The 72,089-nt window shown below is 45.3% G+C and overlaps 1 protein-coding gene across 2 annotated transcripts; it reads left to right on the top strand.

The window, feature by feature from the left end:
- The first annotated feature begins 31,296 nt into the window (after positions 1-31,296).
- Positions 31,297-49,495, top strand: LYSMD3 (LysM domain containing 3). Of its 2 annotated transcripts, none has more exons than XM_077289000.1 (3): positions 31,297-31,551; positions 39,833-40,113; positions 47,967-49,495. In XM_077289000.1, the coding sequence occupies exons 1-3, from the start codon at positions 31,353-31,355 to the stop codon at positions 48,468-48,470; spliced, it is 984 nt and encodes a 327-aa protein (XP_077145115.1). In that variant the 5' UTR covers positions 31,297-31,352; the 3' UTR covers positions 48,471-49,495. The 2 variants fall into 2 exon arrangements, with proteins under 2 accessions (XP_077145115.1, XP_077145125.1); XM_077289010.1 differs by having other exon boundaries at positions 31,432-31,570.
- The last annotated feature ends 22,594 nt before the right edge of the window (positions 49,496-72,089 follow it).

Raw genomic sequence — 72,089 nt, 5'->3', positions numbered from 1 at the left:
GAGCAGTTGGGGAAGGTAAAGTGATATCAACAACTAGAAGGCAGAAAAGGTAGAGAGTGCGGGAGAGTGCAGCTGTGTGGGGCAAACAAGAAAAAACGCTTTTGTTGGGGTGGAGGACAGGAGAGAGTCAGGACAGAGACATAGTAAATAGGAAGCTCCAGTACTCACTTCATGGCAGCACTGTGTTCCTCTGGAGCCTCCCCTCCCCCTCCTGATGGTGCCGACAACAGAGCTTAGGCCGGTTTCACATTAGCGTTTTGAGGAGCTGCAGAGGGCTGCGAACTTCCTCTGTGAAGCCCCGCCCTCAACCACACCTCCGCCTACTTCTGCATGCGGCCTGCGTACCTATCTTTAACATTAGGTACGCAGGTCGTGCCGCTGTATGCGGATGCTTCCGCATGCATCGTTTTGACGATGCGGCGACTAGCGTAGGACGCAGCTTGCAGCATTTTTTTTTCTCCGCATCGTCAAAACGATGCATGCGGAAGCATCCGCATACAGCAGCAGACCTGTGTACCTAATGTTAAAGATAGGTACGCAGGCCTCATGCAGTCCGCAAGCAGAAGTAGGCGGAGCTAGAGGTAGAGGTGCGGCCGAGGGCGGGGCTTCACAGAGGAAGTGCGCAGCCCTCCGCAGCTCCTCAAAATGCTAGTGTGAAACTAGCCTTAGAGCTTGGTTTGGAGCAGTGCAGGAGCCATAGGGCACCCTTTCACTGCCATTAGCAATTTCTTCACTGCTAGCAGTATCTTCAGCAGTGACTGCACAGCTCTCCTGGCCACATGCTGCAGCAGTCTCACAAGTCCGTGCTGGTGGGCGGGGCTTACTGCTGTCAGGCTCTTGGAGCAGAGTGCAGGTCAGGGAAATGGCTGTGCTGAGCTTCCCTCCCCCTATCCTAGCCAGACTCTGGGGATGGAGGGAGAGAGAGGGAAGAGATCCAGCCCGCACTCTGCTCTCTAATGCTGCAGTCTGAGCCAATTATCCCCACCCTACATTATACCAGGCAATGCAGGAGCTCAGCTTTTCTCTCCTCTTCTGATGGGCGGGGAGAGGCGGAGCTTAAATCGGCCATGCAGCGATGCTGAGATGAGGGCCCCCCGGGGGATCCACCGATTCCCCGGTGGGCCAGTCCGAGCCTGGTACTGTTACATATTTAGGGCTCATACTCATTTACTCAAAACGGACGAGCGCAATCTGATTAAAAAATCGGATTGCACTCGGACCAATGTTATTCAATGGGTGACATCTCATCTGCGATTTTTCCTCAGCTGAAATCTGTTAGGGCTACGACCGCATACGCAGCCGAGCCGACACCTCCACGTCGCCTGACCATGATGACGTGGGATAGCGTCCCAGAAAGGAACATAATGTGGACCCACTGGACCACATAGAGTAACCTGAACCTACCCAGACTAGGGAAGGGCAGCGAGCAGGGTCTGTGGCAGCTGAACATGTGAACAAGATATCGATATGCAGAACTAGATTACACCGCACAACTTCAGGTATGAAGAAACAAAGTTTACTTAAATGAAAGCACAGTACATAACAAAACATAATGATGTCAGGATCCCGATTCCATACGTCTAGGAAGGGTATACGTCTCAGAATAACAGACGAAGGCAGGAGGACATCACGGGCTGATGCAGTCCCGGTTATCTGGCTCGGGCATACTAGGACGGCCTCTCTCTCAGGCCTCAGGCGTAGCACAGGCTCAGCAGGAGAACATCAGTCACTGACCTCGGACAGACGTCAGACGATGGCAGGAGTCATCATGGGTTGATGCAGCCCAGGATCATCTGGAACGGGCATACTAGGATGGCCTCTCTCTCAGGCCTCAGGCGTAGCACAGGCTCAGCAGGAGAACATCAGGCACCAATCCCGGAAGGACGTCGTCACTGGATGGGCCCCCAGGGAACCGGTGGAACATCGTGTCACAGGCTAGACATCAGGACACAGGCAGGACATCAGGGGTAATCAGGACACAGGCTGGACACCTTGGACAGACGTCAGACGATGGCAGGAGTCATCACGGGTTGATGTAGTCCAGGGTCATCTGGCACGGGCTTACTAGGACGGCCTCTCCCTCAGACGTAGCACGAGAACATCCGACACCGATCCAGGAAGGACGCCGTCACAGGGTGGACCTCAGGCCATCAAGACACAGGCAGGACATCAGGACATAAGCAGGACATCAGACACAAGATAGACATCTGGGACACTGGCGTGGCAGCCCAGGTCATCAGCTGGGACACTGGCGTGGCAGCCCAGGGCATCAGGACATCGGACACAGGAAGGACATCAGGACATAAGCAGGGCATCAGGACTTCGGAGACAGGCTGGGACTCAGATGGCACAGGACCAGGTAGCGGTGATCTTCAGGTTCCTAGATACGGCCTTCAGGCTCCGGCATCGGACCAAGGAAGGAACTCAAGCGTGATGGTGCAAGCACCACCATACTGGACCTGGGCCAGACGGGGTTAGCCCCGCATAGCACAGGCTGAGCACAGCATAGTAAGAGCTCAGTAGGAACTCCTGACTCCATCTTTAACCCCTTCCTGACATCCGACGTACTATCCCGTCGAGGTGGGGTGGGCCCGTATGACCGCCGACGGGATAGTACGTCCAGCGCGATCGGCGGCGCTCACGGGGGGAGCGCGGCCGATCGCGGCCGGGTGTCAGCTGCCTATCGCAGCTGACATCCGGCACTATGTGCCAGGAGCGGTCACGGACCGCTCCCGGCACATTAACCCCCGGCACACCGCGATCAAACATGATCGCGATGTGCCGGCGGTGCAGGGAAGCATCGCGCAGGGAGGGGGCTCCCTGCGGGCTTCCCTGAGCCCCCCGCAGCAACGCGATGTGATCGCGTTGCTGCGAGGGTCTTACCTCCCTCCCTGCCTGCTCCAGACCCGGATCCAAGATGGCCGCGGATCCGGGTCCTGCAGGGAGGGAGGTGGCTTCACAGAAGCCTGCTCAGAGCAGGCACTGTGAAGCAGCCTGCACTTCTCTCAGATCGGTGATCTGTCAGAGTGCTATGCAAACTGGCAGATCACCGATCTGTATTGTCCCCCCCCTGGGGCAAAGTAAAAAAGTAAAAAAAAAATTTTCCAAATGTGTAAAAAAAAATAAAAAAAAATATTCCAAAATAATGAAAAAAAAAAAAAATTATTCCCATAAATACATTTCTTTATCTAAATAAAAAAAACAAAACAATAAAAGTACACATATTTAGTATCGCCGCGTCCGAAACTACCCGACCTATAAAACTGGCCCACTAGTTAACCCCTTCAGTAAACACCGTAAGAAAAAAAAAAAAAAAAACGAGGCAAAAAACAACGCTTTATTATCATACCGCCGAACAAAAAGTGGAATAACACGCGATCAAAATGACAGATATAAATAACCATGATACCGCTGAAAGCGACATATTGTCCCGCAAATAACGAGCCGCCATACAGCATGATCAGCAAAAAAATAAAAAAGTTATAGTCCTGAGAATAAAGCGATGCAAAAATAATTATTTTTTCCATAAAATAGTTTTTATCGTATAAAAGCGCCAAAACATAAAAAAATAATATAAATGAGGTATCGCTGTAATCGTACTGACCCGAAGAATAAAACTGCTTTATCAATTTTACCAAATGCGGAACAGTATAAACGCCTCTCCCAAAAGAAATTCATGAATAGCTGGTTTTTGGTCATTCTGCCTCACAAAAATCGGAATAAAAAGCGATCAAAAATTGTGACGTGCCCAAAAAGTTACCAATAAAAACGTCAACTCGTCCCGCAAAAAACAAGACCTCACATGACTCTGTGGACCAAAATATGGAAAATTTATAGCTCTCAAAATGTGGTAACGCAAAAAATATTTTTTGCAATAAAAAGCGTCTTTCAGTGTGTGACGGCTGTCAATCATAAAAATCCGCTAAAAAACTCGCTATAAAAGTAAATCAAACCCCCCTTCATCACCCCCTTAGTTAGGGAAAAATAAAAAAATGTATTTATTTCCATTTTCCCATTAGGGTTAGGGCTAGGGTTGGGGCTAGGGTTAAGGCTACAGTTAGGGTTGGGGCTAAAGTTAGGGTTAGGGTTGGGGCTAAAGTTACGGTTAGGGTTTAGATTACATTTACGGTTGGGAATAGGGTTGGGATTAGGGTTAGGGGTGTGTCAGGGTTAGAGGTGTGGTTAGGGTTACTGTTGGGATTAGGGTTAGGGGTGTGTTTGGATTAGGGTTTCAGTTATAATTGGGGGGTTTCCACTGTTTCGGCACATCAGGGGCTCTCCAAACGCGACATGGCGTCCGATCTCAATTCCAGCCAATTCTGCGTTGAAAAAGTAAAACAGTGCTCCTTCCCTTCCGAGCTCTCCCGTGTGCCCAAACAGGGGTTTACCCCAACATATGGGGTATCAGCGTACTCAGGACAAATAGGACAACAACCTTTGGGGTCCAATTTCTCCTGTTACCCCTGGGAAAATACAAAACTGGGGGCTAAAAAATAATTTTTGTGGGAAAAAAAAAGATTTTTTATTTTCACGGCTCTGCGTTATAAACTGTAGTGAAACACTTGGGGGTTCAAAGTTCTTACAACACATCTAGATAAGTTCCTTGGGGGGTCTAGTTTCCAAAATGGGGTCACTTGTGCGGGGCTTCTACTGTTTAGGTACATTAGGGGCTCTGCAAACGCAATGTGACGCATGCAGACCATTCCATCTAAGTCTGCATTCCAAATGGCGCTCCTTCACTTCCGAGCCCTTCCATGCGTCCAAACGGTGGTTCCCCCCCACATATGGGGTATCAGCGCACTCAGGACAAATTGGACAACAACTTTTGGGGTCCAATTTCTCCTGTTACCCTCGGGAAAATACAAAACTGGGGGTTGAAAAATAATTTTTGTGGGAAAAAAGTTTTGTTTTATTTTTACGGCTCTGCATTATAAATTTCTGTGAAGCCCTTGGTGGGTCAAAGCACTCACCACACATCTAGATAAGTTCCTTAGGGGGTCTACTTTCCAACATGGTGTCACTTGTGGGTTTCTACTGTTTAGGTACATTAGGGGCTCTGCAAACGCAATGTGACGCCTGCAGACCATTCCATCTAAGTCTGCATTCCAAATGGCGCTCCTTCACTTCCGAGCCCTTCCATGCGTCCAAACGGTGGTTCCCCCCCACATATGGGGTATCAGCGCACTCAGGACAAATTGGACAACAACTTTTGGGGTCCAATTTCTCCTGTTACCCTCGGGAAAATACAAAACTGGGGGTTGAAAAATAATTTTTGTGGGAAAAAAGTTTTGTTTTATTTTTACGGCTCTGCATTATAAACTTCTGTGAAGCCCTTGGTGGGTCAAAGCACTCACCACACATCTAGATAAGTTCCTTAGGGGGTCTACTTTCCAACATGGTGTCACTTGTGGGGGGTTTCTACTGTTTAGGTACATTAGGGGCTCTGCAAACGCAATGTGACGCCTGCAGACCATTCCATCTAAGTCTGCATTCCAAATGGCGCTCCTTCACTTCCGAGCCCTTCCATGCGTCCAAACGGTGGTTCCCCCCCACATATGGGGTATCAGCGCACTCAGGACAAATTGGACAACAACTTTTGGGGTCCAATTTCTCCTGTTACCCTCGGGAAAATACAAAACTGGGGGTTGAAAAATAATTTTTGTGGGAAAAAGTTTTGTTTTATTTTTACGGCTCTGCATTATAAACTTCTGTGAAGCCCTTGGTGGGTCAAAGCACTCACCACACATCTAGATAAGTTCCTTAGGGGGTCTACTTTCCAACATGGTGTCACTTGTGGGTTTCTACTGTTTAGGTACATTAGGGGCTCTGCAAACGCAATGTGACGCCTGCAGACCATTCCATCTAAGTCTGCATTCCAAATGGCGCTCCTTCACTTCCGAGCCCTTCCATGCGTCCAAACGGTGGTTCCCCCCCACATATGGGGTATCAGCGCACTCACGACAAATTGGACAACAACTTTTGGGGTCCAATTTCTCCTGTTACCCTCGGGAAAATACAAAACTGGGGGTTGAAAAATAATTTTTGTGGGAAAAAGTTTTGTTTTATTTTTACGGCTCTGCATTATAAACTTCTGTGAAGCCCTTGGTGGGTCAAAGCACTCACCACACATCTAGATAAGTTCCTTAGGGGGTCTACTTTCCAACATGGTGTCACTTGTGGGTTTCTACTGTTTAGGTACATTAGGGGCTCTGCAAACGCAATGTGACGCCTGCAGACCATTCCATCTAAGTCTGCATTCCAAATGGCGCTCCTTCACTTCCGAGCCCTTCCATGCGTCCAAACGGTGGTTCCCCCCCACATATGGGGTATCAGCGCACTCAGGACAAATTGGACAACAAATTTTGGGGTCCAATTTCTCCTGTTACCCTCGGAAAAATACAAAACTGGGGGCTGAAAAATAATTTTTGTGGGAAAAAATTTTTGTTTTATTTTTACGGCTCTGCATTATTAACTTCTGTGAAGCCCTTGGTGGGTCAAAGAGCTCAAAACACATCTAGATAAGTTCCTTAGGGGGTCTACTTTCCAAAATGGTGTCACTTGGGGGGGTTTCAATGTTTAGGCACATCAGTGGCTCTCCAAACGCAACATGGCGTCCCATCTCAATTCCTGTCAATTTTGCATTGAAAAGTCAAACGGTGCTACTTCCCTTCCGAGCTCTACCATGCGCCCAAACAGTGGTTTACCCCCACATATGGGGTATCAGCGTACTCAGGACAAATTGTACAACAACTTTTGGGGTCCAATTTCTTCTCTTACCCTTGAGAAAATATAAAATTGGGGGTGAAAAGATAATTTTTGTGAAAAAATATGATTTTTTATTTTTACGGTTCTGCATTATAAACTTCTGTGAAGCACTTGGTGGGTCAAAGTGCTCACCACACCTCTAGATAAGTTCCTTAGGGGGTCTACTTTCCAAAATGGTGTCACTTGTGGGGGGTTTCAATGTTTACGCACATCAGGGGCTCTCCAAACGCAACATGACGTCCCATCTCAATTCCTGTCAATTTTGCATTGAAAAGTCAAACGGCGCTCCTTCCCTTCCGAGGTCTCCCATGCGCCCAAACAGTGGTTTATCCCCACATATGGGGTATCAGCGTACTCAGGACAAATTGTACAACAACTTTTGGGGTCCAATTTCTTCTCTTACCCTTGGGAAAATAAAAAATTTGGGGCGAAAAATATTTTTTGTGAAAAAATATGATTTTTTAATTTTACGGTTCTGCATTATAAACTTCTGTGAAGCACTTGGTGGGTCAAAGTGCTCACCACACCTCTAGATAAGTTCCTTAGGGGGTCTACTTTCCAAAATGGTGTCACTTGTGGGGGGTTTCAATGTTTAGGCACATCAGGGGCTCCCCAAACGCAACATGGCGTCCCATCTCAATTCCAGTCAATTTTGCATTGAAAAGTCAAATGGCGCTCCTTTGCTTCCGAGCTCTGTCATGCGCCCAAACAGTGGTTTACCCCCACATATGGGGTATCGGCGTACTCAGGACAAATTGTACAACAACTTTTGGGGTCCATTTTCTCCTGTTACCCTTGGTAAAATAAAACAAATTGGAGCTGAAGTAAATTTTTTGTGAAAAAAAGTTAAATGTTCATTTTTATTTAAACATTCCAAAAATTCCTGTGAAGCACCAGAAGGGTTAATAAACTTCTTGAATGTGGTTTTGAGCACCTTGAGGGGTGCAGTTTTTAGAATGGTGTCACACTTGGGTATTTTCTATCATATAGACCCCTCAAAATGACTTCAAATGAGATGTGGTCCCTAAAAAAAAATGGTGTTGTAAAAATGAGAAATTGCTGGTCAACTTTTAACCCTTATAACTCCCTAACAAAAAAAAATTTTGGTTCCAAAATTGTGCTGATGTAAAGTAGACATGTGGGAAATGTTACTTATTAAGTATTTTGTGTGACATATCTCTGTGATTTAAGGGCATAAAAATTCAAAGTTGGAAAATTGCAAAATTTTCAAAATTTTCGCCCAATTTCCATTTTTTTTGCAACTAACCGCAGGTAATATCAAAGAAATTTTACCACTATCATGAAGTACAATATGTCACGAGAAAACAATGTCAGAATCGCCAAGATCCGTTGAAGCGTTCCAGAGTTATAACCTCATAAAGGGACAGTGGTCAGAATTGTAAAAATTGGCCCGGTCATTAACGTGCAAACCACCCTTGGGGGTGAAGGGGTTAAAAGATGAGGCCCAGGAGTACAGTCACTGGGTACGGGGTGTCAGATACAAAAGGGCTTAAGGAACATAACAAAAAGGACACAGTTCAGACAGGATCAGGTACTGGATATGCAGCCTCCAGGACAGGCGGATCTGGGTACTCTGTCCCCCCAGAACAGGTGGAAAAACAAGATACAAAGGATCTGGGTATTCTGCCCCCAGAGTAGGCGGGATCTGGGTACTCTGCCTCCAGAACAGGCAGAAGACAGCTATCAGCTCTCCTAGAACAGACTGAAGACAGAACGGGAGCTGGATACCTAACTCACAAGGCAAGACACAGAAACACAATGCAATGCTCTGGCCCCGCCCAACAGGAAAGAGAGAGTTTATATAGGAGCTGCCCCTCAGCCATAGGCTGAGGAAAGCAACACAGGTGCACACAAACCCTGATAAAAGCAGGGTAGGTGTGGCCGCGCACCCTAAGCACAAACAGAAACCATTACAGCACAGTCAGCAGAGAAACTGTGGCTTAGGGCACCTGGCAGCGACTGCTAGCCTGAATACACGTGCAAAGTCATGCACCAGCTGCAGAGGACCTTGCAACCCGCGGATAGCTTCCACAGCGGTAGCCAGGGACCGCACATGCGGGTGGTAATTGTTGTGAATTTGGATTCTGGGCTCCCCCGGTGGCTACTGGTGGAATTGAACTGGTGTCTTCATCTTCTCTGTTCACCTGTTCCCATCAAGATGTGGGAGTCGCTATATAACCTTGCTGCTTTGTTAGTTGCTTGCCGGTCAACAATGTTATCAGAAGCCTCTCTGTGCTTGTTCCTGCTCCTAGACAACTACTAGATAAGTTGGACTTTTGTCCATGTTTGTTTTTGCATTTTTGTTCCAGTTCACAGCTGTAGTTTCGTTACTGTGTCTGGAAAGCTCTTGTGAACAGGAATTGCCACTCTGGTGTTATGAGTTAATGCCAGAGTTTTAAAGTAATTTCTGGATGGTGTTTTGATAGGGTTTTTAGCTGACCATGAAAGTGTTCTTTCTGTCTTCTGCTATGTAGTAAGTGGACCTCAAATTTGCTAAACCTATTTTCATACTACGTTTTGTTATTTCATCTTAATTCACCGCCAATACATGTGGGGGGCCTCTGTCTCCTTTCGGGGTATTTCTCTAGAGGTGAGCTAGGACTTATTTTCCTCTGCTAGCATTATTTAGTCCTCCGGCTGGTGCTGGGCATCTAGAATCAACGTAGGCATGCTACCCGGCCACTGCTAGTTGTGTGTTAGGTTTAGTTCATGGTCAGCTCAGTTCCCATCTTCCAAGAGCTAGTTCCTATATATGCTGATGCTATGTTCTCTTGCCATTGAGATCATGACAGTTTGACCGGCCCACAAAGTGTTAATTGTTTGGGCTGAAGCAGGAGATAGAGAAGTGTTTAAGGGAAATTTTTTTTTTTTTTTTTTTTTTTTTTTCCCTTCAGAGTTTTGCTGTCTAGCCCTTAATTGCTGTCTAGCTGCTTCTTACCTCCTCTTAACCCTTGAATGGCTCTGTGTCCACCTGTTTGTAATGGATCTTCAGAGTGTAACTGCAGGTTTGAATAATCTCGCCACGAGGGTACAAAATTTGCAAGATTTTGTTTGTCATGCACCTGTATCTGAGCCGAGAATTCCTTTGCCGGAATTTTTCTCGGGGAATAGATCTGGGTTTCAGAATTTTCGAAATAATTGCAAATTATTTTTGTCCCTGAAATCTCGCTCTGCCGGAGACCCTGCACAGCAGGTCAGGATTGTGATTTCCTTGCTCCGGGGCGACCCTCAAGACTGGGCTTTTTCATTGACACCAGGGGATCCTGCGTTGCTCAATGTGGATGCGTTTTTTCTGGCCTTGGGGTTGCTTTATGACGAACCTCATTTGGAGCTTCAGGCAGAAAAAACTTTGATGTCCCTATCTCAGGGGCAAGATGAAGCGGAAATTTACTGCCAAAGATTCCGTAAATGGTCTGTGCTTACTCAGTGGAATGAGTGTGCCCTGGCGGCGACTTTCAGAGAGGGTCTCTCTGATGCCATTAAGGATGTTATGGTGGGGTTCCCTGTGCCTGCGGGTCTGAATGAGTCCATGACAATGGCTATTCAGATCGATAGGCGTTTGCGGGAGCGCAAACCAGTGCACCATCTGGCGGTGTCCACTGAGAAGTCGCCAGAGAGTATGCAGTGTGATAGAATTCTGTCCCGAAGCGAGCGGCAGAATTTTAGACGTAAAAATGGGTTGTGTTTCTATTGTGGTGATTCTACTCATGTTATATCAGCATGCTCTAAACGCACTAAAAAGCTTGGTAAATCTGTTTCCATTTGCACCTCACCGTCTAAGTTTATTCTATCTGTGACCCTGATTTGCTCTTTGTCATCTATTACCACGGACGCCTATGTCGACTCTGGCGCCGCTTTGAGTCTTATGGATTGGTCCTTTGCCAAACGCTGTGGGTATGATTTAGAGCCTTTGGAGACTCCTATTCCTCTGAAGGGGATTGACTCCACCCCATTGGCTAATAATAAACCACAATACTGGACACAAGTAACTATGCGTATTAATCCGGATCACCAGGAGATTATTCGCTTTCTGGTGCTGTATAATCTACATGATGATTTGGTGCTAGGATTGCCTTGGCTGCAATCTCACAACCCAGTCCTCGACTGGAGAGCTATGTCTGTGTTGAGCTGGGGATGTAAGGGGGCTCATGGGGATGTACCTGTGGTTTCCATTTCATCATCTATTCCCTCTGAAATTCCTGAGTTCCTGTCTGACTATCGTGACGTCTTTGAAGAATCCAAGCTTGGTTCGTTACCTCCGCACCGAGAGTGCGATTGTGCCATAGATTTAATCCCGGGTAGTAAATACCCAAAGGGTCGTTTATTTAATCTGTCTGTGCCTGAACATGCTGCTATGCGAGAATATATAAAGGAGTCCTTGGAAAAGGGACATATTCGTCCATCGTCATCTCCCTTAGGAGCCGGTTTTTTCTTTGTGTCAAAAAAAGACGGCTCTTTGAGACCATGTATTGATTATCGGCTTTTGAATAAAATCACTGTTAAATATCAATACCCATTGCCGTTGCTGACTGATTTGTTTGCTCGCATAAAGGGGGCCAAGTGGTTCTCTAAGATTGACCTTCGTGGGGCGTATAATTTGGTGCGAATCAGGCAGGGGGATGAGTGGAAAACCGCATTTAATACGCCCGAGGGCCACTTTGAGTATTTAGTGATGCCTTTTGGTCTTTCAAATGCTCCGTCAGTTTTCCAGTCCTTTATGCATGATATTTTTCGCGATTATTTGGATAAATTTATGATTGTGTATCTGGATGATATTCTGATTTTTTCGGATGACTGGGACTCTCATGTCCAGCAAGTCAGGAGAGTTTTTCAGGTTTTGCGGTCTAATTCTTTGTGTGTGAAGGGTTCTAAGTGTGTTTTTGGGGTACAGAGGATTTCCTTTTTGGGATATATTTTTTCCCCCTCTTCCATTGAAATGGATCCTGTCAAGGTTCAAGCTATTTGTGATTGGACGCAGCCCTCTTCTCTTAAGAGTCTTCAGAAATTTTTGGGCTTTGCTAACTTTTATCGTCGATTTATTGCTGGTTTTTCGGATATTGCTAAGCCATTGACCGATTTGACTAAGAAGGGTGCTGATGTTGCTGATTGGTCCCCTGATGCTGTGGAGGCCTTTCGGGAGCTTAAGCGCCGTTTTTCCTCTGCCCCTGTGTTGCGTCAGCCTGATGTTGCTCTACCTTTTCAGGTTGAGGTCGACGCTTCTGAGATCGGAGCTGGGGCAGTGTTGTCGCAGAAAAGTTCTGACTGCTCCGTGATGAGGCCTTGTGCCTTCTTTTCCCGTAAATTTTCGCCCGCTGAGCGGAATTATGATGTTGGGAATCGGGAGCTTTTGGCCATGAAGTGGGCTTTTGAGGAGTGGCGCCATTGGCTTGAGGGGGCCAGACATCAGGTGGTGGTATTGACGGACCACAAAAATTTGATTTATCTTGAGACCGCCAGGCGCCTGAATCCTAGACAGGCGCGCTGGTCATTATTTTTCTCTCGGTTTAATTTTGTGGTGTCATACCTACCGGGTTCTAAGAATGTTAAGGCGGATGCCCTTTCTAGGAGTTTTGAGCCTGACTCGCCTGGTAACTCTGAGCCCACAGGTATCCTTAAGGATGGAGTGGTATTGTCAGCCGTTTCTCCAGACCTGCGGCGGGCCTTGCAGGAGTTTCAGGCGGATAGACCTGATCGTTGCCCACCTGATAAACTGTTTGTTCCTGATGATTGGACCAGTAGAGTAATCTCTGAGGTTCATTCTTCTGCGTTGGCAGGTCATCCTGGCATTTTTGGTACCAGGGATTTGGTGGCAAGGTCCTTCTGGTGGCCTTCCCTGTCACGAGATGTGCGAGGCTTTGTGCAGTCTTGTGACGTTTGTGCTCGGGCCAAGCCTTGTTGTTCTCGGGCTAGTGGATTATTGTTGCCCTTGCCTATTCCTAAGAGGCCTTGGACGCACATCTCGATGGATTTTATTTCAGATCTGCCTGTTTCTCAGAAGATGTCTGTCATCTGGGTGGTGTGTGACCGTTTCTCTAAGATGGTCCATTTGGTTCCTCTGCCCAAGTTGCCTTCTTCTTCCGAGTTGGTTCCTCTGTTTTTTCAAAATGTTGTTCGTTTGCATGGTATTCCTGAGAATATCGTTTCTGACAGAGGGACTCAATTCGTGTCTAGATTTTGGCGGGCATTCTGTGCTAGGATGGGCATAGATTTATCTTTTTCGTCCGCTTTCCATCCTCAGACGAATGGCCAGACCGAGCGGATTAATCAGACCCTGGAGACATATCTGAGGTGTTTTGTGTCTGCTGACCAGGATGATTGGGTTGCTTTTTTGCCATTGGCGGAGTTCGCTCTCAATAATCGGGCCAGCTCTGCCACTTTGGTGTCCCCGTTTTTCTGTAATTCGGGGTTTCATCCTCGATTTTCCTCTGGTCAGGTGGAATCTTCGGATTGTCCTGGAGTGGATGCTGTGGTGGAGAGATTGCATCAGATCTGGGGGCAGGTGGTGGACAATTTGAGGTTGTCCCAGGAGAAGACTCAGCTTTTTGCCAACCGCCACCGTCGTGTTGGTCCTCGGCTTTGTGTTGGGGATTTGGTGTGGTTGTCTTCTCGTTTTGTCCCTATGAGGGTCTCTTCTCCTAAGTTTAAGCCTCGGTTCATCGGCCCGTATAAGATATTGGAGATTCTTAACCCTGTTTCCTTCCGTTTGGACCTCCCTGCATCCTTTTCTATTCATAACGTTTTTCATCGGTCATTATTGCGCAGGTATGAGGTACCGGTTGTGCCTTCCGTTGAGCCTCCTGCTCCGGTGTTGGTTGAGGGTGAGTTGGAGTACGTTGTGGAGAAAATCTTAGACTCTCGTGTTTCCAGACGGAGACTCCAGTATCTGGTCAAGTGGAAGGGATACGGCCAGGAGGATAATTCTTGGGTGAATGCATCTGATGTTCATGCCTCTGATCTGGTTCGTGCCTTTCATAGGGCCCATCCTGATCGCCCTGGTGGTTCTGGTGAGGGTTCGGTGCCCCCTCCTTGAGGGGGGGGTACTGTTGTGAATTTGGATTCTGGGCTCCCCCGGTGGCTACTGGTGGAATTGAACTGGTGTCTTCATCTTCTCTGTTCACCTGTTCCCATCAAGATGTGGGAGTCGCTATATAACCTTGCTGCTTTGTTAGTTGCTTGCCGGTCAACAATGTTATCAGAAGCCTCTCTGTGCTTGTTCCTGCTCCTAGACAACTACTAGATAAGTTGGACTTTTGTCCATGTTTGTTTTTGCATTTTTGTTCCAGTTCACAGCTGTAGTTTCGTTACTGTGTCTGGAAAGCTCTTGTGAACAGGAATTGCCACTCTGGTGTTATGAGTTAATGCCAGAGTTTTAAAGTAATTTCTGGATGGTGTTTTGATAGGGTTTTTAGCTGACCATGAAAGTGTTCTTTCTGTCTTCTGCTATGTAGTAAGTGGACCTCAAATTTGCTAAACCTATTTTCATACTACGTTTTGTTATTTCATCTTAATTCACCGCCAATACATGTGGGGGGCCTCTGTCTCCTTTCGGGGTATTTCTCTAGAGGTGAGCTAGGACTTATTTTCCTCTGCTAGCATTATTTAGTCCTCCGGCTGGTGCTGGGCATCTAGAATCAACGTAGGCATGCTACCCGGCCACTGCTAGTTGTGTGTTAGGTTTAGTTCATGGTCAGCTCAGTTCCCATCTTCCAAGAGCTAGTTCCTATATATGCTGATGCTATGTTCTCTTGCCATTGAGATCATGACAGGTAATGCAGCAGGGCAAAGACATCACAGAACATGTACAGCTACGCAGCGGCACAGGGAACTAAGCAGCATCCATACAGGTAACAGATAACAGTATCCCTGCACATTAGGGGGAGAAAGGGTTTAAGCAGAGACATGCAGAGTAACGCCGAAGAAACAAGGTATAAACCCAGCGGCGTTACAAAATTGGACTGAGAAAAAAATCGCAGCATGATGCAATTTGCTGCATATCTCGGATGAAACTCACCAATGCAAGTCAATGGGTGCGAGAAAAAAATCACACGGCATACGGACCATCTGTATGCCGTCCGTTTTTTACAGATACTGTACCTTACCATTCTGTGGCATAGAACACTGTAAATGGTCCTGTAAATGATTGTAGAAAATAGTTGCAGATAAAAAAAAACGCATTGCATACACGTCATACGGATGTCATACGGATGCTATGTGAGAAAAATTGCATTGTACTCGCATGACACTCGTCCGTTTTTTTCGGTCCAGATTACGGACCGTTTTTCTTCTCGCAAATGAGTATGAGCCCTGAGGCTGATAACCGGTTCATGCAGCGTTACATGAACACCCGATCCTTACACTATGGCTGGTCCGAACAACGAAAGCAATTGTTACTATTGATGCCTATGCAGCATCAATATTAAAAAGATTTAATATTAAAAATAATCAAAAAATCATTATATTCTCACCTTCCGGCGCATTTTCCGCTACCCGCGACGCTCCGGTCCCAAGAATGCATTGCGGCAATGACCGGAGATGACGTAGCGTCGCGAGGAGCATAGCTAAACGCATGGGCTGGATCCGGGGGCCGCCGGAAGGTGAGTATATAACTATTTTTTATTTTAATTCTTTTTTTAACAGGGATATGGTGCCCACATTGCTATATACTACGTGGGCTGTGTTAGATATTACGTGGGCTGTGTTATATACTGCGTGGCCTGTGTTATATACTACATCTCTGTGCTATTTACTACGTGGGCTGTGCTATATACTACATGGCTGGGCAATGTACTACGTGGGCTGTGTTATATACTATGTGGGCTGTGTTACATACTGCGTGGCCTGTGTTATATACTGCGTGGGCTGTGCTGTATACTACTATACATATTCTAGAATACCCGATGTGTTAGAATCGGGCCGCCATCTAGTAAGAAATAATGGCTTGTCTATTACATTACTTAGTTATCTTAGCTGTATGCCATTCGGACCCGGAGATTTATCTATTTTAATCTTATTTACCTGGTTTCGCACCTCTTCTTGGGTTAGATTGGTGACCCTTAATATAGGGTTTTCTTTGTCTCTCTGGATTTCACCTAGCATTTCATTTTCCACTGTGAATACCGTGGAGAAGAAGGCATTTAATATATTAGCTTTTTCCTTGTCATCTACAACCATTCTTTCCTCCCAATTTTTTAAGGGGCTTAAGGTACCGTCACACTAAACGATATCGCTAGCGATCCGTGACGTTGCAGCGTCCTGGATAGCGATATCGTTGTGTTTGACCCACAGCAGCGATCAGGATCCTGCTGTGATATCGCTGGTTGTTGATTAAAGTTCAGAACTTTATTTGGTCGTCAGATCGCCGTGTATCGTTGTGTTTGACAGCAAAAGCAACGATACCAGCGATGTTTTACAATGGTAACCAGGGTAAATATCGGGTTACTAAGCGCAGGGCCGCGCTTAGTAACCCAATGTTTACCCTGGTTACCAGTGTAAAATGTAAAAAAACAAACAGTACATACTCACCTTCTGATGTCTGTCACACGTCCCTCGCTGTCCGCTTCCTGCACTGACTGAGGGCCGGCCGTAAGTGAAAGCACAGCACAGCGGTGACGTCACCGCTCTGCTGTTAGGGCCGGCGCTCAGTCAGTGCAGGAAGCGGATGCCGGGGGACGCGAATGTAAGTATGTAGTGTTTGTTTTTTTATATTTTACACTGGTAACCAGGGTAAACATCGGGTTACTAAGCGCGGCCCTGCGCTTAGCAACCCGATGTTTTCTCTGGTTACCCAGGGACCTCGGCATCGTTGGTCGCTGGAGAGCGGTCTGTGCGACAGCTCTCCAGCAACCAAACAACGACGCTGCAGCGATCAGCATCGTTGTCTGTATCGCTGCAGCGTCGCTTAGTGTGACGGCACCTTTACACTTTCACTTATGATTCTTTTACTATTGATATAGCTGAAGAACAGTTTGGGGTTAGTTTGTGTAGATGAACCTGAAGACCTACATCTTACCACAAGCCTACAACCTGCATTAACCACCGATCGACGAAACTGCTGCACGGCCAGCTCTACCCTAGAAGAACTAGAAGAAGAGGGGACGGGAAGAAAAACATTAGACTCGAACAAAGAAGACCCAGGAAAACATACTCAGAAGGGAGGTAAGAACATTTCTCAAACAATCCACAGCGAGGAGATTGGAACAAAACAAAATCCTCTAAACTGCATGCTCGCAAACGCCAGAAGCCTGACAAACAAGATGGAAGAACTAGAAGCAGAAATATCTACAGGTAACTTTGACATAGTGGGAATAACCGAGACATGGTTAGATGAAAGCTATGACTGGGCAGTTAACTTACAGGGTTACAGTCTGTTTAGAAAGGATCGTAAAAATCGGAGAGGAGGAGGGGTTTGTCTCTATGTAAAGTCTTGTCTAAAGTCCACTTTAAGGGAAGATATTAGCGAAGGGAATGAGGATGTCGAGTCCATATGGGTCGAAATTCATGGAGGGAAAAATGGTAACAAAATTCTCATTGGGGTCTGTTACAAACCCCCAAATATAACAGAAATCATGGAAAGTCTACTTCTAAAGCAGATAGATGAAGCTGCAACCCATAATGAGGTCCTGGTTATGGGAGACTTTAACTACCCGGATATTAACTGGGAAACAGAAACCTGTGAAACCCATAAAGGCAACAGGTTTCTGCTAATAACCAAGAAAAATTATCTTTCACAATTGGTGCAGAATCCAACCAGAGGAGCAGCACTTTTAGACCTAATACTATCTAATAGACCTGACAGAATAACAAATCTGCAGGTGGTCGGGCATCTAGGAAACAGCGACCACAATATTGTACAGTTTCACCTGTCTTTCACTAGGGGGACTTGTCAGGGAGTCACAAAAACACTGAACTTTAGGAAGGCAAAGTTTGACCAGCTTAGAGATGCCCTTAATCTGGTAGACTGGGACAATATCCTCAGAAATAAGAATACAGATAATAAATGGAAAATGTTTAAGAACATCCTAAATAGGCACTGTAAGCGGTTTATACCTTGTGGGAATAAAAGGACTAGAAATAGGAAAAACCCAATGTGGCTAAACAAAGAAGTAAGACAGGCAATTAACAGTAAAAAGAAAGCATTTGCACTACTAAAGCAGGATGGCACCATTGAAGCTCTAAAAAACTATAGGGAGAAAAATACTTTATCCAAAAAACTAATTAAAGCTGCCAAAAAGGAAACAGAGAAGCACATTGCTAAGGAGAGTAAAACTAATCCCAAACTGTTCTTCAACTATATCAATAGTAAAAGAATAAAAACTGAAAATGTAGGCCCCTTAAAAAATAGTGAGGAAAGAATGGTTGTAGATGACCAGGAAAAGGCTAACATATTAAACACCTTCTTCTCCACGGTATTCACGGTGGAAAATGAAATGCTAGGTGAAATCCCAAGAAACAATGAAAACCCTATATTAAGGGTCACCAATCTAACACAAGAAGAGGTGCGAAACCGGCTAAATAAGATTAAAATAGATAAATCTCCGGGTCCGGATGGCATACACCCACGAGTACTAAGAGAACTAAGTAATGTAATAGATAAACCATTATTTCTTATTTTTAGGGACTCTATAGCGACGGGGTCTGTTCCGCAGGACTGGCGCATAGCAAATGTGGTGCCAATATTCAAAAAGGGCTCTAAAAGTGAACCTGGAAATTATAGGCCAGTAAGTCTAACCTCTACTGTTGGTAAAATATTTGAAGGGTTTCTGAAGGATGTTATTCTGGATTATCTCAATGAGAATAACTGTTTAACTCCATATCAGCATGGGTTTATGAGAAATCGCTCCTGTCAAACCAATCTAATCAGTTTTTATGAAGAGGTAAGCTATAGGCTGGACCACGGTGAGTCATTGGACGTGGTATATCTCGATTTTTCCAAAGCGTTTGATACCGTGCCGCACAAGAGGTTGGTACACAAAATGAGAATGCTTGGTCTGGGGGAAAATGTGTGTAAATGGGTTAGTAACTGGCTTAGTGATAGAAAGCAGAGGGTGGTTATAAATGGTATAGTCTCTAACTGGGTCGCTGTAACCAGTGGGGTACCGCAGGGGTCGGTATTGGGACCTGTTCTCTTCAACATATTCATTAATGATCTGGTAGAAGGTTTACACAGTAAAATATTGATATTTGCAGATGATACAAAACTATGTAAAGCAGTCAATACAAGAGAAAATAGTATTCTGCTACAGATGGATCTGGATAAGTTGGAAACTTGGGCTGAAAGGTGGCAGATGAGGTTTAACAATGATAAATGTAAGGTTATACACATGGGAAGAAGGAATCAATATCACCATTACACACTGAACGGGAAACCACTGGGTAAATCTGACAGGGAGAAGGACTTGGGGATCCTAGTTAATGATAAACTTACCTGGAGCAGCCAGTGCCAGGCAGCAGCTGCCAAGGCAAACAGGATCATGGGGTGCATTAAAAGAGGTCTGGATACACATGATGAGAGCATTATACTGCCTTTGTACAAATCCCTAGTTAGACCGCACATGGAGTACTGTGTCCAGTTTTGGGCACCGGTGCTCAGGAAGGATATAATGGAACTAGAGAGAGTACAAAGGAGGGCAACAAAATTAATAAAGGGGATGGGAGAACTACAATACCCAGATAGATTAGCGAAATTAGGATTATTTAGTCTAGAAAAAAGACGACTGAGGGGCGATCTAATAACCATGTATAAGTATATAAGGGGACAATACAAATATCTCGCTGAGGATCTGTTTATACCAAGGAAGGTGACGGGCACAAGGGGGCATTCTTTGCGTCTGGAGGAGAGAAGGTTTTTCCACCAACATAGAAGAGGATTCTTTACTGTTAGGGCAGTGAGAATCTGGAATTGCTTGCCTGAGGAGGTGGTGATGGCGAACTCAGTCGAGGGGTTCAAGAGAGGCCTGGATGTCTTCCTGGAGCAGAACAATATTGTATCATACAATTATTAGGTTCTGTAGAAGGACGTAGATCTGGGGATTTATTATGATGGAATATAGGCTGAACTGGATGGACAAATGTCTTTTTTCGGCCTTACTAACTATGTTACTATGTTACTATGTTACCCTCACCTATTGTATTCTCACCCATCCCTTGTAGTTTGTGAGCCTCATGGGCAGGGTCCTCTCTCCTACTGTACCAGTCGTGACTTGTATTGTTTAAGATTATAGTACTTGTTTTTATTATGTATACCCCTCCTCACATGTAAAGCGCCAAAATGGAATAAATGGCGCTATAATAAATAATAATCATACTCTGCAGTTGTCTGATACCTGTTCCTAGTCTTCTAGGAGCTCTACCACGTGTCCGCCTGCGGCTTCCAGGACGTCTCTTGTCCACCTGCAGCTTTCATGGTATTAAGACTTTCTAGTAACTCCGGAGTTCTGTCTGCTGTCTCTAGGATGTCTTCAGTCAGCCTGACGCCTTCAGTGATTCTGATAATGGTCTCCTCTTTGCTCTCTGTGTCCTGCATGCCTCACTCGTCTGCTGCACCGACGCTTGTAGTTTGTGTGCCCAGACCTTGGGCTTAGAGGATCCACCTCACCTAGTGAGCCCTTTTGACACAAAATACCAGAAGATATAAAAAATAAAGTAAGCTTTGTTTAAAAGATGACTTTCCAAAAAGAGACAAAAACCACAGTGTCAAAAACGCAATAAAATCACATAAAACAATGCACTAAAAAATTAAATGAAAAAACTGCAAGTAACCTAATTTACTTCATAGGTACAGGATTGCTGCACCCAAATCTGTAACAGGAAAAATGAACCAAACACTCATCATGGGAACTTAGCCGGAACCTTTCGACTTATTCCGCAGCCATCTATAGCTTCAATGCCAGAATTGCTGAATTTTGTTCAATCATTCTCCTAAAAAATGAAGCTAAAGTGATTAAAAAAAACTGTATGTACGCACAATAAAAGCAGCGAAAAACTGAAAAAGTTGTTTTAAATGATTTTTTTTGTGACAAAATAGTAAAGCATTAAAAAAACTATATTAATTTGGTATTGTCATTATCGTATCGACCCACAGAAAAACGTTAACATGTCAATTATCTAAAATGCTGTTGAAAAATTAAAAAAATTGCTGTTCTTCCCATTGATTTCACTGCCCAAAAGGTGTAATGAAAGCATGTCCAATAAGCCACATGAACCCCAAAGTGGGATTTGTGAAAGCTACATCTTATCATACAAAAAATAAAGCCCTCATTTATGTGAAGTCTTCCCCATCTAGATCCGAGAGGCGCTCCAGACGGGCGAAACCCGTGAAGAAACCTCCACGTCAAGCCATGACCATCTGTGATCCTCCAGTACCTCTACTCGTTAAGGCAGCTACCCAAGTGAAGCCTAAGAAGGTTGAAAAGAGTGGGCTGGCAAAGCAGCAGCCCGAGATCAGCCGTATGAAGGGCATTCGGTGTTGCTGCAGTCGTGAGGAACACCCGGATGGCCTCTGTCCAAAGGATCTAAAGCTCCTGAACCTTGGGCCAGTAGGAGAGACTGCCCTCGGTGAGAATAACTCCCTTCCGTTAAAGTCTGTGTCTGTTCCGGTGCCTTGTGGGAGCTTCGCCCCTGCAGATGTATTCAAGCTGCTAACCAGACGGAGTCTAAGTGTAGTTCCTGTTCCACTGCTCCAGAATCCTGTGAAGGTGTTTGGTGATGGCCGAGCCCTACTTATGAACAGTCCAGTGTCGAAAGGACAACTACAGCTCCAAATTGGAGCATTACATTTGAAGAAATTTCTTTTCCACGTGTTGACCAGTCCGCCCGTTGGTCTTTCTGAGCCAGATACTCTGCTGCCTGTTCCGGTCCGAAGACCCAGCGTGGTTCTGCGTTTGGAACTGTCAAGTCTCCAGAGTTTTCTTGTTCCTAAACTGCAAGGTCAATCTACAGTGTTGACATTCTCTCCACCAGCTGGCTATTGAGTCACAGTGTGCTGACCTTACTGAAGTAAAGGAAGCAGTGGCACCCTCTCTGCACACCTCCAGTGACAATACCAGTGACCAGTTCCCAGGAACATCCCTGTAGCTTAAAATTTTTCCTCTGAACTATAGGCAGAAGATGCTTCCTGTAAAGATGCCTTCAGACTCCATGTGGCAGGTGGATGAAGAAGTTGAAGCAGAAGCTCTTGTATCTCTGTTCTTCACCAATCCGGAAGAAGAGGAGGTCCAGTTTTGTCAGAGTAACAGGCTGATGGTGCTTCCTAAATGTATGCCTTCTGCTTCCAAGTGGCTACTTGGTGATAATACCAAGACAGAGACTTACTCATCCTCTAATCTGGAAGAGGAGGTCCAGTTTTCTCAGGGTACCAGGCTGAAGATGTTTCCTGTACGTATGCCTCCAGCTTCCATGTGGCCATTGGGTGAAGATCCCAAGACAGGAGTGTTCTCATCTCTGCTTTCCACCAGTCTAAAGGAGGAGGTTCAATTTTCTTGTGATGATGGGCTTAAGTTGGATCCAGTGAAGGTGTCTTCAGTTTCCAAAGAATCGGATTATGTTGAGGTCAAAACAGAAGCTTCCAAGTCCCTGCTTTCAGTCAAACAGGTGAAAGAAGTCCTGGCCCTTGTATCTTCAGTGTGGGAAGCTGATCTTGCTGGACTCAAAGAGACTGGGCAACCTGAAATCTCTAATGTCTCATCTACCTCTTTCTACCAGAGGAATGTTGTGATGGCTCTGACTATGGGTGCGCCTATCCTTCTTCTACAAGTTATTCTGGCGGGCTTGAAGAAGAGGGGCCATAAAGGGGGGTTACTGTAACAACTCTGCTGGTATCACGGTATGGCCTCTCATCTCTCACAATATCTTACGCACGGCTCCAGGTCATGATGTAGTTTCTGTTTCTTGCCAGCTCCATATTCTGTGCCTCTGCTCTCTGCATGCTTCCTGGCTGTGTGCATAGGGGGCAGCACCTGAACTCTCTGGTTCTTATAGGAATCAGGTGCACCTGTCTAATCTGTTCCTGACCAATTACCAAGAGCCCTCCAGTATTTAGTGCAGCTCCACCCAGTGGACTGGGCCTGTGCAATGTGTTAGCTCAGTTTGTGTTTAGCTTCTGAGTTTTCCAGGCCTTGCTCTGTGTTACTCCCTCTCTAGAGGCTTTCCTCAGTGTTCTTGCCTTGATCTTGTTGTCCGCCCTCCAGGAGGCAGAATATTCTGGTCCCTGTGTCTTTGTTCTTGTTCCTTGTCTTGTTCCATTACCTTGTCTGAACTTAGTCCTATCTCTGTCTCCTTGTCTGTGGCTTCCTTCCCTGCTGTGTCTTTCCTTGTGTTGTCAGTCTGCTTATGCTCCGCACTCTTGTGGCTCTGCCTGCTCTGAACCCTTGTGACTTTGCCTGGGCTCCGCTCTCTTGCAGCTTTGCCTCTGCTCCGCACTCCTGCGATTCTTCTCCGTTCTACTCTGCTCTGCTGCTGCAGAGACCGCTTGCTGCAGCTCCTCTCCGCATTCCTTGCGGTTCCACTCTGCTTAGCTTTTGCTACTGCAGAAATCTCTTGCTGCAGGTCCTCTCCGCATTCCTTGTGGTTCCGCTCTGCTTAGCTTCTGTTGCTGCTCCATCTCCTGCAGCTCTACCATTCCTATCCACAGCCTTGCGGTTCTCTTCCTGTGTGAACAGGTCCCAACCTGTTCCTTCACACTCCATTCCTTCCTGCTTGTTTCCGCACCTGCATCTCCTGTGTGAACAGGTCCCTGCCTGTTCCCTCATACACCACACCTTCATACACCATTCCTGTCAGCCCTGTGTTCTCTGCCATGCCTGCCAGCCCTGTGTTCTCTGCCGTGCCTGCCAGCCCTGTGTTTTCTGCCGTGCCTGCCAGCATACCTCCCAACTTTTGAAGATGGGAAAGAGGGCCAAAGTTTGCGGCGTGTGCCATGGCAAATTTTAGGCCATGCCTCTGACCACACCCATTCATAACTAGTCACACCCATATCCACGTCCCAACCACACCCACTTAGCACTGCTGATCACACTGTTTCATAAAGAATAATTATAAACAAAAAAAATGGCCACACAGTGCTCCATACTGTATAATGGCCACACATGATGCTCCATACTGTATAATGGCCACACATGATGCTCCATACTGTATAATGGCCACACATGATCCTCCATACTGTATAATGGCCGCACATGATGCTCCATACTGTATAATGACCACACATGATGCTCCAAACTGCATAATGGCCACACATGATGCTCCATACTGTATAATGGCCACACATGATGCTCCATACTGTATAATGGCCACACATGATGCTCCATACTGTATAATGACTGCACATGATGCTCCATACTGTATAATGACTGCACATGATGCTCCATACTGTATAATGGCCACACATGATGCTCCATACTGTATAATGGCCGCACATGATGCTCCATACTGTATAATGGCCACACATGATGCTCCATACTGTATAATGGCCACACATGATCCTCCATACTGTATAATGGCCACACATGATGCTCCATACTGTATAATGGCCGCACATGATGCTCCATACTGTATAATGACTGCACATGATGCTCCATACTGTATAATGGCCACACATGATGCTCCATACTGTATGACCACACATGATGCTCCATAATCAGAACCTCCCACTCCCGTCTCCAAGACTTTACACGTGCGGCGCCGATTCTTTGGAATGCACTACCTAGGTTAATACAATTAATCCCCAATCCCCACAGTTTTAAGCGTGCACTAAAAACTCATTTGTTCAGATTGGCCTACCGCCTCAACGCATTAACCTAATTATCCCTGTGTGGCCTATTAATAAAAAACAACAACATAATCACGTTCCTCCATCATGTTCTCATACACTTTATGCAGTTAATAGCCTCTGTGTCTGTACTGTTACATACTTAGGCAGTTAACTGGTTCATGCAGCTTTACATGAACACCCGAGCCTTACACTATGGCTGGTCCAAATAACTAAAGCAATTGTTACCATCCACCTCTTGTGTCTCCCCTTTTCCTCATAGATTGTAAGCTTGCGAGCAGGGCCCTCATTCCTCCTGGTATCTGTTTTGAACTGTGATTTCTGTTATGCTGTAATGTCTGTTGTCTGTATAAGTCCCCTCTATAAGTTGTAAAGCGCTGCGGAATATGTTGGCGCTATATAAATAAAATTATTATTATTATTTATTATACTGTATAATGATCACACATGATGCTCCATACTGTATAATGGCCACACATGATGCTCCATACTGTATATTGGTCGCACTTGATACTTTGTACCGTATAATGGCCACACATAGCTACTCCTACACACGCGGCTATGCTCCGTACACTTTGGACACACAGCTCCGCTCCGTACACACGCGCTCTGCTCCATACACCTCGTACACACGCGGCTCTGCCCCGTACACCTCGTACACATTCAGCTCCGCTCCATACACCTCGTACACATTCAGCTCCGCTCCATACACCTCATACACATTCAGCTCCGCTCCATACACCTCATACACATTCAGCTCCGCTCCATACACCTCATACACATTCAGCTCCGCTCCATACACCTTGTACACATTCAGCTCTGCTCCATACACCTCGTACACATTCAGCTCCACTCCATACACCTCATACACACACGGCTCCGCTCAATACACCTCATACACACACGGCTCCGCTCCATACACCTCATACATACACGCCTCCGCTCCATACACCTCGTACACACACGGCTACGCTCCGTACACCTCGTACACATTCATGCCTGCCAGCCCTGTGTTCTCTGCCGTGCCTGCCAGCCTATTCGTCCAAGTTTCAGCAGTGCTCTTCTGCCAGTCCTGCCTGATGCCCACACCTGTCCTAGTGTTCCTGTTCTCCAAGTGGGATCAGCAGCCACAGCCAGACACCACCCTGGAGTAGCACCTGGCAGCTGCATGCCGCACAAGCCTGACCTCACCATCAGAGACTCCAGTGAAGACCAAGGCAGCTGTCATAGTCACGCCCCTTCCAGGGTTGTCTGGTTTGTGGCACAGTGTGGCCACAAACCCCCCGAGCTCACGCCCACCAGTCAAGGTGTGAGTGTGACAGTAGTGATATAATAGGACTGCATCTTGCTCTTTGATGGGGCACTGTGGCTATAATGTGTGCAGATATTGTGGAGACCGTGTATATAATGTGTAGTGATGTAATAGGACTGTGTCCTGCTCTGTGATGGGGGCACTGTGGCTATAATGTGTGCTGATATTGGGAGCACCGTGTATATAATGTGTAGTGATGTAATAGGACTGTGTCCTGCTCTGTGATGGGGCACTGAGGCTATAATGTGTGCTGATATTGTGGAGAACCGTGTATATAATGTGTAGTGATGTAATAGGACTACGTGCTGCTCTGTGATGGGGCACAGTGGCTATAATGTGGGCTGATATTGTGGAGCACCATGTATATAATGTGTAGTGATGTAATAGGACTGCGTCCTGCTCTGTGATGGGGGCACTGTGGCTATAATGTGTGCTGATATTGTGGAGCACTGTGTATATAATGTGTAGTGATGTAATAGGACTGTGTCCTGCTCTGTGATGGGGCACTGAGGCTATAATGTGTGCTGATATTGTGGAGCACCGTGTATATAATGTGTAGTGATGTAATAGGACTGTGTCCTGCTCTGTGATGGGGCACAGTGGCTATAATGTGGGCTGATATTGTGGAGCACCATGTATATAATGTGTAGTGATGTAGTAGGACTGTGTCCTGCTCTGTGATGGGGGCACTGTGGCTATAATGTGTGCTGATATTGTGGAGCACCATGTATATAATGTGTAGTGATGTAATAGGACTGTGTCCTGCTCTGTGATGGGGCACTGAGGCTATAATGTGTGCTGATATTGTGGAGCACCGTGTATATAATGTGTAGTGATGTAATAGGACTGTGTCCTGCTCTGTGATGGGGCACAGTGGCTATAATGTGTGCTGATATTGTGGAGCACCATGTATATAATGTGTAGTGATGTAATAGGACTGTGTCCTGCTCTGTGATGGGGCACAGTGGCTATAATGTGTGCTGATATTGTGGAGCACCGTGTATATAATGTGTAGTGATGTAATAGGACTGTGTCCTGCTCTGTGATGGGGCACAGTGGCTATAATGTGTGCTGATATTGGGAGCACCGTGTATATAATGTGTAGTGATGTAATAGGACTGTGTCCTGCTCTGTGATGGGGCACAGTGGCTATAATGTGTGCTGATATTGGGAGCACCGTGTATATAATGTGTAGTGATGTAATAGGACTGTGTCCTGCTCTGTGATGGGGCACAGTGGCTATAATGTGTGCTGATATTGGGAGCACCGTGTATATAATGTGTAGTGATGTAGTAGGACTGTGTCCTGCTCTGTGATGGGGCACTGTGGCTATAATGTGTGCTGATATTGGGGAGCACCGTGTATATAATGTGTAGTGATGTAATAGGACTGTGTCCTGCTCTGTGATGGGGCACAGTGGCTATAATGTGTGCTGATATTGGGAGCACCGTGTATATAATGTGTAGTGATGTAATAGGACTGTGTCCTGCTCTGTGATGGGGCACAGTGGCTATAATGTGTGCTGATATTGGGAGCACCATGTATATAATGTGTAGTGATGTAGTAGGACTGTGTCCTGCTCTGTGATGGGGCACTGTGGCTATAATGTGTGCTGATATTGGGGAGCACCGTGTATATAATGTGTAGTGATGTAATAGGACTGTGTCCTGCTCTGTGATGGGGCACTGAGGCTATAATGTGTGCTGATATTGTGGAGCACCGTGTATATAATGTGTAGTGATGTAATAGGACTGTGTCCTGCTCTGTGATGGGGGCACTGTGGCTATAATGTGTGCTGATATTGGGGAGCACCGTGTATATAATGTGTAGTGATGTAATAGGACTGTGTCCTGCTCTGTGATGGGGGCACTGTGGCTATAATGTGTGCTGATATTGGGGAGCACCGTGTATATAATGTGTAGTGATGTAATAGGACTGTGTCCTGCTCTGTGATGGGGCACAGTGGCTATAATGTGTGCTGATATTGTGGAGCACCGTGTATATAATGTGTAGTGATGTAATAGGACTGTGTCCTGCTCTGTGATGGGGGCACTGTGGCTATAATGTGTGCTGATATTGGGAGCACCGTGTATATAATGTGTAGTGATGTAATAGGACTGTGTCCTGCTCTGTGATGGGGCACTGAGGCTATAATGTGTGCTGATATTGTGGAGCACCGTGTATATAATGTGTAGTGATGTAGTAGGACTGTGTCCTGCTCTGTGATGGGGCACTGAGGCTATAATGTGTGCTGATATTGTGGAGCACCATGTATATAATGTGTAGTGATGTAGTAGGACTGTGTCCTGCTCTGTGATGGGGCACTGTGGCTATAATGTGTGCTGATATTGGGGAGCACCGTGTATATAATGTGTAGTGATGTAATAGGACTGTGTCCTGCTCTGTGATGGGGCACAGTGGCTATAATGTGTGCTGATATTGGGAGCACCGTGTATATAATGTGTAGTGATGTAATAGGACTGTGTCCTGCTCTGTGATGGGGCACAGTGGCTATAATGTGTGCTGATATTGGGAGCACCATGTATATAATGTGTAGTGATGTAGTAGGACTGTGTCCTGCTCTGTGATGGGGCACTGTGGCTATAATGTGTGCTGATATTGGGGAGCACCGTGTATATAATGTGTAGTGATGTAATAGGACTGTGTCCTGCTCTGTGATGGGGCACTGAGGCTATAATGTGTGCTGATATTGTGGAGCACCGTGTATATAATGTGTAGTGATGTAATAGGACTGTGTCCTGCTCTGTGATGGGGGCACTGTGGCTATAATGTGTGCTGATATTGGGGAGCACCGTGTATATAATGTGTAGTGATGTAATAGGACTGTGTCCTGCTCTGTGATGGGGGCACTGTGGCTATAATGTGTGCTGATATTGGGGAGCACCGTGTATATAATGTGTAGTGATGTAATAGGACTGTGTCCTGCTCTGTGATGGGGCACAGTGGCTATAATGTGTGCTGATATTGTGGAGCACCGTGTATATAATGTGTAGTGATGTAATAGGACTGTGTCCTGCTCTGTGATGGGGGCACTGTGGCTATAATGTGTGCTGATATTGGGAGCACCGTGTATATAATGTGTAGTGATGTAATAGGACTGTGTCCTGCTCTGTGATGGGGCACTGAGGCTATAATGTGTGCTGATATTGTGGAGCACCGTGTATATAATGTGTAGTGATGTAGTAGGACTGTGTCCTGCTCTGTGATGGGGCACTGAGGCTATAATGTGTGCTGATATTGTGGAGCACCATGTATATAATGTGTAGTGATGTAGTAGGACTGTGTCCTGCTCTGTGATGGGGCACTGTGGCTATAATGTGTGCTGATATTGGGGAGCACCGTGTATATAATGTGTAGTGATGTAATAGGACTGTGTCCTGCTCTGTGATGGGGCACTGTGGCTATAATGTGTGCTGATATTGGGGAGCACCGTGTATATAATGTGTAGTGATGTAATAGGACTGTGTCCTGCTCTGTGATGGGGCACAGTGGCTATAATGTGTGCTGATATTGGGAGCACCGTGTATATAATGTGTAGTGATGTAATAGGACTGTGTCCTGCTCTGTGATGGGGCACAGTGGCTATAATGTGTGCTGATATTGGGAGCACCGTGTATATAATGTGTAGTGATGTAATAGGACTGTGTCCTGCTCTGTGATGGGGCACAGTGGCTATAATGTGTGCTGATATTGGGAGCACCGTGTATATAATGTGTAGTGATGTAATAGGTCTGTGTCCTGCTCTGTGATGGGGCACAGTGGCTATAATGTGTGCTGATACTGTGGAGCACGTGTATATAATGTGTAGTGATGTAATAGGACTGCGTCCTGCTCTGTGATGGGGGCACAGTGGCTATAATGTGTGCTGATATTGTGGAGCACCGTGTATATAATGTGTAGTGATGTAATAGGACTGTGTCCTGCTCTGTGATGGGGCACAGTGGCTATAATGTGTGCTGATACTGTGGAGCACGTGTATATAATGTGTAGTGATGTAATAGGACTGTGTCCTGCTCTGTGATGGGGCACTGAGGCTATAATGTGTGCTGATACTGTGGAGCACCGTGTATATAATGTGTAGTGATGTAATAGGACTGTGTCCTGCTCTGTGATGGGGCACTGTGGCTATAATGTGTGCTGATATTGGGAGCACCGTGTATATAATGTGTAGTGATGTAATAGGACTGTGTCCTGCTCTGTGATGGGGCACAGTGGCTATAATGTGTGCTGATATTGGGGAGCACCGTGTATATAATGTGTAGTGATGTAATAGGACTGTGTCCTGCTCTTGTGGAGCACCGTGTATATAATGTGTAGTGATGTAATAGGTCTGTGGCTATGGATTTTTTTGTTGTTGAGTACTACGTGCGGCTGTGTTGCTATTTCCAGGCATTGTGTGCTGCTTTGTTATGAGTGCGCTGTCTACTGTATATGGGGGTGTTAATATGATGGGGGGCTGTTCTATTAGCCCAAGTTATGGGGACACTGTGGCTGTAGGACTTGTTCATGTTGATTGGCACTGTGTCCTTTTAGGCTAAGGCTTCATAAAACAAATTGTGTGGCCAAACCTCACCGTGGCATAATGGGGATGTCCAGGCTTGGGGCTCAAGTCTAGTGTCAGTCTATGTGACTGCAGACTTATAAATCTTCTCAGCGTGGGCTCTGAGGATTCGCAGGGAACAGCCGGGTGTGAGACCGCGATTCGCATACATGTGGTTACGTGCCGACTAGACTTGCACAATACAAGTGAACTGAGAGAAGCCGGACACGTCTAGTCAGAATGTGGCTGTAAGTCTTCAAATCGAATACTTGCTATGACATGAGCCGGCTCCTGGTGAATCCTGACAGCACGCACTGTGAGGACTGACACCTAGAGTCACTACAGACTTGAGCCCCGAGCCTGGACAACCCCTTTAAACAGATTGCATGCTGTGACAAGCAAGCATCGGCCTGGGTGTAACTTGTTGTAACTTGTGGTGTTCTCTAGGGGTGGTAATGTGGCCACATTCACCTGTGTGGTAGGATTAGTAAATAGCGATCATTTGGTGGAAAATCTGTGCTGTGGAGAATGTCGTCATATAACCCCAAGATTAAAGGGTCTTTCCACCCAGTTCAGCCTGCCGAATACGAAGAGTCTGTAACACATACACTGTTAGGACATGGCGCTGCTAGGCAGCTCCGCGCGGTAGTCACATGACCAAGTGTATGTGATTGGTGCACCTGCAGTCATGTGACTAGTCTCTCAGCCTCCTCTCTAATATTAGACTATTACACAAGTGCATATGAAAGTTTCTACATATTCCCACTTTACAGCCAGCAGGGGGCGGTGTGATCCCATTATACTATGTGACTTTACACATGAGAGGAATCCCCGGGAAATTACACATTCCTCTCACCGCCGCACATGGCGGCCAGCTGGGAAATACACAGAGACGTCCCCAACCACTTGTCGTTTCGCCCACACTAGACATGTCGGCAAGGACGCTCCAGCGTCTTACGTCACACGTAGGCGCAGGAACCAAGAGCGTGACGCCGCGGATTGCGGACGTGGCTACGGAGGAGAGCGCGCTCCCGTATGAGGCGTCTTTTCTGCCGCGGGGGCGCGCAGACAGAACAGTGGAGTGGACGGTGGCCGAGATGAGTCCTGCTAAGAGAGAGCCGAATGAAGGTGAAAGTGGGCAGTGCCAGTGAGTGACAGGGCACCAGCTGAGCCGGGGGTAAGGCTGTGTGTGGGCTGAGGCAGCTGCTGATATTTGTTTAGTTATGATACCTGTGCTGCTCAGTGTGCGGCCGCCGTCTGTCATTACTCCTCATCCTGAGGGACCGCTCTCCTCCATTGTGGAATGTGTGTGGTGACGGCTGAGCCGCTCGTCCTGTGCTCTGCTGTGTCACCCATTGCTTTTAATGTGAAAAAACGCAGAAAGAAGTAACGTGCTGCATTCTGCAAAAACCAAGGTCGGGCCACAAAACCCAATGTGCGCGCATGAGAGTGCTGAAATCTCATAGACTCTGCTGGTACTGTACAGCGCAGCTGAAAATTAGCATAAAAAAAAGCTTACATCCTCTGTGGAAAAAGCAACGTGTGAACGTCTTCTTAGACAGCTGTGAATGTCTCAGGGTTTGCTGATTGTAGGGCAGTTTCAGTGGAGTGGTGTGACCGGAAGCCTGATTGTAAGGCCATGTTCACACTTTGCGGCGTCCTCTGCGGGTTCTCCCGCAGCGGATTTGATAAATCTGCAGGGCAAAACCGCTGCGGTTATCCCTGCAGATTTATCGCGGTTTGTTTTGCGGTTTCCGCTGCGGGATTACTCCTATACTATTGATGCTGCATATGCAGCAATATGCAGCATCAATAGTAATGTTAAAAATAATAAAAAATTATTTATACTAACCCTCTGACGTCCCGATCTCCTCGGCGCTGCACGCGGCGATCCGGTTCCAAAGATGCTGTGCCGAGAAGGACCTTCGTGACGTCACGGTCATGTGACCGCGGCGTCATCACGGTCATGTGACCGCGACATCACCACAGGTCCTGCTCGCACACCAACCCTGAGACCGGACGGCCACATGCAGCACTGAGAGGTGAGTATAGCATTATTTTTTATTTTAATTCTTTTTTTTTTACCACTAATATGGTTCCCAGGGCCTGGAGGAGAGTCTCCTCTCCTCCACCCCGGGTACCATCTGCACATTATCCGCTTACTTCCCGCATCGTGGGCACAGCCCCATGCGGGAAGTTAGCGGATCAATGCATTCCTATGAGTGCAGAATCGCAGCGATTCTGCACAAAGAAGTGACATGCTGCGGGTTGTAAACCGCTGCGTTTCTGCGCGTTTTTTCCCGCAGCATGTGCACAGCAGATTGCTGTTTCCATAGGGTTTACATGTAAATGTAAACGCAATGGAAACTGCTGCGGACCCGCAGCTGCAAAAAAGCTGCAGATCCGCGGTAAAACCCGCAAAGTGTGAACATGGCCTTAGCGGTCGAAGAGGGAGCAGGAAGGGAGGTGGGAGGACAGTTCAAGATGGACGTGTTGTTCCAGTAGTTTTGAGAAGTGATATAGGGCGATAGCTAGATACAGAGGATGGGTCAAGAGAGGGCTTTCTGAGGATAGGTGTGATGGAGGCATGTTTAAAGCTTGAGGGGAAGACACCAGTTGTTAGTGATGGGTTGAAGAGATGGGTTAGGGTTGGGATGAAGACTGTGGCAAGGTTTGGGATGAAGTGGGATGGGATCAGGTTAAGTGCACATGTGGTGAGATGCAATCTTGAGAGTAGAGTGGAGAGCCGATCTTCTGTAATGGTGGAGAAGTCGGTTTTGGAGGTGGAGGACTGGGTAGTTAGGAGAAAGGGCTCTGGGGTTGTTGACCAAAACTGTCTCTGATGTTATCAATCTTTTGCTTGACAAATGAGGCAAAGTCTTTGGCTGAGATGAGTGGGGAGGGAGGAGGTGCTGGGGGACGGAGGAGAGAATTTAAAGCGTTGAATAGCTGTTTAGGGTTGTGAGACAGGGAGAATATGAGAGATGAGAAGTAGGGTCTTGGGTCCGTCACTCAATGACGGCACATCGCCTAGCGCACGCCCATTGTGGGTGTGCGCTAGCGATGCGTCTGCCATAGGAAGTAATGGCGGCATTAACGGACTACGTTACACCGCGTTATGCCGCGGTGTAATGTAGTCCGTTTAACGGATCACACTAACGCAGTGTGAACCATAGGGGAGAGAGTGAAAACAAACAAACATTGTTTACAATGACTGTATCCAGTTACCTTCAGTTCCCTTCTGTTTCAATTCTGGAATTAATTCAGAGCATTACATTTATGTGATACACGGGGGGCAGACTCACATCTTGGCGGACTTATGCTATACAATATATGTGCAACAAAGTGCATTCAGGTGTGAAGCAGAGGGGATTGGCCTGTGCTCCTCTTGGTCAGATAATTTAGAGAGCTAGATGTATATGATCAAGGCAGAGTAAACAAGGTCATAAATAACATTGGGGATATTGCAGGGTTCAGTAGAAAAGCATACCAAGTTTTGTTACAGGCTGAGATAGGAAAGTTCAGTTTGGAAGAGCTGGATGACATACCTGCAGGGAGAATTGATAAATGTACATGCTGATTATAGTGCGATGATGGCAGGGTACAATCTCTATACATCATTCTGGAATTATTTCTGAGCATTACACTTCTATGATACTATTGTATGTTCTCGATACTATTGTATGTTCTTGCTACCATTGAATAGTTGTGACAGCTTGCACCTGTTGACACTTGTCTTCTTCCCTTTGGAGGTGCTGGTCAGGTATTTTTTTTTTTAATGTCTGTAGTACACTCCTTCTGACTGAGCACTACTCCCATCAGGCATTTTTAATAAGAGCTGGATCCTTCCTGCCCTTAAAATTGCATGCCGTGAGCAGCATTTGTCCCAACGGAGGGGACACCTTGTCACTGGCTGGTGGGATCTCATTAATTAGCTAATTTGTGCGCTAAGTACGTTCATTTTTAGCTTAAAATAGCAGTGATGCCATTCCAATATCACACATTCGGTGTTTGCATGTTCTAGCTTTCAGAGAGCGGCTGTATTTTCTTGGTTGAATTAATTAAGAGGCGCATGTAACTTAATGAACTGTGCACACCTTCTCAGTGTGCATGCGCCTGTAAGACCTGCTGTAAGAATCACCGCCAGTTTTCATGAATTTTGATGGGCAGGTGAAGGAGAGCTGTGCCCAGATCCTCACCAGCTCCACGTGTTTCAGGGGAGATGCCCAAAACTGATGTAAAAATGCCATAAAATCGCAAAACTTTTAGCACAACTTTGCATTGCAAAAAAATGTATGACTTTTCAAAGTGATCTATGTAAGTTTCCTCAAAGCTTGATTAATTGGGGGGCTTTATTTTAATTTTTTTATTTATTTAAAAAAAAATTTATTGGCTTCTTCAGAGGAGTTGAAAAATAGCACAAATGCCTACACGTCTTGAATGTTTCAAAATGCATGTTATGTTATGGTGTAGTCACTAATGATGTGTAACTCTTATCTGGAAGCTGCCGCATCAGGCCGACCAGACATGACTCCAAGTTCCTGATCAGACCAGATTTCTGAGATGTCACCAGTGGTACACGTGAATATGTTGCAGATCAGGCTTCTTACATACTGCAGTTGTGCACTTTTAATGAAGGCTACGTTCATCTGTATAGAATAGCAGAAGGTCTATGGTGGATCTATAGTACCAGGGCTTGTACACAGTGCCAAATAGTCAGCTGGCACTACCACAGGCTGCAGCAATGGCCTGAATGCAGGCTCTATTACAGCTGTATTCTTGTAACTGTGGACAAGAAAATGACTGAGATTTGTCAAATACAAGTGCAATGTGGCAGCATCTTGTTGCAGTCTGGGCCAGCTGCACTGAATTCTCATATACAGTTACAGTTATATGAAAAAGTTTGGGCACCCCATTAATCTTAAGCTTAATGTTTTATAAAAATAGTTTTTTTTTGCAACAGCCATTTCAGTTTCATATATCTAATAACTGTTGGACACAGTAATGTTTCTGCCTTGAAATGAGGTTTTTTGTACTAACAGAAAATGTGCAATCTGCATTCAAACAAAATTTGACAGGTGCATAAGTATGGGCACCTCACCAGAAAAGTGACATTAATATTTAGTAGATCCTCCTTTTGCAAAAATAACAGCCTCTAGTCGCTTCCTGTAGCTTTTAATGAGTTCCTGGATGAAGGTATTTTTGACCATTCCTCTTTACAAAACAATTCCAGTTCAGTTAAGTTTGATGGTCGCCGAGCATGGACAGCCCTCTTCAATTGATCCCACAGATGTTAAATGATATTCAGGTCTGGGGACTGGGATGGCCATTCCAGAACAGTGTAATTGTTCCTCTGCATGAATGCCTGAGTAGATTTGGAGCGGTGTTTTGGATCATTGTCTTGCTGAAAAATCCATCCCCTGCGTAACTTCAACTTTGTCACTGATTCATGAACATTGTCAAGAATCTGCTGATACTGAGAGGAATCCATGCGTCCCTCAACTTTAACAAGATTCCCGGTGCCGACATTGGCCACACAGCCCCAAAGCATGAAGGAACCTCCACCAAATTTTACTGTGGGTAGCAAGTGTTTTTCTTGGAATGCTGTGTTTTTTTTGCCGCCATGCATAACGCCTTTTTGTATGACCAAACAACTCAATCTTGGTTTCATCAGTCCACCCGACCTTCTTCCAAAAAGAAATTGGCTTCTTCAAATGTGCTTTTGCTTACCTCAGCCGACTCTGTTTGTGGCGTGCTTGCAGAAACGGCTTCTTTCGCATCACTCTCCCATACAGCTTCTCCTTGTGCAAAGTGCGTTGTATAGTTGACCGATGCACAGCGACACCATCTGCAGCAAGTTGATGCTGCAGCTCTCTGGAGGTGGTCTGAGGATTGTCCTTGACTGATCTCACCATTCTCCTTCTCTGCCTTTCTGATGTTTTTCTTGGCCTGCCACTTCTGGCCTTAACAAGAACTGTACCTGTGTTCTTCCATTTCCTTACTATGTTCCTCACAGTGGAAATTGACAGGTTAAATCTCTGAGACCGCTTTTTGTATCTTTCCCCTGAACAACTATGTTGAATAATCTTTGTTTTCAGATCATTTGACAGTTGTTTTGAGGAGCCCATGATGCCACTCTTCAGAGGAGATTCAAACAGGAGAACAAGTGGCCACTTTAAGTAGCTTTTCTCATGATTGCATACACCTTGCTATGAAGTTCAAAGCTCAATGAGGTTACAAAACCAAAAAAAGTGCTTTAGTAAGTCAGTGAAAAGTAGGTAGGAGTATTTAAAACAAGAAAATGATAAGGGTGCCCATACTTATGCACCTGTCAAATTTTGTTTGAATGCAGATTGCACATTTTCTGTTAGTACAATAAACCTCATTTCAAGGCAGAAACATTACTGTGTCCAACAGTTATTAGATATATGAAACTGAAATAGCTGTTGCAAAAAACACAATTTTTATAAAACATTAACCCCTTCATGACCTTGGGATTTTCTGTTTTTTTCCGTGTTCGTTTTTCACTCCCCTCCTTCCCAGAGCCATAACTTTTATTTTTCCGTCAATTTGGCCATGTTAGGGCTTATTTTTTGTGGGACGAGTTGTACTTTTGAACGACATCATTGGTTTTACCATGTCGTGTACTAGAAAACAGGAAAAAAAATTCCAAGTGCAGTGAAATTGCAAAAAAAGTGAAGTCCCACACTTGTTTTTTGTTTGGCTTTTTTGCTAGGTTCACTAAATGCTAAAACTGACCTGCCATTATGATTCTCCAGGTCAGTACGAGTTCATAGACTAACATGACTAGGTTATTTTTTATCTAAGAGGTGAAAAAAAATTCCAAACTTCGCTAAAAAAAAATTGTGCCATTTTCCGATACTCGTAGCGTCTCCATTTTTCATGATCTGGGGTCGGTTGAGGGCTTATTTTTGCGTGCCGAGCCGGCGTTTTTAATTATTCCATTTCGGTGCAGATACAGTCTTTGGATCGCCCGTTATTGCATTTTAATGCAATGTCGCGGCGACCAAAAAAACGTAATTCTGGCGTTTCAAATTTTTTTTCTCGCTACGCCGTTTGGCGATCAGGTTAATGTTTTTTTTTAATTTATTTATTTTGATTGGGGCGAAAGTGGGGTGATTTAAACTTTTATATCTTTTTTTATTTTTTTCACGTTTTTTTTTTACTTTTTTTTTTTACTTTTGCCATGCTTCAATAGCCTCCATGGGAGGCTAGAAGCTGGCACAACGTGATCGGCTCTGCTACATAGCAGCGATCTGATGTTTGCTGCTATGTAGCAGAAATGCAGGTGTGCTGTGAGCGCCGACCACTGGGTGGCGCTCACAGCTGCCGGGGATCAGTAACCATAGAGGTCTCAAGGACCTCTATGGTTACTATTCTGAAGCATCGCCGACCTCCGATCATGTGACGGGGGTCGGCGATGCGATCATTTCCGGCCGCCCGGCTGGAAGCAGTAGTTAAATGCCGCTGTCTGCATTTGACAGCGGCATTTAACTAGTTAATAGGCGCGGGCAGATCGCGATTCTGCCCGCGCCTATTACAGGCACATGTCAGCTGTTCAAAACAGCTGACATGTCCCGGCTTTGATGCGGGCTCACCGCCGGAGCCCTCATCAAAGCGGGGCTTCTGACCTCGGACGTACTATCCTGTGCGAGGTCAGAAAGGGGTTAAGCTTAAGATTAATAGGGGTGCCCAAACTTTTTCATATAACTGTATATACAGTACAGACCAAAAGTTTGGACACACCTTCTCATTTAAAGATTTTTCAATATTTTCATGACTATGAAAATTGTACATTTACACTGAAGGCATCAAAACTATGAATTAACACATGTGGATTTATATACTTAACAAAAAAGTGTGACACAACTGAAAATATGTCTTATATTTCTAGGTTCTTCAAAGTAGCCACCTTTTGCTTTGATGACTGCTTTGCACACTCTTGGCATGCTCTTGATGAGCTTCAAGAGGTAGTCACCGGAAATGGTTTTCACTTCACAGGTGTGCCCTGTCAGATTTAATAAGTGGGATTTTTTGCCTTATAAATGGTGTTGGGACCATCAGTTGTGTTGTGCAGAAGTCTGGTGGATACACAGCTGAAAGGAAAACCAAGAGTCACCTCTGCTTCTGAGGATAAGTTTATCCGAGTCACCAGCCTCAGAAATAGCAGGTTAACAGCAGCTCAGATTAGAAACCAGGTCAATGCCGCACAGTTCTAGCAGCAGACACATCTCTACAACAACTGTTAAGAGGAGACTTTGTGCAGCAGGCCTTCATGGTAAAATAGCTGCTAGGAAACCACTGCTAAGGACAGGCAACAAGCAGAAGAGACTTGTTTGGGCTAAAGAACACAAGGAATGGACATTAGACCAGTGGAAATCTGTGCTTTGGTCTGATGAATCCACATTTGAGATCTTTGGTTCCAACCACCGTGTCTTTGTACGACGCAGAAAAGGTGAACGGATGGACTCTACATGCCTGGTACCCACCGTGAAGCATGGAGGAGGAGGTGTGATGATGTGGGGGGTGCTTTGCTGGTGACACTGTTGGGGATTTATTCAAAATTGAAGGCATACTGAACCAGCATGGCTACCACAGCATCTTGCAGCGGCATGCTATTCCATCCGGTTTGCATTTAGTTGGACCATCATTTATTTTTCAACAGGACAATGAGCCCAAACACACCTCCAGGCTGTGTAAGGGCTACTTGACCAAGAAGGAGAGTGATGGGGTGCTACGCCAGATGACCTGGCCTCCACAGTCACCAGACCTGAACCCAATCGAGATGGTTTGGAGTGAGCTGGACCGCAGAGTGAAGGCAAAAGGGCCAACAAGTGCTAAGCATCTCTGGGAACTCCTTCAAGATTGTTGGAAGACCATTTCCGGTGACTACCTCTTGAAGCTCATCAAGAGAATGCCAAGAGTGCGCAAAGCAGTCATCAAAGCAAAAGGTGGCTACTTTGAAGAACCTAGAATATAAGACATATTTTCAGGTGTTTCACACTTTTTTGTTAAGTATATAATTTCACGTGTTATTTCATAGCTTTGATGCCTTCAGTGTGAATGTACAATTTTCATAGTCATGAAAATACAGAAAAATCTTTAAATGAGAAGGTGTGTCCAAACTTTTTGTCTGTACTGTATGTATGTATATATTTGCAGTTCTTCCAATTTTTTTGCATTATAAACAATTGCATCCTAGAAGAGTGTTAGTAAATTCCCCCCATGCGTCTCTTCATTTACAAGTACACTACTTAGCGGACAAAAAGACGTTACACTTTTACACCACTCCATCTGCTCCTCATATTTTGGCCTTACCTGTACACACTGGACTTGTTACTTATTGTATATGTGTCTTCTCCCTGATTGTTTCTAATCTCTCCTGCAGGTGAGCGGAGGATGGCCAGCAGACATGAGTCCCGGAGATACTTGAAGCCCACGTCGGTGTCGTCTACAACATCAGGTCAGAGCTATCACTTTGCGGCCATGGCTAACTCTGAGAATGAGGTGTCAGAAGAAGAGGCAGAGGAATATGAACTAAGACCACGAGGGCGAGAGAAGGCGAGAAGAAGCACGTCCCGAGAACGTCTGGATGATATTATACTTATAAATAAGGACATTGTTGAAGGGGACACCTTAAACTCTATAGCCCTACAGCATTGCTGTACTGTAAGTGATCTTTCTTGCTTTTCTGATGTACACCATGTAGCCAGAAGTTTTGTGTTGTTTTTTTTTTGCAGATAATGCAAGTAATTATTAATGATTTGCATCTAGCATACATTTGTATACAGTGATCGTAACATTGCAAATAGTTTTGCTGTAAATGTATGACTTCACATTCAATGGTCTAACTTGAAGTTCGTGGGCTCTAATGCAAAGTCTCCAGGTCCCTTAACAAGTGCTATTTCTTGTCCAGCCTTGCTCAATACACTTGCGTTGACCGAGGCTGTGCACGTCTAGTCAGTACGCTACCACATGTATACAAATTACAGCCAACCTCTTTAATAGTATTGGGATTCTCATACGAGCCAAAGGGATCCTTGGGTCCTTCTAGTGTCCAGGGCCCGAGTGTGACTTCTGTCTCGGCACCCACTTTAGTTAGGGTTCAAATAGACAGGGCAATAGTTGGAAACGAGCAGTCCTAGGAATTGTCATTTCCATGATTATGTATGTTAGCAAGAAATTATTATTTTTTTATTTAGTTTAATCCCTTTCTGACATTGGACGTACTATCCCGTCGAGGTGGGGTGGGCGCGTATGACCACCGACGGGATAGTACGTCCAGCGCGATCGGCCGCGCTTACGGGGGGAGCGCGGCCGGGTGTCAGCTGACAATCGCAGCTGACATCCGGCACTATGTGCCAGGAGCGATCACGGACCGCCCCGGCACATTAACCCCCGGCACACCGCGATCAAACATGATCGCAGTGTACCGGCGGTACAGGGAAGCATCGCGCAGGGAGGGGGCTCCCTGCGTGCTTCCCTGAGACCCCCGGAGCAACGCGATGTGATCGCGTTGCTCCGAGGGTCTCTTACCTCCTCTCCCTGCAGTCCCCGGATCCAAAATGGCCGCGGCATCCGGGTCCTGCAGGGAGGGAGGTGGCATACCGAGTGCCTGCTCAGAGCAGGCGCTTGGTAAGCCTGCAGCACTGGAGGAGAGGGCGTGGCCTATCCCCACGTGGAGGAAGCTGACCGGTATATAACACGGCAACGGAATGGAATACGCTCCTGCATCTCTATCTCTTTTTGTGGCATTGTTCCATGTCCCCTGATGAACCCCCAGGATTTCCACGGGGGGGAAACGCGTCGGGCAATCTAGGGTGAATGTCCCGGCAGGGGACCAGCGGAGCTGGATGACCACAGGACCCACAACGCTTCTGGGATGCAGATGAGTAGAAACATATGCTACAGTAATATACTGTGGAGTGTGATTATTATTTTTTGACTGCTCAATCTGCTCTGGTGGTCCCCTGCGGGGATGTTTTTGTTTTTGTGGGCTGTAGTCCTATGAAGGACATTATATCTTTTTGGGTACTATTTGATTGTTTGAAAACCCGGGACATACATGACTATATGGAATAGTGTGAGATGAAGTGGCACGCTTGTATATTTGTTGGATAAACGAGACACTGATATTTTTCATTTAAACAAGATATTGGCATTGTTATCCAATAATTTTGTTTTGCTATGCCCTATTAGGGACCTTTTTTGTCTAATATGATAAAAACAATTTTGTTTTTTTGCTGAGTTCAATTTTTTGCTTTTTTCTAGTTCATTTGTGCATTTTTTTGATTTTTTTATATTTATTTCATTTTTTCTGAGAACGATTAGGTCTCAATTAGGGAATATAGGGTGTAAATAGGGCTATTAGGGCCAGCCGTCGAGGAGTGGGGGCGCCTACCGCAGAAACTTAGGGTGCCAACCTCCGCTGTCAGGTAGGGAGCAGTAATTAGGATACCTGATAGGGTAAGTTAGTTTTTAATTTTTTGAATTTTTTTTTCCTAACATTATTGTCTCTTATATTGGAGCAAACTGATTTTAGCTTTTATAATTAATAAAGGTTACATTTTAGGGATCCTTGTGTTTTGGTTTTTTGGTTGTTTCTAGGATTCCACTAACAATTGCTTTGAGTGGTCTTTTTTTAAGCCTGCAGCACTGTAAGTCAGATCGCCGATCTGACAGAGTGCTGTGCAAACTGTCAGATCAGCGATCTGTGATGTCCCACCCCCCTGGGACAAAGTAAAAATGTTAAAAAAAAAATTTCCACATGTGTAAAAAAAAAAAAAAAAAAAAAAAAAAAACCTAAATAAAGAAAAGAAAAAAAAATTCTTCCCATAAGTACATTTCTTTATCTAAATTAAAAAAAAAACAATAAACGTACACATATTTAGTATCGCCGTGTCCGTAACGACCCAACCTATAAAACTGTCCCACTAATTAACCCCTTCAGTGAACACCGTAGGAAAAAAAGCGAGGCAAAAAACAACGCTTTATTATCATACCGCCGAACAAAAAGTGGAATAACACGCGGTCAAAAAGACGGATATAAATAACCATGGTACCGCTGAAAAGGTCATCTTGGCCCGCAAAAAACGAGCCGCCATACAGCGTCATCAAAGAAAAAATAAAAAAGTTATAGTCCTCAGAATAAAGCGATGCCAAAATAATTATTTATTCTATAAAATAGTTTTTATCGTATAAAAGCGCCAAAACATAAAAAAATGATATAAATGAGGTATCGCTGTAATCGTACTGACCCGAAGAATAAAACTGCTTTATCAATTTTACCAAACACGGAACGGTATAAACGCCTCCCCCAAAAAGAAATTCATGAATAGCTGTTTTTTTGTCATTCTGCCTCACAAAAATCGGAATAAAAAGCGATCAAAAACTGTCACATGTCCGAAAATGTTACAAATAAAAACGTCAACTCGTCCCACAAAAAACAAGACCTCACATGACTCTGTGGACCAAAATATGGAAAAATTATAGGTCTCAAAATGTGGAGACGCAAAAACTTTTTTGCTATAAAAAGCGTCTTTTAGTGTGTGACAGCTGCCAATCATAAAAATCCGCTATAAAAAATGCTATAAAAGTAAATCAAACCCCCCTTCATCACCCCCTTAGTTAGGGAAAAATAATAAAATTAAAAAAATGTATTTATTTCCATTTTCCCATTAGGGCTAGGGTTGGGGCTAGGGTTAGGGTTGGAGCTAAAGTTAGGGTTAGGGTTGGGGCTAAAGTTAGGGTTTGGATTACATTTACGGTTGGGATTAGAGTTAGGGGTGTGGTTAGGGTTACCGTTGGGATTAGGGTTAGGGGTGTGTTTGGATTAGGGTTTCAGTTAGAATTGGGGAGTTTCCACTGTTTAGGCACATCAGGGGCTCTCCAAACACGACATGGCATCCGATCTCAATTCCAGCCAATTCTGCATTGAAAAAGTAAAATGGTGCTCCTTCCTTCCGAGCTTTCCCGTGCGCCCAAACAGTGGTTCCCTCCCACATATGGAGTATCAGCATACTCAGGACAAATTGGACAACAACTTTTGGGGTCCAATTTCTCCTGTTACCCTTGGGAAAATACAAAACTGGGGGCTAAAAAATCATTTTTGTGGAAAAAAATATTTTTTATTTTCACGGCTCTGCGTTATAGACTGTAGTGAAACACTTGGGGGTTCAAAGTTCTCACAACACATCTAGATAAGTTCCTTGGGAGGTCTACTTTCCAAAATGGTGTCACTTGTGGGGGGTTTCAATGTTTATGCACATCAGGGGCTCTACAAACGCAACATGGTGTTCCATCTCAATTCCAGTCAATTTTGCATTGAAAAGTCAAATGTTGCTCCTTCCCTTCCGAGCTCTGCCATGCGCCCAAACAGTTGTTTACCCCCACATATGGGGTATCAGCGTACTCGGCACAAATTGTACAACAACTTTTGGGGTCCATTTTCTCTGTTACCCTTGGTAAAATAAAACAAATTGGAGCTGAAATAAATTTTGTGTGAAAAAAAGTTAAATGTTAATTTTTATTTAAACATTCCAAAAATTCCTGTGAAACACCTGAAGGATTAATAAACTTCTTGAATGTGGTTTTGAGCACCTTGAGGGGTGCAGTTTTTAGAATGGTGCCACACTTTATTGTCTATCATATAGACCCCTCAAAATGACTTTAAATGAGATGTGGTCCCTAAAAACAAAATGGTGTTGTAAAAATGAGAAATTGCTGGTCAACTTTTAACCCTTATAACTCCCTAACAAAAAAAAATTTGGGTTCCTAAATTGTGCTGATGTAAAGTAGACATGTTGGAAATGTTAGCTATTAAGTATTTTGTGTGACATATCTCTGTGATTTAAGGGCATAAAAATTCAAAGTTGGAAAATTGTGAAAATTTTCAAAATTTTCGCCAAATTTCCATTTTTTTCACAAATAAACGCAAGTTATATCGAAGAAATTTTACCACTATCATGAAGTACAATATGTCACGAGAAAACAATGTCAGAATCGCTAAGATCTGTTGAAGCGTTCCAGAGTTATAACCTCATAAAGGGACAGTGGTTAGAATTGTAAAAATTGGCCCGGTCATTAACGTGCAAACCACTCTTGGGGGGTAAAGGGGTTAAATAAAACTTTTCTTTCTTTATGGATAGTACTTTGCAACAGACTGTCTAAATAGCTCAACAATCACATGATGAGTAAGCAAAACACTTAATTCTGGGGTTTAATGATTTTTATGCAAACTTTAATATCATTGACCTTGTCAGCCCATTGTACTGTGTAAACAGGTCATGTGCCAGCAAGAACATGATGTTCTGTACTCGCAGAACATTCATATAATGTCAAGTAAAAGATCGCTCCACTTGCATATAGCCGAACGGCGGGTGTTTGGGCTCTTAATCCATGGACAGCTTGGGTCCACCAGAGGGCTGCCGCTCTTAGGCCGGGGTCACACTTGCGAGTGTGATGCGATTAACTCGCGTGAGTCTCTCGCATCAGTACCCGGCCTTCGGGATCGGAGCGTTCAGCTGCATGTATTTCTATGCAGCCGCACGTTCTGGTCCGCGTGCCGGCGGCAGTGCTGGGTATGGATGCCAGAGACTCGTGCGAGTTTCTTGCATTGAACTCACAAGTGTGACCCCGGCCTTACTGAGAGGCTGGGAGAAGAGAAACTTGGAGCTTAGCTGACTTTTTTATGATTTTAAATAACCTCTATAAAAGAATATAACCTTCTTTAAATTTACCATCCAGGGAATATTCCACAATCGGCTAATAATTCCTATTTTCTGAAGCTCGCATGTCCACTTTGCGGTATAGACTTTGCTAACATGGGTTTAATGAGCTCTTTATTATACTAATGGAGGCCCAGACTTATCAGTCTTTTCTTTACAGGTGTCTTCCATTTATGTTCCATTTTTAGTTTTTAATTCCTAAAACTGCATAAAAAACCTACCGTAATCTTGCACCTTCCTTCAATGTCTGTACAGACAAAACAGTACACAAGTGTTTCTCCAATATGGCCACTTCTCAGAAAGTTATTTAAAGTTAAAAAAAAAAAAAAAAATAACAACAATACAATTTTTTTGGAACATGTTGTCACATAGCCACATAATGGCTGATAACTTGATGATTGGGGGTCTGACCTCTGGGACTTGCACTGATCTACACAATGGGAGACGTCTTTCCCTGTTAGAAGGAAGCAGCAGTGTACTCACTCGATCACTGACTCCATTCATTCCCTATGGGGCTGACGAGTGCAGCACTCTGCCCTTCTTGACAGTCCTATAGAGAATGAATGGCGCTGCAGTTTGGCGTCTGAACTGATGCTTCATTTTGTAATGTAGGTAAAAGTTCTCCTATCTCCAGATTGTAGGTCGGTGTGGTCGGACCCCCACTGATCAATAAGTTATCACCTACACGGTGTACAATTGAAATGAAAAGTAGTTGTGTGTTAATTAGACTTGCATTAATGAAAGAATAATTTTTCAGCATTCAGATTACTGCTGTACTCTTTGAACTATAAGACACGCTTTTTGGCAAGACAAAAAACTGATGGGATGCTACAGGTCCCAGTGAGATGACTGAACTTTTTAGGGTCCACGCAGTGTGTGTAGCAGAGCTGTGCGGGTGCACGCAGTGTGTGTAACGGGGCTGGTGCACGCAGTGTGTGTAGCGGAGCTGGGCTGGTGCACGCAGTGTGTGTAGCGGAGCTGGGCGGGTGCACGCAGTGTGTGTAGCGGAGCTGGGCGGGTGCACGCAGTGTGTAGCGGAGCTGGGCGGGTGCACGCAGTGTGTGTAGCGGAGCTGGGCGGGTGCACGCAGTGTGTGTAGCGGAGCTGGGCGGGTGCACGCAGTGTGTAGCGGAGCTGGGCGGGTGCACGCAGTGTGTGTAGCGGAGCTGGGCGGGTGCACGCAGTGTGTGTAGCGGAGCTGGGCGGGTGCACGCAGTGTGTGTAGCGGAGCTGGGCGGGTGCACGCAGTGTGTAGCGGAGCTGGGCGGGTGCACGCAGTGTGTAGCGGAGCTGGGCGGGTGCACGCAGTGTGTGTAGCGGAGCTGGGCAGGTGCACACAGTGTGTAGCGGAGCTGGGCGGGTGCACGCAGTGTGTAGCGGAGCTGGGCGGGTGCACGCAGTGTGTAGCGGAGCTGGGCGGGTGCACGCAGTGTGTAGCGGAGCTGGGCGGGTGCACGCAGTGTGTGTAGCGGAGCTGGGCGGGTGCACGCAGTGTGTGTAGCGGAGCTGGGCGGGTGCACGCAGTGTGTGTAGCGGAGCTGGGCGGGTGCACGCAGTGTGTAGCGGAGCTGGGCGGGTGCACGCAGTGTGTAGCGGAGCTGGGCGGGTGCACGCAGTGTGTGTAGCGGAGCTGGGCAGGTGCACACAGTGTGTAGCGGAGCTGGGCGGGTGCACGCAGTGTGTAGCGGAGCTGGGCGGGTGCACGCAGTGTGTAGCGGAGCTGGGCGGGTGCACGCAGTGTGTAGCGGAGCTGGGCGGGTGCACGCAGTGTGTAGCGGAGCTGGGCGGGTGCACGCAGTGTGTGTAGCGGAGCTGGGCGGGTGCACGCAGTGTGTAGCGGAGCTGGGCGGGTGCACGCAGTGTGTAGCGGAGCTGGGCGGGTGCACGCAGTGTGTAGCGGAGCTGGGCGGGTGCACGCAGTGTGTAGCGGAGCTGGGCGGGTGCACGCAGTGTGTAGCGGAGCTGGGCGGGTGCACGCAGTGTGTGTAGCGGAGCTGGGCGGGTGCACGCAGTGTGTGTAGCGGAGCTGGGCGGGTGCACGCAGTGTGTGCAGCGGAGCTGTGTGGGTGGGCACATGTAGAGGAGTGTATGCGCTATAAAGCTCTATGGTGGTGATTCCTGAAGACTGGCGTAGCACACACATTGGTTTTAATGAAACACTCGTTGGAATACAGTGACCCAATTTATTAAGTGGTGTTCGCCGCTTAATGAATCAGATGTTTCTGGTACTCAGCGTACATTTCTGGAGTAAGTTACGCCACTTTAGTGATGAATTAGAATGGCGGACATGAATCTTTAATGAATCGCCCCCTATGTGTATAATACACGCATTTCCTAAAATCTGTGACACTGTCAAAAGTGAAAAAATAGTGCGCTAAGTAATGACCATATCCATAGTGTTATGGAGCTCCATTATAATGCTAGAATCCGTAATCCTATGATTGTTTGGAGCTAATCTACAGACGGCGAGTTCTCTGATAAGGCCGGGTCACACTTGCGAGTGCAATGCGAGCAATTCACACTAGTCTCTCACATTACTACCCGGCACTGGCACCGGCACTCGAGACCGGAGTTTGCGGCTGCATGTATTTCTATGCATCTCAACGTTCCAGTCCCGAGTGCTGGTGGCAGTGCCGATATTAACGCGAGTTTCTCGCATTACACCCGCAAGTGTGAGCCCGGCCTAAGAGTGAGTCCCATTACCGTGTAGTAAGTTATACCTTTGCAAATTTTTTTTCTTTTTCCCTTGAAACTTTGGTCTGTATTTACTTTGCGCCTCTACCTTTATATTCTTAGGTCGCAGACCTCAAGAGAGCCAATAACCTGATCAACGAACAGGACTTCTTTGCATTGCGGTCACTAAAGATTCCAGTGAAGAGGTTCAGTTTACTGACAGAGACTCATTTCTCCCCAAAAAGCAAAATCTCAAAAACATTATCTACCCAGCCTCCTGTAGCCGACCTGGACCTCCACCCCGCTCTAGAAGCACTTTCTACAGAGACCGCAGACTCTTTCTTACAAGAAGTAGACCGAGACATCGAACACATTGTGAGGGTCACTGACATGAAAAAGGAAAATCTACAAGAAGTCGTCTCTGCTTTAAATCAAGAACTCCATTTTGAAACTGAACCCAAAGTTACCCAACAAAAAGATCCTTATCATGGAGCGGATTGGGGTTTGGGCTGGTGGACGGCAGTTGTAATAATGGTCATTGTGGGAATAATCACACCAGTATTTTATTTTATTTATTACGAGGTATTAAACAAGGAACCTCCCTCTAGTTCATCACATGGAGGGTGACATGGACAGAGTAAATCTCCTGTTGAATTTCAAGTGCGATGAGACAAAACCAGCTGTATGGTCATGTGAGAAGAAATAGAAGGCAATGAATACCCTTTAAGACCTCATGTACGAGGCCATGGTTTGACTCTTGTCGGTGTGTATGAGGCCCTTACTGATCCTCCAATGCCTCAGACTTCATCATACAGAGCTTTTCTGATGGATTCTGAGTGTATGGCAATGCACAGAGGCTATAGGACTCTACTCTAGGAGCTCTGTAGTCTGTGCACAAGCCTCTGCCATGTGTATGAGCCTTCCAGTCCATTTACATAGGCTACTATTCGGCCACCAAGCATTGATGACGACGCTTGTTCCAAATCACCTGCCCATTTAAACATGTTGGTAAAAAAAGAGAAAATCTTGTTTGTGGGCTTCTTGAATCATCCTAGCCAGCATAACAAAAAGTTTTCAGCAGCACATGTTACCATGTAACAGAATGTGCTACAACAGCATTTTGCCCTATGGGGCACAACTGTTCTCTCCCTATACCGTGTGGCCCACATGAATGGTCTCTTACAGAGGGTTATAGTCAGAAATCTGTCTAGATGGACCTTTTATAGTGTGGTTCTCCTGAAATGATCCAGATCCCTTATAGGAGTCTGCTGCCCAATTCAGGACGACTGAAACAGATCATGGTATTGCGGGCATTAATACGATTTGCAAAATGTGCATTTTGCCTATCGAAAGTACTACAATTACAATGTTATTTTGGAGCTTATTTACATGGTTTTATCTATGGTCATTGTTGCTTTCTGCATTTTAAGGGAAGAGGGCATGACCCGTGTGCTGGGGAGCCTTTCAGCAATAATACCCTCCAGGGTGGGCTTTTATCCTATGTGAGGGTGAGGTTGGCATTACAGTACAATTGCTCCTTTGTGCATGTGTTTTTATTTTTGTATGAACTACAACATTTCTAAGCTATGGGGAAAAAAACACTTGTATTTTATATTTCTCATCTACTAAAATCTATGATCTGCCATTTAAAATGTTGTGTTTTGTATTCATTACAAACTATACAGTCTTGGGTTTCTATCAAATTTGTCAATTATTGAAGTCTCAGAAGAAAAGTTTAAAATTACTTTGTGACTGCAAACTGCTGAATGATGACAGTGTGTGCAGCGTGCTCGGTCACGAGTCCCCATGGAGGTTGGCGGTCACATGACTGCGTGTATATGATTTGCGCATTTTCGGTTATGCACCCATTTCCTCTGGTAGAACATGGCAAATCGCATACATGCAGTGACATGACGGTCCATGCACATAGGGAATATAGGGGGATTGTGCGCTGCGCCCTCTATCACAATTTGGCAATCTGCAGACTCCGTGACTACACGCATTTCTTCTTAGACCGTACAGCCTCTCTTACTGCCATGCCTCTCAGAGCGCCATATGGACACAATGCGGCCAATTCATCCTGCACTTCTCAACCATTGCAATTTTTTTACGCTTTTACTGGATTCCCAGTCCGCTCTTACATTTTTATTTTTTTTTAATTGGCTGAACTTGGCTAGTAGGAGGCGTAGTTGAGCCCACCCAACAACATCATCACAATTTATGGCACAAGTGTTGTAACTTATAACAGACCTGCATATCCGGTGATGAGAGTAAACCTCGCCACTCAGAAGGATGTGTGGCAATAGATGTGATTTTTTTTTTTTTTTTATTACCATTCAACTGGTCCAGAAAACAGCTTGTGACGCTTCAGGCCAATGTGGACCTTCATCAGATGACTGTGAGTATTATAACTAACACACCATACTATTTCATCAATGTCCTGGTTAGGATTTAACGGCGCCTATGCAGACAGTAACATGGTCACAACACTCCAGAGCTAGCATCCGTTACTTCTCCTGCTGACAGTCTGAACCCTAAGCAGCACATTGTGAGGGTTATAGATCGCACGCTACTTCAGCAATTATCTGATGAAGGTCCATATTACACCGAAACGTCGTAAGCTGTTCTCTGGCCTGGATGAATAGTAGTAAAAATCACACCTATTACCATGCATCTTTCAGAGTGCCGAATTTTACTCGATCAGCTACGGGTTGGAACCCTACTCAGCACCTCACCATTCATCACAGGAGCACCGTGTAGGATTATTCTACTAGACATGCACATGACTGGAGTACATTTTCTTGCTGTGGCGCATGGCAACTAAAAGGTGCACGCAGTTTAACTAGTTTGGCGCAACTTGCTCTAGTGAACATTTCACCAAGGTGGCATAAAATACACCAGGGTCTCCATTTATTCTGACCTGCTGAGTACTGGCCACCATTCTGTAGAGTTTATGTCCGGATTTGTGGGCAGAACATTTGTAGCAGCAAATAAAAATACAATCTCTAAGAGTAAGTTCACACAGGGTGGTTTTGCTGCTTTTTTTATGCTAATTTTCAGCTGCTTTTTACAGTACCAGCAAAGCCTAAGAGATTTCAGAAATCTCATGCATACACATTGTTTTTTTTGTTTGATCAGTATTTTGTGCTTTGCTGCGTTTTTTGGACATAGAGCATGTCACGTCTTACAGCGTTTTTGCTGCGTTTTTTCACCCATTGACTTGAATGGGTGTTGAAAAAAAACGTAGCAAAAACTCGGGTATCATTATTTGCTGCGTTTTTGCTGCTGAAAATCCAAGGACATTAACATGGGCAAAGAGAGAAAAAAAAACGCACCAATTACGCCCCTAAACCTTGACGCAGCTTCTTTCCTGCCAAGAAAATCAGGTTTTGCTGCAGAAAAAAAAAGCAACAAAAACGCCCTGTGTGAACTTACCCTAAGGCCGGGGTCACACTTGCGAGTCTGATGCAAGAAACTCGCATGAGTCTCTCGCAGGGCAATACCTGGCACTCGGGACCGGAGCATGTGGCTGCATAGAAATACATGCAGCTGAACGCTCCGGTCCCGAGTGCCGGCAGCAGTGCCGGGTATTGATACGAGACACTCATGTGAGTTTCTCGCATCACACTTGCAACTGTGACCCCGGCCTAAAAAGAATAAATGGTGCACAATTCACCATGTGGTTTGTATTTTTTATTTTTTTTCATCCATGCGCCAACAGTGTCAGTTGAGTCCGTGTGTTTCTGTTTTTTAAATGAAAGATTTAATAACTAGTGAAAGGACAAATATTACAATTCTAAAGATAGGAAGCCATAACTGAAAAATGCACGACTTAAAGGGAATCTGTCATCCCAAAAATGGCCTATAAACTAAGGCCACCGGCATCAGGGGCTTATATACAGTATTCTGTAATGCTGTAGATGAGCCCTCGATGTAACCTAAAAGTTAAGAAAAACAGGTTATATTATACTCACCCAGGGGTGGTCCCGGTCCGGTCCGATGGGTGTCGCGGTCTGTGTCCGGCGCCTGGGTGAGCATTACAGAATGCTGTAGATAAGCCCCTGATGCCGGCGGCCTTAGTTAATAGGCCATTTTTGGGGTGACAGATTCCCTTTAAGCATGGTAACCCAAACGTGATCAGTTACTCACCCATTGGCTTCTAATGGGCGAGTCTGATCCACAATACAGGTCATAGTAGTGTATGTGTAATGTATTTCTTTTTTATATGTAGACAAATCACATTGATCAATCCCATCAGTTTTTCTTTCCGGACAGCACACGAGCGTGTAAGGGTATGTGCACACGTAGGTGGGATGTCTGTGGATTTTTCCGCACCCGTTTTTGTAAATCTGCAGGTAAACCGCACTGCGGATTACCTGCGGAATTACTGCAGATTTACCACGGTTTTTGTGCGGATTCCACCTGCGGATTCCTATTAAGTCTTAAAGATAATCTGTCAGCAGGATTGTGCACAGTAACCTACAGACAGTGTCAGGTCGGTGCCGTTATACTGATTAAAATGATACCTTGGTTGATGAAATCCGTCTTGTGGTTGTTTCTTAATCTTTATTTTCAGTTTTGCGTTAATGAGATTCTCGTGTCCTAAGGCAGGGTTCATGTATGTGGTGCTTGGATTAGATATTCAGAATGCTGACAGGTCACTTTTCCCTCACTGACCCGCCCCCCTAGTTTGCATAATGAATACCTAACATACTCAAGAACAAAAAACAGGTGCCGCAGCATAATCGCATGATTACTGTGCACTTGATCCCTTTTGCAGATTAACTTGAGTGAGTAAAAAAAAGTCCTTTTGAAAATGGCGCCCGCCGCGCCTGTGCAGTAGCAGCTATCTGTTTGTATAGAGATCCAATAGCAGTTGTTGCGCAGGCGGCAGTGGCGCCATTTTTCTGGAGAAGAAAAAAAGTCCTCCAAGATGGCGCCGCCCGCACCTGCCCAGTAGCAGCTCTCGGGGATCACCAACAGCTGCTATTGCACATGCAGCGTCCATCTTGGTGGAGAACACTTTTTTTTTTTTTCTTCATAATGGCGCCGCCTGCGCAACAGCAGCTATTGGATCTCTATACAAACATATAGCTGCTACTGCGCAGGCGCGGCGGGCGCCATTTTCAAAAGGACTTTTTTTTTTTTTCCCCTCACTCAAGTTAATCTGCAAAAGTGTACTATTGATTTATGGGGAAAAAAGTTACTCTTTTGCCAAAATTGCTACTTACCGTATATACTCGAGTATAAGCCGACCCGAGTATAAGCCGACCCCCCTAATTTTGCCACAAAAAACTGGGAAAACTTATTGACTCGAGTATAAGCCTAGGGTGGAAAATGCAACAGCTACCGGTGAATTTCAAAAATAAAAATAGATGCTCCATACTGTTCATTATGGCCCCATAGCTGTGCCATATAGTGCTCTGCACCATTATTGCCCCATAGCTGTGCCATATAGTGCTCTGCACCATTATTGCCCCATAGCTGTGCCATACAGTGCTCTGCACCATTACTGCCCCATAGCTGTGCCATATAGTGCTCTGCACCATTATTGCCCCATAGCTGTGCCATACAGTGCTCTGCACCATTACTGCCCCATAGCTGTGCCATATAGTGCTCTGCACCATTATTGCCCCATAGCTGTGCCATACAGTGCTCTGCACCATTACTGCCCCATAGCTGTGCCATATAGTGCTCTGCACCATTACTGCCCCATAGCTGTGCCATATAGTGCTCTGCACCATTATTGCCCCATAGCTGTGCCATACAGTGCTCTGCACCATTACTGCCCCATAGCTGTGCCATATAGTGCTCTGCACCATTACTGCCCCATAGCTGTGCCATACAGTGCTCTGCACCATTACTGCCCCATAGCTGTGCCATATAGTGCTCTGCACCATTACTGCCCCATAGCTGTGCCATTTAGTGCTCTGCACCATTACTGCCCCATAGCTGTGCCATACAGTGCTCTGCACCATTACTGCCCCATAGCTGTGCCATATAGTGCTCTGCACCATTACTGCCCCATAGCTGTGCCATACAGTGCTCTGCACCATTACTGCCCCATAGCTGTGCCATACAGTGCTCTGCACCATTACTGCCCCATAGCTGTGCCATATAGTGCTCTGCACCATTACTGCCCCATAGCTGTGCCATACAGTGCTCTGCACCATTACTGCCCCATAGCTGTGCCATATAGTGCTCTGCACCATTACTGCCCCATAGCTGTGCCATACAGTGCTCTGCCCCATAGCTGTGCCATATAGTGCTCTGCACCATTATTGCCCCATAGCTGTGCCATACAGTGCTCTGCACCATTACTGCCCCATAGCTGTGCCATATAGTGCTCTGCACCATTACTGCCCCATAGCTGTGCCATACAGTGCTCTGCACCATTACTGCCCCATAGCTGTGCCATATAGTGCTCTGCACCATTACTGCCCCATAGCTGTGCCATATAGTGCTCTGCACCATTACTGCCCCATAGCTGTGCCATACAGTGCTCTGCACCATTACTGCCCCATAGCTGTGCCATATAGTGCTCTGCACCATTACTGCCCCATAGCTGTGCCATACAGTGCTCTGCACCATTACTGCCCCATAGCTCTGCCATATAGTGCTCTGCACCGTCCATTATTGCCCCATAGCTGTGCTGCTGCTGCTGCAATAAAAATAATAAAACACATACTCACCTGTCTTGCTTGCAGCTTCTCGGCGCCATCTTCCCGGCGTCTCCCTGCACTGACTGATCAGGCAGAGGGCGGCGCGCACACTATATGCGTCATCGCGCCCTCTGCCTGCAGTCAGTGAGGAGAGAGAGACGCCGGGAAGATGGAGACAGCGCCCGGCGTGTGGAACGAGGACAGGTGAATATGACATACTTACCTGCTCCCGGCGTCCCGCTCCTTCCCCCTGCCTGTGTTCGGTGCCGCAGCCTCTTCCTCTGTCAGCGGTCACCGGCACCGCTTCATTAGAGAAATGAATAGGCGGCTCCGCCCCTATGGGAGGTGGAGCCGCCTATTCATTTCTCTAATGAGCGGTCCCACGTGACCGCTCAGGGGAAGAGGCTGCTGCACCCGGAGACCGTGGGACGGGCAGGGGGAGTGACAGGATCGCCGGGACTAGGTAAGTATGCCTCAGCGCCCTCTCCCCCTCACCCGCCGACCCTGCCACAGACCGTGACTCGAGTATAAGCCGAGGGGGCACTTTCAGCCCAAAAATTTGGGCTGAAAATCTCGGCTTATACTCGAGTATATACGGTATGTTACAATTAAAAGGATTTTCCCATCTTGTACATTTTTGCATCTCCACAGAATATACAACAAATGAATGGTAGATGTGGATCCCCTCAATGTGACCTGCCTCTATCTGAAGATCAGGGCCGCGGCGCACACCACCACTGTCAGGCCGGCGTCACACTAGCGAGTTTTACGGACGTAAGAGCGCAGAAAATACGTCCGTAAAACTCGCCAAACAAACTGCACAATTATTCTCAATGGGTCTGGTCCTATCAGCCGTATTTTACTGATCCGTATTATACGGCCGTACAAAATCGCAGCATGCTGCGTTTGTCAGCGTATTGCGCAAAAAATACACCAATGAAAGTCTATGGGGGCGAGAAAAATACGGATTCCACACGGAGCAGCAGTGGGACTTGCGAGAAATACGCAGCGGTGTTAGTGAAAAGCCGGTAATTCAATTGCCGGCTTTTCATTTCTCCTGCACAAACCCGACATGATATGAGACATGGTTTACATACAGTAAACCATCTCATATCCCCCTTTTTTTGCATATTCCACACTACTAATGTTAGTAGTGTGTATGTGCAAAATTTGGTTGCTGTAGCTGCTAAAATAAAGGGTTTAATGGCGGAAAAAAATTGGCGTGGGCTCCCGCGCAATTTTCTCTGCCAGAATGGTAAAGCCAGTGACTGAGGGCAGATATTAATAGCCTAGAGAGGGTCCATGGTTATTGGCCCCCCCTGGCTACAAACATCTGCCCCCAGCCACCCCAGAAAAGGCACATCTGGAAGATGCGCCTATTCTGGCACTTGGCCACTCTATTCCCACTCCCGTGTAGCGGTGGGATATGGGGTAATGAAGGGTTAATGCCACCTTGCTATTGTAAGGTGACATTAAGCTAGGTTAATAATGGAGAGGCGTCAATTATGACACCTATCCATTATTAATCCAATTGTATGAAAGGGTTAAAAAACACACACACACATTATTAAAAATTATTTTAATGAAATAAACACACCGATTGTTTTAATATTTTATTGCTCTCTCAATCCACCTGAAGACCCTCGCTTGGCAAAATAATAAACCCACAATATACATACCATCCGAGGATCTGTCAGGTCCCACGATGTAAATCCTTCTGAAGGGGTTAAATCAATTTACAGGCAGGAGCTGCGCTAAAGCACTCGCTCGTGCCTGTAATCCCCGGGTGCTGAAAGGAAAGCTTGGTGAACTGTACTTACATTGAGTCGCGGTGAGGCGCCCTCTGGTGGATGAACTCATGAACTGGCGCCTTGGAAAAGTTCCCACGCTCGAGTTCATATGAGTTCATCCACCAGAGGGCGCCTCACCGCGACTCAATGTAAGTACAGATCACCCAGCTTTCCTTTCAGCACCCGGGGATTACAGGCATGAGCGAGTGCTTTAGCGCAGCTCCTGCCTGTAAATTGATTTAACCCCTTCAGAAGGATTTACATCGTGGGACCTGACAGATCCTCGGATGGTATGTATATTGTGGGTTTATCATACCGCCAAACAAAAAGTGTAATAATAAAACACAATGAAAAAGATGAATGTAAATAAAAATGGTATAGCTGAAAACGTCATACAGCTCCACCAGGGGAAAAATAAAGTTATAGCTCTCAGAATAAAGCAATGCAAAAATAATTATTTTTCTATAAAATAGTTTTTATTGTGTAAAAACCCCAAAACATAAAAAAATATAAATGTGGTATCTCTTTAATTGTACTAATCCAAAGAATATAACAGCCTCATCAATTTTACCACACGCGGAATGGCATAAAACACCCCACCAAAAAAACAATTCCTGAGCCTTTCTGAGCCCCAGTGTGCCTTAACCACATTAGTGTCCACATGTTTGGCATTTCTGTACCAATGACAGATCATCTAATTTATGGGTGCGTGTCTCCAGAAGCATAAGCTGGGCATAACAACGTACTGGTCACTACAACGGCAGTTTGCAATTTTCACTCAGCAACTTCAACTGCTGCTTGTTTCTAGAAAACACCCAGAGTCCAAATAGTCACTACATCTCTACATAAATTCCCAAAGGGATACAATTTCCAAAATATGGTCACTTGATGTGGACATCTGCTCTTTTAGCACTTAGTGGCTTTGTATGTGGCATCCGCAAACTATTCTAGGAAAATCTGAGCTCCAGGAGGCAAATAGCGCTCCGCCCCTTCAGCGTCTTCCTGTGTGGCTACGTGGTACAGTATAGTCACATATGGGGTATGTCTACAATTAGCAGAATTTGGGAGACAAATTTTGGTGGCATTTTTACCCTTTCCCAGTGTGAAAATGTAAAATGTGAATAAATTAATATTCGGCGGTTAAAATGTAATTATTTTTTTCTCTGACCCATCTGTGGTGTCAATACAATCACTGCACCCCTAGGTGAATTCATTGAGAGGTGTAGTTTGTAAAATGGGGTCACTTATAGGGGGGCTCTGCCAATGTGACATGGCACCCCTCAAACTAGTCCAGCAAAATCTGAACTCCAATATGGGGCTTCCTCCCTTCTGAGCTTTGAACTGTGCCTCAAAAGTAGTTTTCAACCACATATGTTTTCAACCACATAGTATTGGCATACTGAGGAGAAATTGTACAACACATTTTGGGGTCTATTTTCTCCTATTCTTGTGAAAGTGAAAAAATTGGGGGCTAAAGCAACATATCTAATGGGCAAAAAAAAAAGTCTTCATTTTCACAGATCAGCGTTGTAAAAGTCTGTAAAGCATCTGTGGGATCAAGGTGCTCACCACATATCTATATAAATTCCTTGAGGGGTCTAGTTTACAAAATGGGATCACTTGTGGGGGGTTTTACACTGTTTAGGCACTTCAGGGGGTCTCCAAATGCCACATGACACACACAGAACATTGCATCAAAGTCTGCATTCCAAAACGTCACCTCTCCTTTTCTGAGCCCTGCCGTGCGCCCAAACAGTAGGTTCCCCCACATATGGGGAAATGGTGTACTCAGGAATAATGCACAACCAATTTTAGGCTCCATTTTCTCCTGATACACTTGTAAAAATAAAAATTTTGGGCTACAAGAACATTTTTGTGGGGAAATCCTTTTTTTATTTTTACGGCTCTACATTATAAACGTCTGTAAAGCACACATCTGGATACATTCCTTGAGAGGTGTCACTTGGTGTCACTTGTGGGGGGATTCCACTGTTTAGGCACATCAGGGGCTCTTGTACTCAGGATAAATTGCAGTTCAAATTGTGTGGTTGTAAATTGTGCTGATGTAAAGTAGATATGTGGAAAATGTTATTTATTAATTATTTTGTGACACAACTCATTTGAGGGAATATCTACTATATAATTGTCTATGGGTCACTTCCGTCTGTCTGTCCTTCTGTCTTTCTGTCACGGATATTCATTGGTCGTGGCCTCTGTCTGTCATGGAATCCCAGTCGCTGATTGGTCTCGCCAGCTGCCTGTCATGGCTGCCGCGACCAATCAGCGACGTCCACAGTCCGATTAGTCCCTCCCTACTCCCCTGCAGTCACTGCCCGGCGCCCGCTCCATACTCCCCGCAGTCACGGCTCACACAGGGTTAATGCCGGCGGTAATGGACCGTGTTATGCCGCGGGTAACTCACCCCATTACCGCCGCTATTAACCCTGTGTGACCAAGTTTTTACTATTGATGTTGCCTATGCAGCGTCAACTGTAAAAACATCTAATGGTGAAAATAATTCAAAAAAATTAAAATTATATACTCACTTTCCGCCGCCTTTCCCGCTCCTCGCGACGCTCCAGGCAGGTTCCATTGGAAGGATGGTCTGCGAAAAGGACCTGCCATGACGTCACGGTCATGTGACCGCAACGTCATCACAGGTCCTGCGCGAGAAGGAGGCGCAGGAACTACAAGGGTACCCTCGGAAGGTGAGTATATGTTGGTTTTTTTTGTGTTTTTTTTAACCTGTGACATACGTGGCTGGGCAATATACTACGTGTCTCTGTGCTGTATACTACGTCGCTGTGCTGTATACTACGTCACTGGGCAATATACTACGTGGGCTGTGCAATATACTATGTGGACATGCACATTCTAGAATACCCGATACGTTAGAATCGGGCCACCATCTTGTAAAATATAAGTTTGAAAATTGCTAAATTTTACAAATTTTTACCAAATTTCATTTTTTTTCCACTAATAAACCTAAGGCATATAGAAGAAGTTTTACCACTATCATGAAGTACAATATGTCACAAAAAAACTCTTAAAAATCCGTTGAAGCCTTCCAGAGTTATTACCACATAAAGTGACACTGGTCAGAATTGTAAAATGTACCCTTGTCATGAAGGTGAAAACAGGCTTGGAAGTGAATGGGTTAAAAGAGGATGTTTCACCAAATTTTTCACATTGACCTGGATATACAATGTAATAGTGGCTGCTGAATGAAATTATTATTTTTTTAAATAGAATTTTGCCTGTACAATGCAGAAATATTTGTAATCAAAGTATTTGGTGTCTATTTGGCTTTCAGAAGTGCCGCAACTTGAAGATCATTGGCCCCAATGCAAAAGTTCCAATGGGACCTCCAATTATTGCAAGTATTTAATAGCATTGGTCTTTTCATATAGGCTAGAGAAACTTTTTGGGCCACTTAGGTGCCAGGGCTCGTGTATGATTGCAACCCTTGCACCTATTGTTGTTACGTCCCTGGTTTTCAGTGTATTCTAGTGTGGAGATCGCTGCAGACAATCACAGTACACTCCTTGTTAGTTGCAAAGTGACACAAAAGTCTTGGTTATTGGGAAATTCAGCACACAGATATGCCCATGTCAAGCAAGTATTGTTCCTTGTGACAATCAGTTACGTTTCAACCCTCCTAGGTCATCTAATATATAAAGCTGAATGTGTGTGTGTGTGTATGTATGTATGTATGTATGTATGTCCGGGATTGGCATCTGAACCGTAGCAGCTACAGCCACAAAATTTTGCACAGTCACACGTCTGGACCCCGAGAGCGTCATAGGCTATGTTGTGAGGTGAAATTTTAACCCCGCGCTTTCCAATTCACCAAACAATTTTGCCCCTATCTACATAATGGGGAAAAAGTGAAAGGAAAAGTGTTGGAGGCGTCGCAGCTACAGGCACAAAATTTTGCACAGTCACACGTCTGGACCCTGAGAGCGTCAAAGCTATATTGTGAGGTGAAATTTTAACCCCGCGCTTTCCAAGTCACCAAACAATTTTGCCCCTATCTACATAATGGGGAAAAAATGAAAGGAAAAGTGTTGGAGGCAAATTAACAGCTGCCAGATGTGAACAAGGGGGACTTAAAGAATGACAGCGATGGCACCAAAGAGTATATACTGTACAGTTGCTAAGGTGGGGCCCCAACATGGGATAATCACACCACCACGGGGATATGAACACACACACAAAATGCGCCACACACTACCACGTGCTCGAACACATATACCACCCTCAGTGCACATTTCACCACACATACACCAACCTCGCCACATAAAAGTAGAAACACAAAAGTCGCCGCTCAAAACTCGCCACGCGCAAAACTCTCCACATGCAAAACTCGCCACACGTGCAAAACTCGCCACACGCAAAACTTGCACACGCAGAAAAATTGCCACACGCAGAAAAATTGCCACATGCACAAAAGTTGCAACACATGCAAAAGTTGCCTCACACAAAACTTGCACATACTCAAAAGGCACCACACATAAAACTCGCCACGCGCAAAACTCGCCATGCGCAAAACTTGCTGCACACAACTTGCTACACTAACCTGTCACATGCAACTCGACACACAAAAAGTTGCTACACGCATGTCGCCACACAAAACTCATCTCACAAAAGTCCCTACATGCATGTCGCCACACGCAACTCAACACACACAACTTGACACACGAAACTCGCCCTAAAACACACACAAGTCTGGTATCCTTCAAAAATAAAAATCTGATTAATAAGCAGACAAACTACAAGAGCAACAAATGTACCATATAGGAATCCGGCAGCTGTCAGTCACATGACCAGTCTATTATGTGTATGTGTGAGCTAATATATACTGCCAGGGGGTGGGCTTACTGTTGGCTGGGGATTTATCAGGCTGCCATTTTAGCTTACAAATACTGAGGTAAAAATACTGACCAAATAACGTGTGAACGAGGGCTAATACAGGAGGAGATGGCATACAGCTATATACTATATACAGGAGATGACACACAGGTATATACTATTTACAGGGGAGATGACACACAGGTATATACTATATACAGGAGGAGATGACACACAGATATATACTATATACAGGAGAGATGACACACAGGTATATACTATATAGAGGAGGAGATGACATACAGGTACATACTACATACAGGAGGAGATGACATACAGGTATATACTATATACAGGAGGAGATGACACACAGGTATATACTATATACAGGAGCAGATTACCTACAGGTATATAGTATATACAGGAGGAGATGACACAGGTATATGCTATGTATAGGAGGAGATGACATACAGGTATATACTATATACAGGAGATGACACACAGATATATACTATATATAGGTGAGATGACACACAGGTATATACTATATACAGGAGATTACATACAGGTATATCTAATATATAAAGCTGAATGTGTGTATGTATGTATGTGTGTATGTCCGGGATTGGCATCTGTACCGTCGCAGCTACAGCCACAAAATTTTGCACAGTCACACGTCTGGACCCCGAGAGCGTCATAGGCTATGTTGTGAGGTGAAATTTTAACCCCGCGCGTTCCAATTCACCAAACAATTTTGCTCCTATCTACATAATGGGGAAAAAGTGAAGGGAAAAGTGTTGGAGGAAAATTGACAGCTGCCAGATGTGAACAATGAGGACTTAAAGAATGAGAGCGATGGCGACAAAGAGTATATACCGTACAGTTGCTAAGGTGGGGCCCCGACATGGGATACTCACCACACACGGGGATATGAACACAAACACAAAATGCGCCACACACTACCACGTGCTTGAACACATATACCACCCTCAGCACACATTTCACCACACACACACACCAACCTCGCCACATAAAAGTCGAAACACAAAAGTCACCACTCAAAACTCGCTACATGCAAAACTCGCCATATGCAAAACTAGGCTCACGCAAAACTCGCCACACGTGCAAAACTCACCTCATGGAAAACTCACCTCATGCAAAACTTGCACACACAGAAAAATTGCCACATGTACAAAAGTTGCACCACATGCAAAAGTTGCCTCACACAAAACTTGCACATACTCAAAATGCACCACACATAAAACTCGCCACGCGCAAAACTCGCCATGCACAAATCTTGCTGCACACAACTTGCTACACTAACCTGTCACATGCAACTCAACACACAAAATGTTGCTACACGCATGTCGCCACACAAAACTCATCTCACAAAAGTCGCTACATGCATGTCGCCACACGCAACTCAACACACACAACTTGACACATAAAACTCGCCCTAAAACACACACAAGTCTGGTATTGTCCTTCAAAAATAAAAATCTGATTAATAAGCAAACTACAAGAGCAACAAATGTACCATATAGGAAATACGGCAGCTGTCAGTCACATGACCTGTCTATTATGTGTATGTGTGAGCTAATATATACTGCCAGGGGGGAGGGCTTCCTGTTGGCTGGGGATTTATCAGGCTGCCAATAGCAACCAATCACAGCTCAGCTTCTATTTTGCTACAGTTAATTAACCTGAGCTCTGATTGGTTAATATAGGCAACAAAGACATTCTCAGTATAACAAAGCTAATATATGTTGTGAAATGCTTCTATTTGCTTAGTTTTTGCCTTTTAATAATTACATTTCTATCTATTTGTTTTGTGGTTTTTGTGTGCAGAATAAATTTTTGTTAACACATTCTATTTTGCTAACAGCAGTCATTAACCCGGGCGAAGCCGGGTAGTACAGCTAGTTCACAATAACTTTGTTAGATCAGTGTAGCAATGATGCTACTGCCAACTCATGAGTCCTGACTACTGAGAGTAGTCCAATCATGTTCTTACTAATGTGCAGGATCAGACACTTACCATAACTTAAGATATGGTTTATTTTTTCCATTACAAATTTTATTTTTGTAGCTCTTCCTATTCAATTAAGAATGGGAAAAAAACACAGTAAAAAGATCTGAACCAAGCGAAGCAAGTCTCTCTGTGGTGGATCAGGGGACACCTTGTTAACAAGGATCTCCTAAATCTAACACCAGTTCCACTGTACTATGTTGTGGGCGCAAGGCACTTTGCACTAATGGAAAATGCACCCATCAACTAGTAAAATTGCAGTATTTGCATCTGCACCCTATATAATAAAGTGTGGTAGTATACAACAATATCTTCTATTATAATAATAATTTTTCTGCTGACAGGCTATGACACAGAGACCGTCTTACTACCAGTTGCTTCACTCCAACCCAGGGTCGTGCTGGCCCTCCGGAGAACCGGAGGATTCTCCGGTGGGCCCAGGCACTGACATTTGCTGGCATATTGGCCAGCAGCTGCCTAGGGCCCCCACTGCTCCAGGGGCCCCCCAGCCAGTGGCGTGTCACTAATAGCGGCACACCCAGCAGCTATGAGGCCCCTGAGTCAAGGGGGGGCCCTCCCAGTGCCAGAAAGCAGCAGCTGGAGACAGGAGCCTGTCCCTGCTGCTAAAGAGAAATGAATATTCACACTTCCCCACCCCCCCATGGGCGTGGAGAGGAGTGAATACCATTTCACTTTAATAGCAAAAGCGTTAGCCGCAGGCTAACACTGCCCGCTGGTGCTGCTGAATCGGGGCCCTGGAGGTGGGCCCCTAAAGGGCGGCAAACCCTGATTGCGATCCCTGCAGCTTGGGACCGGAGTGCAACTGCAGGGATCCTTCGCCGTCCTCCTTCCTGCCCGGCACTTCCTGTCTGACTTAGCGCAGATGGATGACATCATTCAGGGCAGCTGTTTCAGAGAGGAAGCTGCCGGGATGTGTGGCGGCTGCTGGGAACATGCGGAGAGATGATTGGGGCGGCGTGTGTGTGTTGCGGTGGGGGAGAAGGCAATGACGATGGTGGTGGGAGGCAATGATTATGATGGTGGTGGGGAGGCAATGATGGAGGTGGTGGAATGGGCAATGATGGTGGTGGGGGAGAAAGCAATGATGGTGGTGGAGGGGGGCTGCATTATACCCCTAAGAGGGGGCTACATTATAATTCTGTGGGGGGCTGCATTATTCTCTCAGGAGGCTACATCACACTATATGAGGGGAGCTGCATTATGCCCTATGAGGGGGCTACAGTATATTCTATGGGGGCTGCCTTATGAGGGGGTTGCATTATACTCTGAGGAGGGGCCTACATTATATTCTGTGGAGGGGCTGCATTATGCCATATACATTGCCTACAATGTAGGCAATGCCCTACATTATATTCTATGGGGGCTGCATTATACTTTATGAGGGGGTTGCATTATATTTCGTGGGGTGCTGTAGTATGCCCTATGAGGGGGGCTGCATTATATTCCATGAGGGAGGCTACTTTATAATCTATGAGGGGGCTACCCCAAACCCTGCTGCATAATTAAGACGTGTACTAACATATTATACCCTGATATTAGCGCTTTTTACTGCACAATTGGTGTTCTTGTATTTATTTCTATGTAGCTACATAGTGGGCCCCAAGAATGATTTTCTCTGGTGGGCCCAAGGTGCTCCAGTCTGACGCTGCTCCAACCACATAGTAAAGCGCCAGTTTTTTTGTTTTCACTTTTCTTAATTTACTCTTACCTTATCAGATGGGAATATCCCCATAGGCTGGATTCACAAATTTTACATTTCAGCCTCTTTCGTGACCAGAGGTTACTTTAACGTGTAACTATATTGTTTCGGGAAAACTTGCAGCTGAATGTCTGTGTCTGCCTCTTGCTCCTCACTCCTCCCCTCTCCATAGACCTTTATAAGCACCAATTGTCACCTCCTATCTCAGTAATGGGGAAAGCCTGTATTCACTGAAGCTCGATGTTGTGGGCTTGGTTCCAGAGCATGCTCCACTACATTTATGTATTCATATTTTGGACAGACCTTTGGTTGTTGTGAAGAAGGGTTACAAGACGATCCTTCTAGTAATAATTACTGTACTGTACCCTACCTACTTTAAAAAGCAGAGGTACAAAAAAAAATCAAATCTCTTGCAGGACGTAATGTCAGCTTTAGGTTTCTTTATTGGTGTACTCGGCGTGTCCTTTCCACATGTATCGATTAGCATTTTACAAAAATACTTGAGAGCCGAGATAGTCGACTGCATTTACACCATTAATTGATGGTGCTAAGGTGATTATTTTTGCTCCAGACCTCATGCAGGAGCAGGCTTGACCTGGCAGCTGCCTGGGGCCCCCAGCTAGCGGCAAGTCACGCAGCCGCTATGGGGCCCTTGTGAGGCAGGGGGGCCTGCCTGCCGCCAGCGCTGACTCCCCCGCCGCATTGAACTATACCGACGTCTACCGGTACAGTTCAAAGCAATGATGGAGGAGAGAGCGTCACCTGACGCTCCCTCTCCCATCATTCCCTGCTCTGCCTCTGACACAGCGGGTGCGCGTCTTCGCGCACTCGCTGTGTGTCAGGCAGTGTGTCAGCAGCCGCCGACACAGGAGCAGGGAGCAGCTCGGGGAGAGGTAAGGAGCTTGTGCTTTTTTTTTTTTACTGGACTGTGCGGCCATTCTCGGGAGGAGAGAGGCGGGGAGGGAAGGGGGGATGTGGGCAGTGCTGTATACTACTGCTGTGTGGGCAGTGCTGTACACTACTGTGTGGGCAGTGCTGTACACTACTGTGTGGGCAGTGCTGTACACTACTGTGTGGGCAGTGCTGTACACTACTGTGTGGGCAGTGCTGTACACTACTGTGTGGGCAGTGCTGTACACTACTGTGTGGGCTGTGCTATACACCAGAGGTGTCAAACTGCATTCCTCGAGGGCCGCAAACGGGTCATGTTTTCAGGATTTCCTTGTATTGCACAGGTGATAATTTAATCACCTGCACAGAATGATTCCAGCACCTTGTGGAATGCTAAGGAAATCCTGAAAACATGACCTGTTTGCGGCCCTCGAGGAATGCAGTTTGACACCTCTGCTATACACTACTGTGTGGGCTGTGCTGTATACTACTGTGTGGGCTGTGCTGTATACTACTGTGTGGGCTGTGCTGTATACTACTGTGTGGGGAGTGCTGTATACTACGGTGTGGGCAGTGCTATATACTACTGTGGGCTGTGCTGTATACTGTGGGCAGTGCTTTATACTACTGTGTGGGCTGTTCTATATACTACTGTGTGGGCTGTGCTATATACTATGGGGGTATATTATATTCTATGGGGGAGGCTGTGTTATATACTATGTGGCTGTTATATATTTGGGGGGTACATTATACATTATATTCTATGGAGGAGGCTGTGTTATATACTATGGGGGGGCTGCATTATATTCTGTGGGGGCTTTATTAGATTTTATGAGGGATGATTGCATCATACCCTTTGATGGGGCTACATTATATTCTATGGGGGGCTGTATTATATTTATATTCTATGAGGGGTGATTGCATCATACTCTATGGGGGACTGCATTATATTCTATGGGGAGGTTACATTATACTATGTGGGGGAGTTACATTATACACTGGGGTGGCTGGATTATACTCTGTGGGGTGGTGGCTGCATTATACTATATGTGGGCTGAATTATACTGTATCGAGGACTATGGGGAATACATTATACTATATGAAGAACTATGGGGTGCATTATACTATGGGAAGTGAATTGTACTACATGGATGACTATGGCGGTGCATTATGCTATATGGAGCTCTGAGGAGTGTATAATGCTATCTGGAAGACTGAGGAGTATATTTTAATATATATGGAGGACTATGAGTAGTGTATTATACTATATGGAGGACTATCAGGAGTGTATTATACTATATGGAGGACTATAGGGCACATTGTATTATATGGAGGACTGTGGGGTGTGCATTTTACAATATGGAGGACTGGTGCACATTATAATATATGGAGGACTGAGGAGTATATTTTAATATATGGAGGACTATGAGGAGTGTATTATACTATATGGAGGACTATGGGGAGTGTATTATACTATATGGAGGACTATGGGGAGTGTATTATACTATATGGAGGACTATGAGGAGTGTATTATACTATATGGAGGACATGGTATACAGGTCCTTCTCAAAAAATTAGCATATAGTGTTACATTTCATTATTTACCATAATGTAATGATTACAATTAAACTTTCATATATTATAGATTCATTATCCACCAACTGAAATTTGTCAGGTCTTTTATTGTTTTAATACTGATGATTTTGGCCTACAACTCCTGATAACCCAAAAAACCTGTCTCAATAAATTAGCATATCAAGAAAAGGTTCTCTAAATGACCTATTACCCTAATCTTCTGAATCAACTAATTAACTCTAAACACATGCAAAAGATACCTGAGGCTTTTAAAAACTCCCTGCCTGGTTCATTACTCAAAACCCCCATCATGGGTAAGACTAGCAACCTGACAGATGTCAAGAAGGCCATCATTGACACCCTCAAGCAAGAGGGTAAGACCCAGAAAGAAATTTCTCAACAAATAGGCTGTTCCCAGAGTGCTGTATCAAGGCACCTCAATGGTAAGTCTGTTGGAAGGAAACAATGTGGCAGAAAACGCTGTACAACGAGAAGAGGTGACCGGACCCTGAGGAAGATTGTGGAGAAGGACCGATTCCAGACCTTCGGGAACCTGAGGAAGCAGTGGACTGAGTCTGGTGTGGAAAGGCGTGTGCAGGAAATGGGCTACAGGTGCCGCATTCCCCAGGTAAAGCCACTTTTGAACCATAAACAGCGGCAGAAGCGCCTGACCTGGGCTACAGAGAAGCAGCACTGGACTGTTGCTAAGTGGTCCCAAGTACTTTTTTCTGATGAAAGCAAATTTTGCATGTCATTCGGAAATCAAGGTGCCAGAGTCTGGAGGAAGACTGGGGAGAAGGAAATGCCAAAATGCCTGAAGTCCAGTGTCAAGTACCCACAGTCAGTGATGGTGTGGGGTGCCATGTCAGCTGCTGGTGTTGGTCCACTGTGTTTCATCAAGGGCAGGGTCAATGCAGCTAGCTATCAGGAGATTTTGGAGCACTTCATGCTTCCATCGGCTGAAATGCTTTATGGAGATGAAGATTTCATTTTTCAGCACGACCTGGCACCTGCTCACAGTGCCAAAACCACTGGTAAATGGTTTACTGACCATGGTATTACTGTGCTCAATTGGCCAGCCAACTCTCCTGACCTGAACCCCATAGAGAATCTGTGGGATATTGTGAAGAGAAAGTTGAGAGACGCAAGACCCAACACTCTGGATGAGCTTAAGGCCGCTATTGAAGCATCCTGGGCCTCCATAACATCTCAGCAGTGTCACAGGCTGATTGCCTCCATGCCACGCCGCATTGAAGCAGTCATTTCTGCCAAAGGATTCCCGACAAAGTATTGAGTGCATAACTGAACATTATTATTTGATGGATTTTTTGTTTGTTATTAAAAAACACTTTTATTTGATTGGACGGGTGAAATATGCTAATTCATTGAGACAGGTTTTTTGGGTTATCAGGAGTTGTAGGCCAAAATCATCAGTATTAAAACAATAAAAGACCTGACAAATTTCAGTTGGTGGATAATGAATCTATAATATATGAAAGTTTAATTGTAATCATTACATTATGGTAAATAATGAAATTTAACACTATATGCTAATTTTTTGAGAAGGACCTGTAGATGATGTTCATACTATACAACTGCATTTGAATTGGGGAAGGAATATCGGATGGGAATTTGGGAAGGCATTAAAGGGGTCTCGAGGGGGGGATAGGGAGGGAAAAGGGGAGTTATGTTCATAAAATATATGATTATCTGTGAATAACAGCTTGATGTCATTTGTTATCATTGATTTTCCTTAATAAAAATGTATCTGATTAATAAAAAAAATACTATATGGAGGACTATGGGGCACATTATATTATATGGAGGACTATGGGGTGTGCATTTTACAATATGGAGGACTGTGGTGCACATTATAATATATGGAGGACTATGGGGTGTATTATACTAAACAAGCAAAATGCTGCATATTCATTGGGTGATTGGATTGTTTATGCCGGAATAAAAATCATTGTTCTCAGCAGCACATCGCCGGTGTAAACTGTAGATGTGCTACTGATAACATGATACTGTATGGTGATCTGTTAGTGATCGTTCTGTCCCCTTCATTCTTTCTCAGATGGTGGAAAGAGGCTGGGAAACAAGCGTCCAACGACTTCAGTATTGTCGATCACACTCGTTTAGCGGCCTGAGATCAGCGCATGTAAATACAACCAAAATGCTTCTGTATGATGTGCAATATGTTAGCATTTGGGGCCCCATTTTAAACTTTGCCTAGGGCCCCACTTTGCCTAAAACCGGCCCTGTGCAGGAGCACCACTATAACATGGTGAATATTCTTTGCTCGATAACTGATGAATGCTCGTACAATTCTTGTCATAGATTTGTTCACACTCTGACATTAGAGAGTCGTTTTCTAATGATGTGCGTCACAATCACCATAATTAATCCACTGTGATTCAAAGACTCAGCACAAAAAACATCAAAAAGACCAAAGGGAGGGACATTTTACTATTTATACACAGCGGATAGACGCCTCTGGTTAGATGAAAGCTTTGTACATAATTCACAGAAAATATCAAACTTCTTGTTGTATGCAAAACTGGAAACGTGACCTCCGCTCCACATCCCTCCTATATTATAATATAGCCATAGAGCGGTTATTTCTGTTAGTCCATGTTGGACTCTGCACCTATAAAGCAATTGTCTCCTATAAACACTACTAGCAGAGATTTTTCTGTCACTTGTCACCCAACACGACTCTTACGTCAGTGTAGAGCGTTTTCAACCTCTGTGCACCATTGTGCAGCCCTGTTTGTCCCTGTCATAAACACTAGCCGAAGGGTATGTTCAGTCAAATACATTTTTGGTCAGTGTGCCAAACTAGGGTACAATGGCTAGCACCCTAACCAATGATACTTACCCAGTCTCCGGAGTTAGGTGGATGAGGAAGTGTCAGTCGGCCATGCGGACAAGTGCACAGAGACGCTTACGTACTCAGTCATGTCTGCAAATTGTGAGCTTAACTTGTTCATAAATTCGGATACTTTTGTGATCGCAGTCTTAGGTTCCAAGGAAATAAAGCACCGTGTCAGAAAAGCATTTGCTCCCATGAGGATTATGGAAAGTAGTTGACTGAAGGAAATGATGAGTCAAAGCCTCTACATCCTCATTAGGAAACCAAGACCATGGTCACACGTTCAGTATTTGGTCAGTTTATTTAAGTATTTGTGAGCCAAAAACGAGGAGTGGAACAGTCAGAGGAAAAGTATCATAAAAAACACGTCAATCACCACTTTGGTATTTATCACCCACTCCTGGTTTTGACTTACAAATACTGATTTAGAATACTGAACAACTACTGAACGTGTGACTGTGACCTAACACTCATTACTGTATTAGGAGGCATATAGGTATTAGAATGAGCGAACTTGTTCAGAAAATGTTTGCCGATCTCAAATTCTGCACGAATGTAGCACATTCGGATTAGTGTTCGGATTCCCAAGCATTTTTTCTCAAAGTCGTCTAAATTCGGGCGCTGTTCAGTAAATGATTGTGTTTTCACGAATGCTTTTATTAGGACTTTGGCTAGGATAGTGGTGTTGTATAGGGTTGAGCGAAACGGATCGGACAATTTCAAAAATCGCCGACTTTCGGCAAAGTCGGGTTTCGTGAAACCCGACCTGATCCCAGTGTGGGATCGGCCATACTGTCGGCGATCTTCGCGCCAAAGTCGCGCTTCGTATGACGCTTTCAGCGCCATTTCTCAGCCAATGAAGGAGGACGCAGAGTGTGGGCAGCGTGATGACATAGGTCTCGGTCCCCACCATCTTAGAGAAGGGCATGACAGTGATTGGCTTGCTTTCTGCGGCGTCACAGGGGCTATAAAGGGGCGTGCACGCCGACCGCCATCTTACTTCTGCCGATCTGAGCATAGGGAGAGGTTGCTGCAGCTTCATCAGAAGCAGGGATATACTTAGGGAGGGAAAATTAACCCCCCAAACCGCTTGTGCTGTAGCGATTTCCACTGTCCAACACCACCTTTTCTTTGCAAGGACCGTGGAGGCTAGATTTTTGTGCATCAGCTCTGTAGCTTATAAGGCTCCCAGATAGCTGCATTGCTGTTTGTACGTCGCTGTGCAAACCAACTGCTTTTTTAAAAGCAAAAATCCTGTTGCTCCTTTCTGCACAGTTCTATTGTTTATTTGGCCACACTTTTGTGTGCAGCAGTCCTTTTTATTGCTGGCTGCCATACTTTTCCTGAGATCATTGTAGGGAGATTGTTATTGTAGTACAGTCCCTTTTTTTATATATATATCTTCCAGCCCCTTTCTGCCACTTACATTGTGTACTGTAATACAGTGGGCCTGATTTTTGCAGTAGTCTCCCACACATAAAAAGGGAGATTTAAATTCTCAACAAGTTTACATACACCTTCTACCTTGTTTTACAGTACCATATAACGGTTGTTAGTTTGGTTACATTTTCCCAAAAATGAGGAAGTCTGGTGGAAGAGGCCATGGGCGGTCATTACCAGCTGTTAATGATGATGATGGTGGTGGTGGAGCATCTGGTGGTAGTGGGAAAAGCAAAATAGCACCTAAGGCTCGAGTTGTTGAGCCAGCGTCATCGTCTGGCTACACAAGGCCTCGAAGGCTCCCTTTTCTGGGAGTAGGAAAACCGCTTTTAAAGCCGGAGCAGCAGGAAAAAGTTTTGGCTTTCCTTGCTGACTCAGCCTCTAGCTCTTTCGCCTCCTCTTCCGAAAATTCC

Source organism: Ranitomeya variabilis, chromosome 1, assembly GCF_051348905.1.
Source record: "Ranitomeya variabilis isolate aRanVar5 chromosome 1, aRanVar5.hap1, whole genome shotgun sequence".
NCBI classification, from domain to species: domain Eukaryota; kingdom Metazoa; phylum Chordata; class Amphibia; order Anura; family Dendrobatidae; genus Ranitomeya; species Ranitomeya variabilis.
The sequence above is the reverse complement of the archived record's forward strand: the minus strand, read 5'-3'. Positions and strand labels throughout refer to the sequence as shown.

Bases quoted from the DNA above. Each gene is read 5' to 3' on its own strand.
- LYSMD3 (XM_077289000.1), top strand. From the start codon at position 31,353: ATGTCGGCAAGGACGCTCCAGCGTCTTACGTCACACGTAGGCGCAGGA. The intron at 31,552-39,832 runs GTGAAAGTGGGC...TCTCTCCTGCAG, and splicing joins TAAGAGAGAGCCGAATGAAG to GTGAGCGGAGGATGGCCAGC. The intron at 40,114-47,966 runs GTAAGTGATCTT...TTATATTCTTAG, and splicing joins CCCTACAGCATTGCTGTACT to GTCGCAGACCTCAAGAGAGC.